This window comes from Phymastichus coffea, unplaced genomic scaffold (genome assembly GCF_024137745.1).
Source record: "Phymastichus coffea isolate CEN01 unplaced genomic scaffold, Cenicafe_Pcof_1.1 PCOF00125, whole genome shotgun sequence".
In the NCBI taxonomy this organism is placed as follows: Eukaryota; Metazoa; Arthropoda; class Insecta; order Hymenoptera; family Eulophidae; genus Phymastichus; species Phymastichus coffea.
The window spans coordinates 1,891-73,979 of NW_026706936.1; the positions used below are offsets into that span (position 1 = coordinate 1,891).

General features: G+C 35.1%; 2 protein-coding genes across 3 annotated transcripts; both read left to right on the plus strand.

Annotated features, from left to right (window-relative positions):
- The first annotated feature begins 834 nt into the window (after positions 1 to 834).
- Positions 835 to 4,641, plus strand: LOC131671423 (uncharacterized). The gene has a single exon (XM_058947813.1). The coding sequence runs from the start codon at positions 835 to 837 to the stop codon at positions 4,639 to 4,641; it is 3,807 nt and encodes a 1,268-aa protein (XP_058803796.1).
- Positions 4,642 to 34,791: 30,150 nt separating this feature from the next.
- On the plus strand, positions 34,792 to 37,800 carry LOC131671388 (phenoloxidase-activating factor 2-like). 2 transcript variants are annotated; one of them, XM_058947764.1, is made up of 7 exons: positions 34,849 to 34,886; positions 34,977 to 35,062; positions 36,008 to 36,230; positions 36,308 to 36,649; positions 36,736 to 37,004; positions 37,082 to 37,245; positions 37,321 to 37,800. In XM_058947764.1, exons 3-7 carry the CDS (start codon positions 36,019 to 36,021, stop codon positions 37,549 to 37,551), a joined length of 1,218 nt encoding a protein of 405 aa, XP_058803747.1. In that variant the 5' UTR covers positions 34,849 to 34,886; positions 34,977 to 35,062; positions 36,008 to 36,018; the 3' UTR covers positions 37,552 to 37,800. The 2 variants fall into 2 exon arrangements, with proteins under 2 accessions (XP_058803746.1, XP_058803747.1); XM_058947763.1 differs by lacking the exon at positions 34,977 to 35,062 and having other exon boundaries at positions 34,792 to 34,886.
- The last annotated feature ends 34,289 nt before the right edge of the window (positions 37,801 to 72,089 follow it).

Consider the following 72,089-nt stretch of genomic DNA (forward strand, 5'->3'; position numbering starts at 1 on the left):
ACTAGCTCAGATTTATGGAAAAGCGTAATAAATAAAATTCCTGATAACTTGAAAACTATGTATAGCCATTTTGCTGATGAAAATTCGGATTTAATGACCGATCTTACGTCTTTAGAAAAATTGTCAAAGTTCTTGAATAGAGAATCTGATTTAGTGCTGCGATCTGATATTTTCGACATTGAAGAAAGTATAGCTACTAGCGGCGATAAACGATCAAAGGTATATGGAAGGCAGGAGAAATACTCGAGAACGGCTGTCGTGTGCGCGGCAGTACATGAGGAACACGGGGATGATCGGCGGGATAAAATAATTGAAAATGATAGGTGCATGCATTGTAGCCGAAAAGGGCATAAGGTATCGGAGTGTCGGGATTTAAAAAATGAAACAACAGATCGGCGCTGGTTTTTAGTCAAACGAATGCGCCTTTGTTTTAAGTGTCTCGAGAGCGGGCATTCTCGTCGGCAATGCGAGTCACAGGTTACTTGTAATGTGTGTCGAAAACACCACCATACATTGTTGCATTTCTTCAGGAACAACAGGGGCGGAAATCAGCCGAGTGATGATAATAGAAATCGGGAGCGACGAGACGACCGACGGGGACGTTCGCCTGCAAACAATCGCGCACACGGGAGCGAAAACGCATGACTAGGTTCAAGGAAAGGGGTATTGCGCATCATACCGGTTACTGTAAGAGGCGAAAATATTTCGAGGACTACGTATGCATTGCTTGATGGAGGGTCGACTATTACAGTAATTGAGAAAGAGTTTGCTCGGAAACTTGGTTTGCGCGGAGTACAAATGAAAATGTCGATTCGAGGCGTGTGGAGTGGGGAAATGAACGCTAAGTGTGAACGATTGAGTTTTGACGTGGAAGGGGAATTTGGTGTTAAGAAAATCGCGCACGCACTAGCGGTATCGAACTTAGACTTACCAATCCAATCATTTTGTAATGAACTTTCGCAATACGTAGAGCATAGGACGGGGATCAACGTGAAAACGTATTTCAATGCGCGCCCTCTCATTCTAATCGGCCAAGACAATTGGCAGTTTCTTGAAGTGCAGGAGTCTCGGATAGTAAAAGACAGCGGCCTTATCGTTTCGCGATCCGAGTTAGGTTGGACGGTGCATGGTTACATAGAACAAAGTAAAATTGTGAGAGTAAACTCTAATGTACATGCAATGCTTTCTATCTCGAATCCGTCGGAAAGCTCGGAACAGAATAGCTTGGCAAATTTAGATCGGCTAATTCACCAATATTTTGAGTTAGAAAATTTGGGTGTAGCTGCGACCAGTATAAAAAAGGATCAAGAGGAAAGGGCGATAAACATTTTACGAATGACAACACGTAAAATTGGCAAACAGTGGGAAACGGGTCTATTGTGGAAGTCGGATTCTATACCGGATATAGATAGTAAAGCGACGGCGCTTAAAAGACTTCATTCACTCGAGCGGAAGCTAGATCGAAACCCTGCGTTCGCATCACTTTATTATCGGGAAATGCAACGTTTAATTGATAATAAATACGTAGTGAAAGTCTCGAAAGACTTGCGTAGACCGCGGATCTGGTATGTCCCTCATTTCGGCGTTGAAAATATTAACAAGCCTAATAAAGTGCGATTGGTATTCGACGCGGCCGCGAAAACGGGGGGAGTGTCTTTAAATGATCAACTAGAAACCGGGCCGGATTTATTAGAGTCATTAATAGGGGTCTTATTGAGATTTAGACAGTATTCGATTGCAGTTAAAGCAGATATTAAGGACATGTATTTGCGCGTTAAAATAATCGAATCGGACAGAGGAGCGCAACGATTTTTATGGCGTAACAAAGACCGAAATCGAGAACCGGACATCTATGAAAATACAAGTTTATTTTTCGGTTCAAAGTCATCACCGTGTAGCGCAATTTATGTTAAAAATTTGAACGCAGAGAGATTCGCAAACTGGAAACCCGAGGCCGCGGCTAGCATCAAAAGGAATAGTTACATGGACGATTTCTTAGTTTCCGGGAAATATGTAAACGAAATGCGTAAGCAAATTCGAGACGTGATTGCCATTAACAGTGAAGCGAGTTTGGAAATGCACGGATGGGCGTCCAATGATTCGCGCGTTGTCGAAGACGTTCGCAGGGAAAATCAATTGGGAAAAGATGGGAAAGTAAGTCTCTGCGATGAAGAAGAGAGAGTTCTGGGTTTGTACTGGGATCGTAATAACGACATGTTGAGTTTCAACGTTGGACTGAAGAAAATTCGCGATAAGTTATTGACGGGCTCGGTTAAACCAACGAAGCGGGAATTTTATAGCGTGGTAATGTCGGTCTACGATCCGCTCGGCATCCTTTCTCCGTTTACTTTGCAGGCGAGATTCCTTATGCAAGATATTTGTCGCAGCGGTGTAAAGTGGGACGGAAGGATTCGCGAGGAAGAAGGAGAACTTTGGGAGACGTGGTTGAGGAATCTTTCGGAAATTAAACATTGCAAAATTCCGCGTTGTATGTTTCCTCTAAGTGAATATAAAAACGTTCAATTACATGTGTTTTGTGACGCGAGTTTAAAAGCTTACGCAACGGTTGGCTATTTGCGTTTAGAAACTAGCGACCGTCGAATTCAAATTTTCTTGATTATGGCGAAAGCGCGCGTCCTCCCTTTAAAACCGATGACCGTACCGCGTGCTGAATTACAGGCAGCGCTATTAGGAGCTCGTTTAGCATCAAACATAATTAAGGAACTCGACGCCGTGGTGAATGAGAGAATTTTCTGGTCGGATTCTACCACCGTGTTACAGTGGATCCGTGCGAATCCCAGAGAAAAACAAATGTTCGTCGCAAATCGTCTTTCCGAGATCGGTGGTTTAACGAAAACATCAGAGTGGCGCTGGGTACCATCTCGACTAAACCCGGCCGACGACGCGACGCGAACAACAAGCGAACCGATGCGTTCCACAGACCGTTGGCTGGTTGGCCCGGACTGGCTTCGCAGCCTTCCGGATTCGTGGCCAAAGCAAAAGGCCTTGCAAGAAAAGGAAGTACGCGAAATCAGAGAGTTGGAGTCACGTAAACAATTTATAGGCGCAATTTTCTTAAACGACCCAGAAAAATGCATTGTTTCAGTTAGAAGTAGAATTATGGGGTGGGTTAGCATTAGAAAGATAGCCGAATGTGTGCGCAAGATATTTTTTATCTGGCGTCAAAACGCGTTAAAAATCCGTGAGAAATCTCTCACACTGAAACGACATCGTTTAATTCAACCTTTAGCATGCGTCGAAGGTAAATCGCCGGAAGATAGAATTTCACACGCCGAAAAGTTTTGGTATCGTGACATTCAAGCAACTTACTTTCCTCTTGAACTTGAGTTGATTCAGAAGAGTAAGCCAATACTACGAGGAAGTAAGTTGATTGGACTCAACGCGTTCGTCGATCAAGAAGGGATACTTAGAGCTAGGGGTCGTACGTCGAAAGTTTCGTCTGCATGGTATCAAAACCAGCCGATAATTTTGGACGCGAGTCATTTTGCAACGAAATTGTTAATTCACGAATTTCACCGTCGGTTTGACCATCAGAACAACGAAACCGTGATAAATGAGTTGCGACAGCAATTTTATATCGTTGGCCTACGGACGCGATTGAGGAGTCTTGCAATGCGGTGTTTAATTTGTCGAATGCGTCGAGCGCGACCAGTAAACCCACCAATGGCAGATTTGCCAAAGTGCCGTACCGCATACTATCAACGGCCCTTCACACATTGTGGAATCGACTACTTCGGGCCAATGTTCGTGAAGATCGGGCGTCGCCGAGAGAAACGATGGGGCGTACTCTTCACATGTATGTCGACTCGAGCGATACATGTGGAGCTAGCGAACACTTTGAGCGCGAGTTCAACAATTTTAGCGATAGAACGACTAGCAGGAAGGCGCGGCTGCCCTCAGGTGATGTACAGTGACAATGCCACTAATTTTGTCAAAGCGCGTAAAGAGTTAGATGACGCGGTAGTAGCGATAAAACCTGAAGATTTGCAACAGTTCGCAGCGAAAAAACGTTTTCGATGGCGCTTTAATCCTCCCGATGCTCCACACATGGGAGGAGCGTGGGAGCGATTGATTCGATCGGTCAAAACGGCTCTTTATCACGCGTTGGGCGATCAAGCTCCTTTCGAAGAAGTTTTGTCGACATTATTAATTGAAATTGAGCACATGATAAATTCGCGCCCGCTCACACACGTTTCGGTTGATCCACGAGATAAGGAAGCTTTGACACCTAACCATTTCCTTCTCGGTTCTTCGTCGGGCTATCTGCGACTAGAACGTTTCGAAAGTGAGATTTCGAACCCGCGTAAAACTTTCGAAATAGCGCAGAATCTCGCAAAAAAGTTTTGGGACCGATGGCTACGCGAATATTTGCCAACACTACTTCCGCGAAAAAAGTGGCACAAACTAACGCCGCCACTTCAGGTTGGAGACTATGTTTTAATTGTTGATTTTCAAACCCCTCGTAACGTTTGGAATAAGGGAAGGATTACGGAAGTCTTTACAAACAATTCCGATAACGTGACTAGAGTAGCTAAAGTACGCGTAAGAAAGAAAGAGTTTGTTCGTCCGGTGCATAAACTTATTAAAATATTTAGCCCGACTGAGTCTAAAATTGAATGAATTGTAGCCTGGGGGGAGGTTGTAAGAAACGCCGAAAGTAAAATCTTCAAACCGTATTCGAGAGGCGTAAACGAAAAATTTTGGAAAAAGTAATAAAATTTGACCAGCGCGTGAAGGTTGTGAGGGGCGGGAGTTCGAGCGATCTCGGTGACGATAGCGTTAATGAACGAGTGCGAGCCACGTGTGACGCAGACGTGTCCCATCATATTCCTTTTAGGTTCTTCGAAGCCCTGCGTCGTAAGCCGTTCTCGAGTTCGTGCGCGGTTGTTTACAATTAATGAACCGGGATGTTGAATATGTGCCTCGTCTTTTTGCCGCTCCTTGTCCTGCTCATGGACGTGCGCGAGCGCTTGGAAGGCGTACTCGTGGCCGTGATGCCCCATCAGCTTTGAGGAGTTATCTCCTGGAGGCTAAAGAATTGAGCAACAATCAGCGTTACGCAAGTTGCGTAAATACGGGAAGGGTAATTACATGTTACCCTAGACCGGCAGGCAAGCGGACAAGGGAGCGGATAAGCGAGAGTGAGGGCGAAAGATCGAATGGAGGGGCAAACGAAGAAACTCGCGTCCGGACTGAGCGTAGAAGGTTTCCGCGATTGGTTTCGAAAATCCTTTGTTCGGCAAGCGTGCTGCGACCCAAGCGACAACCATATGCGCGACGCATGAACCATTAGATAAGTAGGGTATTAAATAAGATATATAGCGCTGTAAAAGTTTGAGCGACATGTGTGACTGCTGGCAGATCGTATCTTCGGTTAATTGCTTGCCGAAAACCTGTAGCGCCTCTTGCGGAAGGTTTCCGCCGAGCGAGGCAGAGCAGGAAAGAACCAGCACTGTTGGTCCAGCCAGCAAGCGCGCAAGTCGCTCATTCTTGCTCTCGGGAATTTAATAATTGTAAACTAAATAATAAAAAAAAAACTAAGAAAACTCATACGATTATTTCCTGCTCACCTCACCCTTATCAAAGAGTTTTCATCTGTTTTCTACGTCATGAACGTTGACTTGTAAAAATACAGTAGTTAAAAAAAGTAGTAGATGAGATAAGACAGAATAGTACAAATCATTTAAGATAATGAGCGTGGCACGTCTCAACACTACGACGCTGGCCTTTTGAGCGTTTCGGATGTGATGTTGCGTGTTTTGTTGGTAAGCGCAAGCTTATCTTCTCAGAGCTGCACGTGTGAATCAAATGCGCACGTGAAGCAAATTGCATTTCCTCACTCGCCGTTAATTTGAGGATCGCAAGTGAATTTTGTTTCCCGTGATCCGAATCTAATTGCAAATAGTTGCACGGACAATCCAAATTCTAATTTATCAAATGGTCCATGAAGCTTCTTGACCCATTATATAATATATTTTTGTTGATATGCTACTGAAATGGTAGATGTGCACTTAAACAAGACAAATATGATTGAATGAAATATGCATAACGCTTATTGACTAAGTGAAATTGTTGAACGGCAGTTTTCGGTATTCAGATTTATATTTGAATTGTGTCAGCCGAAATTATCCCAAAACTCGATACAACTCGCTCCCAAAGCTAGGTTCCTTGGGCCGAAAGTCCAATATCAAGCAATCAAGCGACATTTATGCAGATCTCTCTCTTCCTCTCTCTCTCTCTTTCACTAGGTAGTTTCAAAGTAACTGGAATTCATTCAACGCGACGTACAATTGAATATCGAGCGTTGCGCGCTTGATTGCCAACACGAGGCAAACAGCAGTATAAGCCTGTATGCGAAACTTGCTTTCCCCGTTGCCACGATATTTCGTGAGTCGATATTTAAATTCAACGACGAGACGTCTTTCGCTGACTTTGATCCTTGCGAGTAATTACATTCTTTCGGCGGGGAAAAGATGTAGAGAAAAGCAGCATTTGGAGTTGATGCTTAATCACATTTCTGACTTCCACGAGGAAGAGAGAGAGAGAGAGCGAGTGAGAGACGACAGCGATGTTCGCCATTATTAATTTTTTCTTCTAGCCGAGGATTCTTTTTCTTCTTCTTCTTCTTCTTCTTCTTCTTCTGCTTCTTCTTCTTTTGCTGCTTGAACGAGAGATGAGCGCTTTGAGGGATTTACTTATTTGTCGTGCTTTCATATTTCAAGTGGAGAAGGCTTTTTATTTTGCTCGTCATCCTGTACTTACGAGTGCTCGCGGATGAATTATTCCATTTCAAGATAAAGATTTTCTTTTATTTAATATTATAATGCTTTTACTGTGAAAATGTTAATTCATCAAATGAAAAAGGATTTAGATAAATTTTATTTAAATCATTAATCTCTGTTGTATATGACATTAGATTGATTTAATAACTTTGTAAAGTCATAATAATTTTCGTTTACTAAACGTAAAGTAAATATATTAATTTTTTCAATTTTTCTTTTTTCAAAACTTAGCTTTGACTGCGTCGAGCTATTGTTCACGTACTGTAACTCACGTCTAGAGAACCCTTTTTTGCATAATTTCGACAATTTAGAGAGGCGAGTCGCATGAGATGCAAGGATGTTTGGCGTGAAATTATGCCGCGTGTTCTCTTGGCTAAATGAAATTGCTATCATAACCGGTGCGCCGGGAGAGGCTAATTAAGTTTATACGTATAATTTCCAGAGGCGACATTTTATCTTCAAAATTAGAAAAATTTCGTTTGTAAGAACAACAAAAGACAATGTTCCGCGGAGCTCTTTTCATTTGAAAATTTAATTTTGGTTGTTTCTATGAGGCGATGATATAATTATTTCAAATGTTCAGATTTATTGAGTACTAGCTAGTAATAATAATTAACATCTGTTCTTATAATATAAAAGTCATAAATGACAGCTTGAGAAAATTTTCAGCCAAGATAATTAAACTTGTTATGAAGTATTACATTGATATTTATAGATAAGTATAAAAATTGTGCCTCCCGCTAGTGATTTATCATCGATTATATGACCTTCATAAACTCATCGTTTTTTTCCGCTCGATTTATTAAAGTGCCACGTCGACAGCAGATTGTCTTGCGTAAATCATGAAAAAACAAAGCTTATTATAGCCAATATCTTCGTTAACGATGGCAAAAATATATTATGTACTATATTTGCTTTTTATAAAATAAACTTTCCAAATTTTTTCAAGCCAATATAATCAAATTTTACACGTTCTTTATTACCACAGAAAATAGCATAAATTTAACTTCAGAAATATTTTGAAGTTGTAATTGAGATTCTGAAACACGAAATTCCTAAATATTATTTTACTCTAGGATAAAATTTTCCAAAGATATTATATTATTAACTATGTATATTATGAGACAAAAGCGACTGCCAAAATTCTACTTCAAAGAAAATCCTACATTGTTTGGTATACAAAACATAACAGTACAACAATGAAGAAAATCCAAAATAGGATTCCTTGGAATATTCAAATTGGCTATTTCGAATCACTTATAAAACTTTCAATAAACATAAATGTTATGCCGCTGTGCGATGAAAATCAGAAAATATATATTCTCAGGTAACACATTTTCTCGATTGGTACCATAAAGCAGTGTGCATATAATAAAATAAAAGAATTCGAAGACCATATTTATGACCGGGAACTATAGCGTTAATACGTTGTTTGTCCCCTGACAGATCGAGGTTCCTTCTTATACACGACACAAAGCGCATTACGTTGTAAAAAGCTATACTCTATCCGTCGTTTTACATCTCGGAAGAACTGGCAGCAGCAGCATAGAAAATCGCTGAAACATTGAAAGCGAAAAAACAGAAGAGTACGCGCACTCCCCCCTGCGCATCGCATAAAAATGCAAGTCCACGTTGCGAAAAATGAAGCGAAAGCGTTGAAAGACAGAGAGGGAGTATAAGCTCAAAGCTCGAATATCACGAGATTGACGTGAAGCCAATGGGTATATCTGTATGTGCATGAAGTTCAATAAAATAGTACGAAACAAAAAGCAGCGCCGTAAAACATTGGTTAAAACTTTCATGCACGCAAATGTGCTGCCGCAGCAAGCTGTACATCCATCTCAAATCCGCGCATGCGAAATTATCAGCTACTTTTTTCCTTCTATTTTTTTTATTTTCCTTCTCGAGAACTCAGCTAGCGCTTGAATACTAAACGCGATTCACTAGAGCACTAGACATCAATCTGCTTCAGTTTTAAGGGATAAAATATTGAATCTTCTATTGTGTGAACGTTTATGGATGATATGAATGAATTTCATAAAACAGTTTTATTACAAAACGAGTGCATACAACTATTTTTATTTATTTATTATGTATATGAGCGATGGTTAAAAAAAAGAAATCAATTGTCATAGAGCATAATCTTTGCTAGAAATTGTAAACAAAAGTGTTATACAAAATGTGATGCGTTGCCATGCTAACGCTGTTGATCTTCCATGACAACAAAGATCCTCGCGGTAAGTCTCTGTGGACAAAGAGCGAACGAATCTGATACTTATAGCAAAATGAGCCTTTAAAAAAATAAAAGAAAGAAAAAATACAACTATTTCTCGTGTTTATTTACAAGTTTGAATGCTTAATTTTATTGGCTTCACTTGAGTCTGTAGAATTTAATGGCAATAATGACATAACAATGACGAATTAAAACAAGAGTAAGTAGTCGGTAGCGGTAGCCGAATTTAAAATTCGGCGAAAAAGAACAAATAATCTGTAGTGGAAAGAAAAACCGATTTTTACGGAGCGCGCGAATAGTTAACTGGAGATACGACCTGCCGATTGCAGCGGAGTTTTCGAGCTGCTTTCACTATGCGTAACACCAAGCCTCTAGCGCTTGTCCGTGCTCCCTTGTTACTACTTATTTCCCGCGTTCAATGTCGTCATTAAACCTTGGCAGTCCGCAAACTCTTTGGTCATGCCCGCGCTCAATCTTTCTCTCCTTTATTTTCGCCATTGTACTCCTTCTCGCTCGCAGTCCTCCCGCCAGCCTTCGGTCCAAAGATCGGCTCCTACCTCCCGCTGTCCGTCTTCGGGACCCATAGAATTCAAAAGCCATGTGCTTCCCGTGCTACAGCCAATGTCTAGGATTTGTTCCTCGAAATTAAGCTGCGGCTTCACAGCGACGATACGCGCTGAGCGCACGCCCACGTTAACGGGTCGAGTTCGAGTTGCAAATGAGATCAGAACCGAGATAGATACCATTCATAGCGACGAGCATTTCACCTTTCCACATTATGGGTTACAATCGTGTCGTTATATATACATGTAGCCGCTCATGATGAGGACGTGATACTCGATGAGCTGATTAAAATATAATGGTATTTTGTTTTTACGTATTTTCACGATATATAGATGGTACATTATTTCCCTGTTAAGTGCTAACACGTTGTCGACGAGACGAACAGACAACCCCTTTGTCTTTTGTCCCTTGCGCATGTTTCCCTGATTACTCGCACATATCCAAACACAGTCCAGTGTTTGAATCGCAAATCACTGAGCGGTAAGCCGTTAGTCTTTAAGCCAGCTGCTGGTGTAGCGGACATGTGCGCTGCACGTGGATGCGAACGAACTTTTCACTTGCGAAGCATATTTTTTTCTCTTTATTATACTTCACGGCAGTCATTTGTGCGCATTCCCTGCCTTGGTCCTTCACCTGACACTTGTCTCCTACCTCGCTACCTCAAATGTGCCTCGTCGCCTGAGTGCGAGAAGGTACTACTTATTCGACGTTCTTTACATACATGCTAATTTAAAAATATTGATACTTAACTGACCATATCAGCTTTTAGTTTCCGCCATTTGTTTGTGTAATTAATTATTTTGCTTATTTCAAGCGAATTCTTTTTATTCAATCTCTAATTATTAAAAACGTGCGCCCTGTAATTCGTCCGACGGCAATTGAACAGAAACGGGACATCTGCGCAACACGTGCGAACGATCGACGTACTAAAAATAAGATAGGCTAAGAGAGTCTGACAAATAGGCTTCGAGCCTCGATCAGGGGAAACCCACAACGTGGTCCCCATACCTGCGCCGCCTGTGTCCCCTTAGCATCGACCGATGTTATCGCGATCGGTCTCGGGGTATTTTAAACGAACATGCGCTGCCTTTCTCAGGGAAATCCCGTCTCGCGCGGAAACTACCGTAGAGCTTTAAATAAAATGCGAGCGTAATTTGTAAAGCGACATGTCTGCTGGGGCAATAATTTTATGCGCGTACGGACGTCAAGCCCCTTCAGAACCCTCTTGGTACGCGTTCACGCCCCGCTCTATAACGTACGCACGAACGCAAAGGCGTTGTAGCCCTGATAGCCGCTTATCTGTTTCGAGAAACGATTCTTGAAGATCGACAGACCTCTCAGGACCTTTGTCCTTAAAACTGTAGATCGCCTATTGCGAAAAGGGAAGACTGAAAGATCGTCCCTTGGTCCGGCAGGCTGTGGGGCTGGATAGCAGCCGAGTAAGGTAGAAGTCGGCAGAGCTGTCAGCGGGTGCGCGGCGCGCGGGGCCCAATAAGAGCAGTCTCTCGAGCGGACTTCCGACGGAGCGGAGAGAGAAAGAGGGGATAGCGTGCGGTCAGTGGCGTCGTCGCTGCAGTTGCACGGCAGTTGCACGGCCTCTTTCCGTCTGAACAGACAGGTCGTCCGAGTAAAAAACAAAAAAATTGTTTGTTACTTGCGCTCAAATTCGTTGTAGGAGGGTCAAACCTCTAAATAGTTTAATAAAGATTGGGTTAACTGAAAAAAAAATGTTTCCTAAGAGTGCCAGTCATCATTTCTGTTCACCCTTATCCCTATCATCAATTTTATATGTCGATTATCGAAACAATAGTAACATATCTAAAATTAAATATTTTATCTTAAATTGTTTATAAATATTTTTAAAAAGCTGTAAAATAAGTTTTTAAACATTATTAGAGTGTTTGAAAAACTCGAAGTTAGAACATTGCTCGAGAACAAGTAAAAAACGACGGTAGTACCACTCGATCAGCAAGTAGATACGAAAGAGCTCGGACGAAACCCGATTCACTTTGAAGAAACAAAAGGATCCCGTGGGACAACGCCGGGTAAAAGAAGCGCACAGACTAGAGTAAAGATAACGCTTTCGGCGCCAAAGTCCTTTCCTCCGAATCTGGACAAAATTAGCCGATAAAGACAGTGTGTTTTTCAGCGATTCCTTCTTTTTTCGTTATATTTGGTTTGAAAAACATGAATATTATAAAATATTTAATCAGTCTTGTTATTTGCTTACGATTTTGTATGTAATTATTCGGGAAAATATAAATTCAGAGATAACATTAGAAATTACTCGTTAAAATTGATTAGTTTATTCGAATTTTGATTGCGAAGAAACTAATTGATATAATTTTCTCATATTGAATACTGTTTGAGATGAGGTAAAATGAAAATAATAGGAGTCTGGCATAACCTGATTTTGCTTTATTGGACATACACACAAAAGATAAACATATTGCATACAAACTGCAAAACTTAAATTTAATTGCGCAAGGCCGGAGGATCTTTGCCGTTGGTAGAACAATTTTTCATTTATCGCAAGCCAAGAACTATACACAAATTTTGTGCACAGTAACGTAGTATAAGAGTTGATATCCAATGATTTGCACCATATTATTATGTGTTCAATAAATCCGTGCACAATTGTCCGCACGCCTAAAGGAAGAGGTATGTGGACAGTGGAAACAAATTATCAGAATATACAATTTGAAGAATGTTCAGTGATGTTTTTAATGAGACAACCAAAAAACACATGATAATAAATGTTATTAATATAAAATTGGAGCTATAGAAAATTACTACTATTAAATAAAGTTTATTTTTGTATGATTGTATAATAGTTTCGTACATTTTATCAAACATAGGGTCATAATGAATTTTTAGATAATTTTTGAATACATCTTAAAATGAGTATAGGTTCATTGATTTTTGCGAAATAGTAATCGCAAGAATTTTTATTCATAACGAATATCGATGGATATACTGTATTTCACACAGCATAATCTATTTACATAAGTGTATATACTATTAGAATCTAAAAAATGGATTGTAAATAAGTTAAATAACAGACAAACTTTATAAACACTTTACCTATTTAAAACTTAGCACCTTGACAGTATTTTTTGCTCCATGACGCGTCGAAAGTTCCAACGGGTTGGTATACGACAAAAGCAGCAGTTAGCTCAGTACATCACGCGCACCGTTGCCACACAAGTAAAGGAATTGGGAAAGAGCAGCCGAACGACGCCCCAGGGAAACTCTATTCTCTTTTTAATCTTTTTTCCAGTGTTTTCTATTGTCTGGCAAGTTCCTTGTAAAATTCGAGCTGATATTCGTCACCGTTCTTCTCGTCTGTTGTTTCCGTCATTATAGTTTAAAACTAGAATAATGTCATCCTTTATCTCCGATGTTATTGAATATATAGTAGTATACAGCAATATATTGATTATGTAAAATTTTCACGAATTTTTATTGTAGAATTAAAATATTTTATCAAAGTGAACTGTCTGATATAACGTAATTTTTCCTATTTGCTAAGCCGCAAACTTTCTACGCTTTTTAACCAATCATTTTCCTATCATTACAAGCTACTAAGTGACGATAATATCGATATGCAATAGAAAAATAACAATAGAAACTTTTTTCAACATAAAATCGAAAGTTCCGTTATAGTTGCCACTTAACTTAACGGATTACGCCAGCACGTCACAGCCAACGCGAGCGCGCGTGTATCTGCACCGGATGACAAATCCAATTTTATGACTTGTCGGACATTACTATTGTCGGCTGTCGAAACGCTCCAATAGATTACTGCCAGCAAATATATCTCTTAAAAGACTGTCCGCTTGCTCTGCTCGGCCCATTCTTTTTTACGGCTTATTACCGATAAGTGAACGAGCGACGCGCTCCACGCGCATATGCTACCGTGCGTTTCTTAATCTTCTAACAAATGGTAGATAGAATTGTTAGTTTTTCTGCCTAGTTTTTTGCTTTTTGCTTTGTATTCAAACTATATTCGGTGAAAAATGTTGAATTAAAGGCACAACTGTAAAAGAAGTTTATTTATTTTACTGGAATGATGGGGCCGAGTTCGTTACGTACAGATACCGTTTCTACACGAGTTCTTTTATTTTATTTATTAAACATTGTGCTTTTCTAATTGAACAGAAATTGTAAAATAGTATCTATTAAAAAAGAAGATACTATTTAATATATAAATATTCTACAAAATACTCGATTGGAAAACAATTGATCTTAAATATTTTACATAAAATACGATTATGTCGATAGAATATTTTGTTTCAATTAATCGATCGATTGTTAATTTTTCTGCAAAAAGTTATAATGCCAAATAATATTTCATTTAATAAAAAAATAGCGCTTTTATTTTTATGTATAATAGAAAAACATTATGTGTCATAAACAAAATTAAAAAATCCGTGTTAAATAAAATCGTGCAGAATTGGCATCTGTATCAAACGAGCCCTACCAACGATGGTACCATTGTATAATTAAAATCATAAAAATAGCCTTAATTCTTAATTTTCTATTAAATAAAAAAATTACATTTCGTACAATTCAGCTTTTAAAACTGTACATGTAATATCAAACCAACATGACTAACCGAAATTGTAACTTTATCGCGTACATCGTAAAATCCTGTCATTTTCCAATGAAAGGAATCTTTACGATTCACCATATTTAACGAATAATATGTCACAATTGCGAGTATATCCAGATGAAAATTAATGCTCATAAAGTTTCATATACAGGACAGTGTGTCGTCGTATAAATGTTAAACGGGTTAATGCGTTGATAGCGCTCGTCCCACGCATTTGCTGCACCGCCAGACATGTTAAACGTATAGGTGCGCCAAGTCACTCTCTCATTCCCTTTTAGATAACCTAGTTTTATTGGTTTCCTTGCTGTCGTTTTGATGCGCGCCCGTACCTCATTTACTTGAGTAATTTCATTGTAACAATTTTTGTGATGTACTTGCGAAATGCCCGTACTATTTCACAGTCAGAGTTTTATCCAATCTCATTGGTCGTGAAAAGACCATACCATCATATTAAAAAAATTGAGGGATAGTACAAATAAGATATTGTGCGTGGAATAATTTATATAGATGATATTATCGAAAATATGTACGAAAATGTCAATGTTTTTTAGATCTCATTGAAATCTCTGTAAATAAAGTTAAAGCGACTCGTAAGATGACAAAGCTCGCAGCACTGAAAGTTTATTAATCATCTTCCGTACCCTCCATTAAAAATTTGTATTAAAAGTCAACTACATTCATAACTCATGAGTAACCCAGGAAATATCATCGACTTGGCTTTTATCGCGTCCTAGTAATCATCACCACGTCATTCCCCATGAAAGTTATACCTATTAATGAAACTCAATTTGTCTTGTAACCACAGAATATTTTCAAAATGAATCTCGTTCTCAAATCACTGCATACATGTTTATCAGGTGACCTCGTAGCGGTGTACGTGATAGTTTTACGAGAAAAAATCGTTGCTTCCTATCTGGGTTACGTCGCGTATATCCAATCTACCTTTTTATACTATCCAACGATATAGAAGTGGAATAATTGAACAAATGAATGTTTGATTGATCGACTCTATAAAAGTATGTTGGCTGACTAAAGGAATATAGTTTTACTGTAAAAATATAGGTTTTACAGAGAATACTTTGAAAAAAGGTTTTTTATTTGAAAAGTATTTTGTCGTTTTGTCAGACATTTGCATAAAAGCAATATTTCGCCTGTCATCTTAACAATCCTTTAGCAAATTTTTCAATAAACGAATACTGCTTGCAACTATTAGCTTTGTATCAGTTATTTTCTCGGTACTGATCAATCTTAACAAAAAAGGAAATCGTTTGAAAAATTCTTTCATGTATTATTTTATTTAACACCAATATTTAATTTAACATCCCGAACAAACCCTCACAAAAATATGAATTTAAACATAATTTTTCAACGTTGTTCATTTTTCATTATAAATTTTAATGATATTTCCTAAAATTGCATAACATCAGTGAAGCAAAAATTGTCCTGCATGCATCGTGTCGAGAAGCTCGCGCCGCACTGTCGAAAATTTGTCGAAAAAGCTCCCCACCCGTACGTGACTGTGCTTTTTCGCGTATCCCATTGGTCCGTCGGACGGTAGGAGGCTGCCCTGTACGATATTGGCCGCTGATCTTGATTGGCTAGCGGGCGGAGTCGCGCAAGCTCTCAACAATCCTTTCGAACACATACACACATGCACGTAGCTTTTGTTTGCAAAAGGCTTATTTGGGTCAGACGGCTATTTTTTCAAGATTCGACTACTTTTTTCAGTTTTCTTTGGCTTGGATCTTCGCCAGATATACTTACCAGGCACCGTGACAATGTCGCTGTCACCTGCGATAGTACCTTCAACGAAATAACAAGACTTTTCGAGAGAGGGAGAAGGTCGGCATTTTCGTGTGCAACAATAAGTACTTTCAGCAAATATTTTTTAACAACAACGTTAAATGAATTTTTGTTGAACGCTCCTACTTTTTTAGATCAATTGATTTGCTGATGGTCGTTTTGTGTATTTTTTAACGAACTTTTCTAAACTATTATGGTGAATAAAAAAAAGATCCGACTCGATTTCTTTTGCCAGTATCTATTACGCAAAAGCAGTTTTATTTATATTGTACGTAAATATATTTACATATTTTATAAATAAAACTTTATTAGAGTAAATTTAATTTATTATTATCGCACGACAATTGGAACTAATTAATGTGTGATAACAATGTGAAACTCAATATTTTTTCCGTAGCAGAAAATGTATGCATCATTTCTATACCATTAACCAATTATTTTGTCTTCCAGCTTAATAAGTAAAATTCGTAATTTTCTGTCATAAATTAAATGTATATTTGGCAAATATCAAAATTCTTTACTCGCTTCAATTTTGAGTGGCTAATGCACAAATTATTTTGATATTGGAATCCTACATTGATTTAATTGTTAAATTATAAAATACATAAAAAGTACAATAAGATAATTAATTATGAACAAAATAAAAGCATTCCTCTTTTATTTACGTGGACTGAAGTTATTGCTAGTTACTTTATAATGACAATAATATTCATTTACTTATATGATCAGATCACGGATTTGTCTCTCCCTCTATCAGAATTTACCCGCAACAAACAAAATATAAGACAATTAAGCATTAAATATTTCAATAATTTATGTTTAAATGCACAACAAAATTATAGGTAATTTTTTCAATATAAAAAAGTTACAATATAATACTTATAACAGCAAAAAATCAGAAAATCTGCACATATATGTAAAGTACTCAATCGAACGACCAAAATAAAATAATTGTATAGAAATGTTGTAGTCTCCCCCAGTCGTTCCAAAAAAAGGTATACTTACTTATTTTTGTGGCGTTATTGCGTCCGTCATCGCAAAGGAATACATATTCCAACAAGCACTAACGTATAACTGTGGAAGCTTTATTAACAATTTTTCTGAAAGCACCGTGAAATATGTTGCAACGCAGGCTTTCGCGAAATCGCGTCTGCTCATACGCGAGGGGCAGGCACACGGCAGCCGCTATAGTAGAACGCACAGAATAGCATCGTTTATTATTTAAAAGCGAACGATAAATGGTTGGAAGAGATAAGAGAGAGAAGAGCTGTAGCTGAATTTTTATAAGGTATATATACACTCGAAGAGAGAGATAAAGAGAGACATAGAGATACGGTGCTCCAAGTTTGCTGCACTGACGCATCCAAGTTTACTCCTAATTATTAATTACCCGTGCGATCTCTCTTAAGTATTGCGTGAAGAAGTTTAACTCATAGACGCCCCCGAGACGAGATGAGCCGAGGCGAGCTTTCTCTCCCAGCAGATTTTGTATTGCGGCGTGCTCTGTTCATTAGCCCATCGGGCTCTTGGGCGTCGAGATTGCATCGTGTTCTCGCACTGGATTGCAGAGGTCTGCTGCTGCGGCTCTTGGTTGTTTGTACTTACGTTGAAATATTACAACCGTTATTAGAAGTGATGTAGTATCATTTAAATTGGCTGCTGAAATTAGGCCAAAAGCTCGTAAATTATTTGAGTGTATCAAAGTCATAAAAAGATGCTAAAGTTAGTCAGCGCGTAGTAAGACACGTATTTGAGTGATTACATTTAGTATGTGCAATCTGGCTGCACAGTCATTTCGAAAATTCACAGAGAAATTTCAACTCATATCCAGGTCCGTGCATGTCCCTTTTTGCCTTTGAAATCGAAGGAATTTGCAAATTTTACACAGGGACAGAGAGGGCAAAAGCTACGATGGTTTGTTGCGTCAGAAAATTGGTAAATCCGGCGCGCTTTGTCCGTGACACGAAATAATCTCGGCAAAAGCAAACTAATAATGCAAGCATTTCGCTCTTGCCGGACGTTTTAATGCTTCTTGATGAGCTTATTACAAAAACCGCGCTTGCGCGCTTCACGTGGAACATGCCTGGACAGCTAGAAAATCAGCAGAGTTGAATGGCTTATCCGGCGGACTTGTTAAGTTTTGTTTTCAGGCTGTTTTGTTATTGCACTTAATTATGTTGCCTGATCATGTGCAAATGTAAATCAACCAATGGAAACTTTAAATAATTTCTTTAGAAATATTTTTTTTAAATATCAATTTACTATTTTCATTGCACATGATGAAAAGTTCATATTTTGAAAAATTATCTATGTCTCTTTTTATTGATAAGATTAGAAATGTCCAATATTCCGCATCTCTGCATTACTTTAAGTTACACAAATACACACACATACACACACAAAGATTATAATAATTACACTATAGATTGCTAAAGTTTTTATCTTTTAAAAGTATCCATGGTTAGTTTAACAGAAAGAATACATTTTAGTCGAATGTTTAAATAATGCTCTCACCATATTTCAAGCTTAAAAATTTTCGATTATATTTAAAAAGCGATAATGCCCCTTTTTGCCTTTGACATTTAATGACATCAAAATTAATTTTTGAAATGAAACGATCTGCGTAAGAAGAAACAGTAGTGTTCGGATATAAATTACCAATTGTCTACCGGAAAACTTAGAAACCTATAAAAATCTTTGTTCTTAAATGAAATCACAATGAAAAAAGGAACTGAAATAAATAAGCATTTTTAAATTATTGATATAATTAATATGTACAATAAAAATCAGACATAAAAAATAAGTATAGACCAGCTAAATGACATGAATAATACTAAACAGCTATTTAATATTAACTGAACAAAGGCCTCTATTTAGTCAATCCTTGTGAAAACGGTACAAAACCAAAAACAGCAGCAACAAAAGAGTAGCAAACAGCACAGCGATATATACATAGCACTAGGACGCTCGTCCCAGCTGCTGAATTATGGAAGCAATTCGACAAAAATATAACGTTGCATTTATGTAAATGTCCTAACGAGGCTATATCGTGAGAATGCATTAATTGGGTTATTAATAAACAAGAATTGCGGGTGAGAGAAAGAGAGTATCGCTTGGCTCGCGCGCGAACAGAGGGAGTATATGACAATGCGGTTGCCTGGAGATATGCGTTTTCTTGCTCGAAAAGCACGCAGAGAGAGGCAGTCGATTAAACCATTACGCCGATAAAACAAAGGAAATTATATGGCAGTTCGTTTGTTTTTTTCCTTTCGTGCCGACCTATATAAGTGATTCTCTCTCTCTCTCTCGCTCCCCCGCCCCCCTCCATTTACCAACCTACTATATGGCGCTCGTTCGCTCGATGTGGTATCCCAGGACACACACATGCACTAACGCCGTAAACTTATAATAACGCTGTCACTCGCCGAGTACAATGCTGCAGGCGCTTTGATATGCACAAACCTCCCCCGAGATATCGAAAGCATGCACGTATGTGTACAGAGAGTTCAGCCAGAGGCCAGAGAGGAAGGGAGAGAGAAAGAGAGAGAGCGAGAAAACGAGAACGCGCAACGCTTTTCATTGATTGTTTCATCGTTTTTTCCTCGCTTTGTGGCCTTTTCAACTGTGAGCTGCGAGTATCGATTCTAGCTTTACAATTTCTTTTTCATAAAGCTCAGCTTTGTTTTTTGTTTTCACTACAACCACACAGACTTTCAATTAAATTATTGATTTTAGCGTCTAACTCTTGCTGGTGTACTTTTCCAAAGGATGCTTGCGTGTAATATATGTAACGATCCTTCATTTATACATTATGGTTTCGGTAACACTACTGAATAATGATAAGTAAATTTTTAATAATCTTTTTTGTAATACTTGCCCTACTTCTAAAAAAACTGTTTTATAAGGAAAAATTGGATAAAAATAAATAATATTAATCTTCGAAATACTTCTTAATTTGTATAATAAATAAATTTATATATACATTCTTTCTATTATTCTAATTTTAATAATATTTCACAATATTTATTTCCTATATTAACGTCTATATTTTAACACCCCTATTAGTGTAGCTGTAAAGATTAGTGACAAAAATCTTGATCGTCTCGTCGATAACTACAGGGGTAAAGAGATTTTTCAGTTTTCATAATTTCATGACAGTGATATAGAGCATATAATTCTTCAAAATTTTGTACTGTTTCAGAATCATATAAAGTATGACCAAAAGTTATGAAAGTTCATAAATACGAAAAGAAATTATAAACGATTATAATTATCTATATTGGGCCATCTAGCAGTGACTGCGGTAAAACCGTAATACACAAAATAATTTTGAAATATATATGTAGCCGCGACTATAGTCACTGGATATTTTATTGGATTACAAACATATTATAAAAATTTCTAAGTACTCATTTCTTGATTTCTCAAGAAAAAATTACAGCCATTTTATGTACAAAAAATTTCAAGTATTAAATAAATGATTAAAATTGGACCTACCCGCGTGGAAGGTTCATAAGCAAAGCAGTGGATACAAATACAGAGCAGCAGACATAACCAGAAGATAAAGAAAGAGCAGGAAAAGAAGGTAAACGGCGATAATCGCGTAAATTGCTAGCTAAACTTCGAATAAGAAGTTGTTAGCGTTTTGTCAGTTGGTGTTTGTTTAAAAACTACAGTGTTAATAATCAGTAGTAAACAATGAATTTTATAAATAGAATTCTTTTTTTAATGTAAAAATATAATAAATATTTTAATCGGTAGTACAGATAAACAAGTTAAATAATTGATCTATCTGTCCAATTAATCAAAATACCGTGCCAAAAAAAGATTTTCTAAAGAACACGAGAAAGCCGATGCCAAAGGCGTCGCTGGATTAACTTAGAGCTCAGCCCGTTTAACGTAATTTTTATCGGGACTTCCATTAAGAAACACTCGTGAGAGAACGTGTATGTGTGGGTATGTGTGCACTTAGCTCAATGAGCGTGCCAGCGCGTAAATTCCATCCGAGCAGTTTTACTTTTATATCGACGCGGCTACGCGACAGCTAGCCGAAGACAGCCTTTTAAAAGTTTCTCCGATAAAATGATCAATGTTTCAGAAAAGTCTCTCACTCTTATTAAGCTGCCCATGAAATCTCTTCGTTTCTTTTACTAAACGTTGTCTCGAGAGAACAACATTTGATGCTTTGACTTGGATATAACGAATCAATACCTAATCAATTCAATCAAACTTCGTTATCTTTTATATTATTTTTCCTATTTACTAGAAAAATTGCATCTTTGATCAAAAATTAAAAATAAAACCTTATTTCCGCCTGTATGTCAATTTTATTAGAAAACAAGAGAGAGAAAGAGAGACATAGAATAAATTGGATGAGAACTGCTATTGAGAAACTGAAGAGTCTCGCAGGGGAATTAAAAGGTTGCGATGAAAGTTTTATTGGATTTCCAGGTATAGGCCAACACGATTGACACGTTGTTTTAAGTGATTGCGTGAAATAGCGTAAAATCGAAAAGTTTTTCGCTTAGAACTAAGTGCGTTATATTGTCTTGTTCTAGCGTATTTTTGTTTTGCGCTTCGCTATGTGCGCATCCGCGTGCAAGAGCCGTGGGGGCACTTAACCCAATTAGAATGTCGCCGCCTTTTCCTTTCTCTCAAACATAAATGTCACTTAAATAACAGCTTAATTAAACTCTTAACATTTTTGGACGGTTGTATTACAATATAAAATTACATTTTTGTTTCGATATCTTCTTATTTCAATAAATTGACAAAATTAATGCAATAATTTCTTCTCGTGCAAGTTCTGCATGATAGATCACTCATTAGCTTGCAATCAAGATTTTTAATAGAATAATTATCGTAGTTATATCACCTAAGATTTTCCATTTAAATTATCAAGCTCGACAATCAAACAAAAGCGTGTCGGAAAAATGAAACTACTAACTCGTAGCGTTAATTTAATGAAAGGCCAAAAGACTACGCGGCGTGCGCAGACGCGATGGGACGTAATTACCGAAATGGAATTATAATAACCGCAAGCGAGCGAGTGAGCGTCCGGCGCGCGTCGCTCGTTATTCCATGGGAGAGGTCATTTCCTCGCTTTTGCGCTCAGCTGCTATCATAATATTTTTTTCCTACGAGCGATTTCGTCATCTATGCGCTCAACGTAGAAGGGGTTATAACTGTTTTTCACTGACGTATTGCAAGGAAATACGCTCTTATTCATACAGAAGCTTATCATTATTTCATAATTTTTTATGATCTCTTGCAAATCTAGTATTTTATTGCAATTGAGTATCTTCTATTACTTTAATTTTAACACCTAGAAATAGTTATAGATTTTCTATTTTCTTCCAACTTTCTGTCAAGTCTATCATTGTAAATAGATCAATCTAGATCTAATAATTTTTTAAATAATAAATATTGACGTCAACGTATTATACGTTTATATACGTATAAGGAGAAGACAAATTTAATTGACCTTATAAAAAAATACAAACGAATATATGCAAAATCTTGTACATTAAATAACTTTTCCAAAACTGCATAGATTGAATTAACTTTTTCTGGTAATATATTGTAACGTCCACTTTTAATTTGACTAAAAGAAAGGTCAGAGTGCTCATCTTACTATCGCGCATTGCCGCTACATCATATTTACTGCTATAGGACCTACTCGACTACGACTCACTACCGAGATGCTTGATTCAACAAAGTACTAGAATCATAAGTAAATTCTCTAAATTAGTCTTAAACTTTATCATAAATGGAGATTTGATATTTTATTATATAACTTTATGTACATTGTGGAGGCAATCTTCATATTTATTCTATAATTATTATATAATTGGAAATATCACGACGAATCACGGCAAAAATGCCCATCAAAAATTAATATATAGGAGAAAATCACTTTTCCTAATGATTTCAAAGGAAAATAAACACAACAAGATATTCATAATTTTTACCTTTCATTTGATCTAAATAGAACAGAAAAATCAGTACGCAACGGTAATTACAAATATCTTTAAAGGATGAGCACTAATTTGTTATAGAAGCTTTAATCGAGTAGTATAACTACATTAATTCTAAAAAGTAAGTATATCGATGAATGATTAATATCCTTATTAAGTATAATTCATTCAAATGTATTTTTCCAAAATAGCAGTGAAAAATATTTTATAAAATAACAATTAAACTTTGCATCTGATTTTTATGGAAAATAAGAAAAATTCAATGTTTTCTTGCAGGTTCTATAGGGGATTGGAAATATATAAACACATGCACGGCCAGAATAAAAGCAACTATATAATTGACCAAAGTATGACACGGAAAAAAGGCTTGATATGCCTCAAGGAGGCTGCAACGTACCGAGGAAGAGGAAAAAAAATGAGGGAACTTATCTTTTTTATGGTGGCTAAACATATATGCTATGTTAATTGAAGTTCCGTAATGCACAAAAATTATTTTGACGTCAGTTGTTGTCTCATATTTTCTTAATACGAAATGTATTAAAGTGTATAGGGAGAGAGAGGGAGAGAGAGAGAGAGAGAGAGGTAGAGAGAAAGAGAGAGAGAGAGAAAGAGGGAGAGAGAGAATGAGAGAGAGAGATAGAGCGAGAGAGAGGGAGAGAGAGAGAGTGAGAGAGAGAGAGAGTTATCCAAAATGGTAATCTCGGAAGACGTAGAAAAAAGAAGGAAAGATTTAACTATGTTATAAATAATTTACTAACATAATTATAATTAAAGGATATAGTAGGTATAAATAGCATAATAATATGTTTAGTAGATCTGAATATACTGAGTAAATTGAATTTCTACTTTTTCGATATGAATTACGCTCAATATGACTATAATTGTTGTTATGAAATGTCTAAAATAACTGGACAGTAATCATTGGTGGAAATTAAAGAATAGATTATGAAATACATTTTCTTCGAAAATTAATTTCTTCAAGAGGGATAGACTTCTTAGAAAAATTAAAAGTAGAGAATCTTGCATTCAATTTTTTAATTATATTACTAATTCTTTTTAATATCGATTCTAAGAACGATTCACTGATCTTATATTAATTCGAAAAACTCATAAATCAAAATCATGCACAATTATTCCTCCGCATTTTAACCTCCAAATCAAACCTCCAGCACTAACTTCCAGCTCTCATGCGGAAAATGCGAAAAAATACTGTCCTTACTATGATGCTAAAAGGCTTTGGATATCCATTAGGAAATGTACTATAATCAGCAAAGTTGGAAAGTCACGAATTTATCTCAGTTATGATTTAATAAAGTATTTCGTATTATGTTCAATGAAAATCATTTATCAAATTTAACAAGTCGTACGTATTACATATCAATCTACTCAAAATTACAAACAAAAAAGTGATACTTGATTTAAAAACTACTGGGTTCTGTTATAATTCTCAATACATTTTTGAATCCTTAAACGATATTCATAAGAGTAAGAGAGAGAGAGAGAGAGAGAGAGAGAGAGTAAGAGAGAGAGAGTAAGGGAGAGAGAGAGAGAGAGAGAGTAAGAGAGAGAGAGTAAGGGAGAGAGAGAGAGAGAGTAAGGGAGAGAGTAAGAGAGAGAGAGAGAGAGAGAGAGAGAGAGAGAGAGAGAGAGAGAGAGAGAGAGAGAGAGAGAGAGCGCCTTCTCAAAAGAAAGAATCGATAGAATAATCACGTCAAGTGAAATGATTTGTATTTCCAAACACGTTTTATGCCTCTCTCTCTCTCTCACTCTCTCTCTTTGTGCGTGCGTGTGTATGTGTGTGTGCGTGTGTCTCTCACACTCTCGCTTTATTGCACGCTTCGACGAACGAGTGTGCGCCAAGTTTCATCGTGCTCTCGATCTTTTTTTTCGTTTTTGCCCGTCGCCGTTGCGATATTGTTCCGCGAAAAAAAAAACGATACAGGAGAGGCTCGTCGTGTGCGCGAAGCAATCCGCGACCGGAAATTTAAAAAGTTGCACGCTAATGCTTGCCGGGGGATGCTAGTCTCTCTCGGCATTTCTTCGCCTGCACTCTTTCATTTTCTTTCATATTGTCGTGGACTTTATCCGTATTTTTTTTTGTTTCCATACTCATTACAATGTTCTACTTCTTTTTAACCGATGTTTGTATATTTGCATGTTGCTGGATTATTTTTACCTCCATTATTGAGTGTTGGCAGATATATGTGTGACGACGATCAGTAAATTACTTTTCTTCTACAACTGCATTTGCTTCAAATTATACTTTTATGTGGGGTAGTCGATTTATCAGGAGTAGTATTTTTGAGAATTACCGATCTATTTCTTTTTCATTTGAAATGTAAAATAAAAATGAAAGAAATTCATCATGAAAATATTTATTGATATATATTCACAGTTGGAACAACGGTTTTTTAAAGTTTCCACTTCAAGTCAATATCAGAGTACACGATAGTAACAACGTTGAGCAGTTATGTAGAAATTTGATTGGAAACAAAATCTGAAGCATTGTTATTTTCAATGAATCAAACTGAACAGTGATCCAAGAGTTCTAACATATTTTCATTTTCTGGTCTATAGAAAAACTTTTGGAAATTTGGAATACTAACAAAGTATATTTATAATGTAGAAAAAAATGTGAATACCTTTTCTATTATTATTTTCATAAGTTAAAATATTTCTATATGCTTTACGGAAGAAAATTGAATTTTATATGCTGACTATTAATTAGAAATAAACACACACATATATATATATATATATATATATATATATATATATATATATAACACGTGTTGCTGCTAAGTGCGTAGTTTTAATTAATAATTTCATTTTCGCTGAAGAAAAATCTAATTTTCAGTAACGTTATAAAAGCTTGAGTAGTTACAATGCCAAAATCATTAGTATGTTTTTTAATTAATGATTCATGGTAAACATGAAACAACTTAAAGGTATATGTTTATAAACTTATGCGTTTACCATTTTTTAGGGTACTGTAATATCAATAATTCATTTCCACAGAAATTTCATATTTTTTCTCGTTCTTCTTATTCTTTCATAACTTTTTATCTTTTTTTCCACAACGTGGTATGTATACGCCGCAGGCGATTCACATTATTACGATTGGATAACTCGCAAAAGATAACAGGGCCAAATGGCAGTTTACGCTGCAGCGGCAGCGCACTCGTCTTTCGCGAATCTAAAATTTCGATCGTTGCGACGGTATACGAAAGAAAAATAGCGTGAAATAACTTTTCTCGGACCGGAAAGAAACAACGATGCAGGATGTGCTGAGCGGAATTGGTTGCGCCTCAAGGCATGCACGCACATTTTATTTATGTTTTACTGTCGTACTAGCGATTTTTTTTACTTCTCCGCGATATTCTAAAAAAATAACAATCAACGAATATTAAAAAGCTACTTTAATTGTAATTAAAGTATAGCGAAGATTGAGTCGCAGAAAAATTATCCGTAAGTTATTTTAACTATAGAATCCAAGAGATCATTCTTGGATTTTGCAATAGCTTAGAAATTTCAGTAATTCAGTAATAAAATTGTATAAGAAAGTTAAAAAAAATGATATTAATATCAAATGCAGTGAAAATCCTGTTTATTTATGAATTGAAATATAATTCCCATGTTCAAGTTAAAAAAAGATTTAATTTATAAACCTACATATATATGATGAAATTTCATATCAAATATCTCTAAGTGTGGCACTGATTCCAGTAAAATGACCATACGTATATTCCATTTCATTATATCTGTTCTAACCAACCTTTGATTGATCTGTTCTGACCTTCGATTATGTCAGTAGGTCCAAGACTGAATCATGGCTGACCTCATTTTCAAATTGCACGGGAAAGAACATCTTTTATGTTATATCTGTTACAAGAGTATATTGCACCCAGTAGAGGCCAGTACTGCTGTCATGCGAATATTAACAGCTTTACATTTGTGTGTGTATGTGTGCGTGCGCACGCGCGCGCATTGCATTCAATTACACATAAATTATAAAAAGTCATGTAATAGGGTAGAAAAAAATTTCGAGATTCAAGATACTTTTAAGTGTTATTTTTCGCACTACCTACTTATACACCTTGATAACGTCGTAGATAAGACACAATGTGCATTGTTTCAACAGTATTAGAAAGTTTTTAAGTATCTTAGAGTAAACTTAACTGAAATACTTTTACGAAAATAGCGATCATGACACAGTACCTATCCAGTCCAATTAAACTCGTGCAACTCTTTTTATGCTCTTTTTTAGAAGCTAATTATGATATTTATAATATTTAACATATGTATATTTAATAATTTTTTATTAAGTCAAATCGATATAAATGCAATTTCGATATTGAATAAATCTCTGAAAAAGATGTCAAGATGAAGTTCGATCTTGAAACAAAGCGACAAGGTTAAATGTGCCTCCAACTGGAAACTGACGTTACTGCTTCGTTGCAAGACTTACGACCAATTTGGGAACGGTCAACGTAATTGAAGAGAGAGGGCAGGCCAAATTAAATAAAAGTTAAAGAGATTAGACGACAAAATTAGTTGGAATATACATATGATATTGACTGAGGTATTAGAATAAAATGAATTTAATTTTAAATAGCATCGGAATATTATGATCTTGTTTAAAAATTCATTAATTAGTTGATCAAGCAACTTACATTAATTAACAAGAAGCACTTTGAGCCAGAAAATATTTTAAGAAGTTTCATCTTCGCAGTAAACATTTTTTTAATATAAAGCATAGCATGGAGTATTTGTAGTATATATATATATATATATATATATATATATATATATATATATGAAAATAACAGATATATACTCAGAAATAAAAAAATTACTTTATCTTCATAATTTCCAAATATTTCATCCATGCTTATCAAAAGTAATCCTTAGAATACCACTAGACGTATAAATAATACTTATGTTCATTAAAATCATAAAATACATTGAATAAATCTAAAACGTACATTTGTATCTGAAAAGTCATTAAAATAGATTAGCATCCACGGAAAGAGTATCTTATTAGTATTCTTCTGTGAAACTAGCATATCATTCATCGAAAATGATAAGCAAGGTATAATTAGCGCCTTGGCCTGTCTGCAGTGCTGTAGCTAATTCTCTTTTTTTGTCTTCCTCCACCCTTTACCTTGCGAATTCCATCACGAGTTTTTCAGACTTTTTACAAATCCCCTAGACCTTATGAATATTTAACGTTCGTTTCCAACATCAAGTAACTGTCGCGCTCTCTGCACTTGGTTCTCTCGCTGATGTCACTCCTTTTTTGCCTACGCACGTGCAACGCTTGGATCATTTTCAGGGATATTAAGCTAGACACCATATTTACCTTTTTTTCTTTTCGCTCTTATTTAAATCTTTTTACATTCAGGATACTGAGATCTCTTATTATCTTTTTTACTTTTGCTCTGCTTTTAACATCTTTGCGATGTGTAATTTTGTACACGAATTGCGTACAATTTAAGCTCGTAATTTGTATGTTTTTAATTAATAATGGTATATCGTCGGTCATGAAAAAGATTATTGTAAGAGATGATATGAGAAACACTTTGTAAGTTGTTATTTCGAGGTGTTTTTTTCAAATACTCTCTCGCTTTTCTGAACTGAAGTAATTTATTTTATTAGTTAAAAATTTTTTAATTGCAATATCTTTCAATATATACATTTCTAAAAGTTAATAAGAGTCCATCATTTTTTAAAAGAATATATGTCCTTACAAGCGAATCCAATGTACTATCTTTTTTTGGCAATCTAAACTGAGAATTATATTGTGATGATAGAAAACAATAAATTTTCAGATTATTACTCTGATCGAATAGAATAAAATCCCATAATCCAGTGATAAGAATATTCGTACTTTGAGCAATTGATTTTTTTTTAAACCAATTGTTCCTGTCTCGAAAAAGTATTTCAATAAAACTTTTATTTGTCCAAATCATACACGATAGCAATAGCTAGTATTGTAAAATGTGTGAAAATTCTCCAAGAAATTACAATTTTGTTAGAGTAAGAAAAAGTTCTGAAATTACTTTGTGAATGCAATAACGATAAAGATAGAATATTGCACCTTAACTCACTATTTTAAAAACTAAGTAAGTTTACACAAAAGTTCAAACAAGAAATTACGATTATAGAAACAATCGTCTAGTTATCGATTATAAAATAGTGTTTGAAATAACCTCGATCTTCGAGAACAATACAATTCGGGCAATATAAACGAAAGACTACATATACGCAAACTCACGGTATATCATTTTGATTATATTCCTAATCAGCGAATGAGCGCTCGTGAGTTCAAAACTCGTAAATCATAGTTAATACATGCAGGAACGCAAGCTCTCTGTCTTTCTCTCTCTCTCTCCGTCGCGCGCGCCCCCACATTACGCGCAGACTCTGTATAAAAGTATACCATGTATATGTAACGAGGCAAGTCTTTTAACAAGACGATTCAACACAGTCGCATAGATGATTTAACATCCATAGCAAAGGAGAAGACAGTCTATAGTATCACTGTGCTTTACATCCCAGCATATCTTACGAAATTGCTTTACCAATTTTTGCACAATGCTACGATATTTCTTCAATTACTGTCACCGCTATTATTTTCACTTGTATGCTTTCTACAGAAAACACTTTGAAGGAATATGATGAAGATATTACTTTCTTACTGCTTATATTTTATTTCTGAAGGAATTAATTTTATTAATTCTGTGGAATTATTATTAGGTATCTATTATCCGAGCTAAACATTTCTCAATCCTCATAAAATTGTAATTACATAAATTAAGAGAATTTGTTGGTAAAATAAATATACAGCAAATTTAAGAGCCTGATTTCTTTCAAACAATAAGCTGTAAAAATTATCTGAAAATATCAAAATCTATTAGAAAATAAAAATTAACTTTTATAATCATAATTGAACATGAAAAAGTTATATAAAATACAAAAGTTCTTAAATTTGATACATAACTAAAGTAACAACTTTGCTTGTATTAAAACAAACATATACTTTGTTTATTTGATAATTCGGAATTTTCAGTAAAAATCAACTGTAGTTTTATGTTAATAAATTAAACTACTAAATTGCATTGTTTTCATCTTTAACTATTCCATCTAAGCCCATATTTTTGAAACGATGTGTACGCTGTTGCACACACGTTCGTGAGCTTGAGAAGAAAGAAAGATACATGCTTAGTCTAGCGTGGAGTTTGCACTATGTAGCCATCGTGTAACAAGCATCGTGTAGCCGACTATACAGGCAGTAGCTCGCGGCAGCTCGGGGCGTCGAGCTATATAAGAAGAAAGAGAGAGTTTCTTTGCTCTATTAGAACGCGCGCAAGGTGGGACGACGAAAATAACAAATGCCTCGGGAAATACGAGTAACGAGGCCAGTATCGGCGAGTGATATCGAGTGATACGGCCTTGTCTCTCTTTCTTTTTCTGATATCCTGTGTATCGTCTTTTATTCCTTCATTCTTTTCGTCTTTGATGTGGTCACATGACAAATAGCTTTGGCCAACAGATCTGCTACTGTTCGACTTATTCATGTTTCTTTTCAGACGCATTAACCAAATGGTTTATCAAAACATACAAAGATTTTATAAAGTCCACGAGGATGTTTATTTCATATGGATTATGTTTTAGATTAACCATTGCTAATCTGCCGTTCACGCTTGTGTAGATCAGGTTATTTAGAATTATTCATATTTTTCAAGACTTTATAAAATCCTTCACTTTGTCTCGCAAAAATAGATGTTTTGCCTCGCTGATTCAGAGTCTACGCGCCAATCGCTATACAAACTTATCAACGACACATTATTATTCATGCATATTTAATTTTTGATCAGCATTTTGAAAGTAGCTTCATGAGGAAAAACCGAGATATTTTCTATTTTAACAACAAAGAAATAAGAAAAATTTCGCGAAACCGCATAAGAATAGCGCTCAGTTGCTCCTGGGCGCGAATTAAAACTTACTTGCGGAAGTCGAGCGAGATAGTGATAAAGACGCAAATTCAATTACGATAAGGAATTAGCATATTTTCGTGGGTGAAAGAACTAAATGGGACATATAATGAGCAAGTCGTCGTCGTCGAAAGAGCAAGTCCATATGTTTCAAAGTTTGCTCATATTACGCGAATGACTTGGATAGCTTCTCTCTCTCTCATGTGTGCTCTCAAAAGCTTCATTAGGAAGCATATTAGCTTAATGTGACATTTACTTTCGACGCATTAGCTGCGGCGTTCCGCTCATCCTATGAATTTCATTGTTTTTCTTTGTCTTTTACTATTTGTAAAAAAGAAAAATACAAACTTCATATAAAATAATAACAAATTAAGCTGTCATCAAAACAAAACATGTAGCTACCTATTATCTTTGATCAACGCGGCAAAGTAAAATCTACAATATTTTTCTCATAAATCGCAGAGAACGACTAAAATTTTTCCATAATCTATGTATAAAATTGATAAATTTCTTATTAATATAAATACTATATCGAAAGAAATGACTGATTAAAAAATAATGACGTTTATAAGAATAAAGTAACGATTGATAGGTGAAAAAAACAGAAAGATGTTGAAAAAAGACTGTAGAGCGAGAGGGGGCGGGGGGGGGGGGGGACGATACGAGAATGCGTCTACCGAACGGTAGGAGGCCTCTTTTATTTAACATCACCGCAGGGAAAAGAATGGTACAGGTATGGAGTTAAAGCATGTATCGTTCTATCGAATCGGATATATTTGCTAATATAGCTAGATATGAAGAGAATTTTTCTAGGGCAATGTGTATGTATATTTCATCACTATTTTCATTCGACGATCTGTATTTTCCTTTTAGTGCTTAATTGTTTCTTTTTTACATACAGCAATTATTCACGTCACCATGCGTCTACGTAAAAAACAATATAAAAAATATTAGACTTCGAATAAAATGATAAGGTTTATTAATAGACTTTCGTGTGAATAAATCAGACGCTACAAAGGAAACAAGTAAACAGAGGGTTTTACTCGTAGTTGATTTATATTTATACCCATTTCTATTATAAACTTTATACAAAAAAGTATTGGAATATCGTAAATTTAAATGGAAACATTCGAAATAATTTTTTTTAAAGCATCACAGTTCTGAATAGGAAATTTCCTTGTTAAATATTCCTTTACTATCCTCAATACTTTTGATGTGACACGACCGTGAAAAATGACCATTTACCGAGGAATAAAAATTATTCTTGGAATACTCGATGACGACTTTTGATCTCCGACAAGCATAACCATTCAACTAAAAATTAATAGATTAAATGTTTTTAAATTCACTTGAATTTTATATAGCTATATCATAAATCAAGCGATATGTATACCCGCATGTTAATTCGAATCAATACGATACATATTGTTTAGAAAATCGACTACAGCTAGTATACTCATAACTGCTGCCAGTAAGTTACAATATTTAGTTTATATAAAGTTAAAGCAGTCTATTAAAGGAATTTCAATATGTTACACTAAAAAGGTATTCAAAAAAAGAAAAGACATCTCCAATGTCTACTCATTTCACTCGTATCATTTGGAAATTTCATATAACCATTAAACCTCAGCGAAAATCGATCGCCGTAAAGCCAGCTTCACCTAAAATCTATCGCCAGGAGCGTATAATTTAATTGAAGTACCGAAGCGTAGTGCAGTACAGGTTCGATAGTAGAAGTAGACGTAATTGGCCGTAATATTTTGGTACGGGGGCCGCGTAGTCGATACGCATGTAGCTCACGTATATTGCTTTCTGAGACCGGAAATCAATCGGCCCGGAAACCCAAGTCTGTTCCTTTCTCTCTCTCTCTCTCTCTCTCTCTCTCTCTCTCTCTCTCCCTCTCCCTTGTTCTAATTCGCCGAATCATAGTCCCTTGCCACTCTACAACTTACAGACGAATACTCGCGAATATTCATTTGTTTTATTCGACTACTGAAAAAAGAGTTTTATGGCATTTATCGTTTCATTTAATATACACAGTAACATTTAATACTGATGAGTTGGTTTTACGAGTACATATTGATTATTTGATGATATAATTCGCAGAAAAATCATTCTTCTAATACGAATTATGCTTTATGTGCTCAATATGAGTATAATTCAATGCAAGATAAAAATGGATAGAAGATATTCTAAATACCACTAAAAGTATAGCCAAAAATATTTGTATATTGGATTTTATTTAATTTTATTATCTTCTCTATAGATCTCCTGAAGCTTTTTCCTTATATTCATTTTTTTTCTTTTTATTTTCAAAGTTTAATATTTTGGGAGAAACAAAAAATAATATGATATAGAATATTAACATAGTACAATGAAACGTACCATTAGCAACTCAAATATCCAACGATTGCATATACATCAACATATGCATAATATCGTAGTACAATAAAACTTGATACATGTGACCATCGTTATTTTGAAAACAACTAATCGTAATCGTTTTTCAAGTCGCAATACGTTTGGCTTTTTTCAATATACAATATCTAACCAACGTCGGCACATTTAAAAACATCGCACCGTGGTAAGATAACAATACGTAATTTCCACTATACATACAAAAGGCTATGGTCCCAACGGAGAGATCGAACAGCGAGTATCCGAACAACTCGATTACAAGCCTCATTTTTCACGTGGAACACATGTATGTATAGATGCGACCCCTCCCGCGCATAAAGACGATCGTGATAACAGTTACGTATTGTTTCGAGTACGATAAAGTAGAATCATGTGTGTGTGCATACACGAAAGAGCTACCTATGCACATGTAGTAGTGCCGTGCATCGCACTCTAAATTTGCGTTTTTTTTCGGAATAAAATGTGCAAGCAAATAGTTTTTGTTTATGTGGGTTATAAAATTTAGATTAAAGTTGTGGATGTGGAAAGGTGCTGACGGATGGACTCGTAATATTTTATTATTTAATGCCATTTACTACTACTACTTTAAAAAAGAACTCGATTTGAATTATATCGATTAATCTAATTCAGTTTATGTATGATTTTCAATGATATCATTACAAGTTTATTAGCCTTGTACCTAATTATGCATAATAAACATTTCAACGTTTAAATAACGAATACGAAAAATGTAGTTCAATGAACCATAATCTTAAAGAAATGTATTAATGAAGACTAATACTGTTGGGATTTCCCTAAGTTAATTGTAACTGTCAATAAAAAAAACAGTTCGATAGCACAACAAGACTAATAGATATTTTATCATCATTCGACCATTTAATATTTTTCAAGAAGTTGTACATAAAAGCGACATGTAATTCATTTAGATATGCCCCGATTCTTATAGTACAAATAATTAAAAAAATTTTCATTCTAGAAAAAACAACCCTTATTGCGAATATATTCTGTATATATACACGGCTGAAAAATCATTCGAAAATCAAGAGAAACCTCGTAAAGGTCATGCAATAAGTCTTGATTTATACTCGTTCATACTGAACAATTAATGTTTCATAATAATCTCGCGATTAAAATGGGAATGCGCGTATTTCCCAGGGAAGAAAACAAACAACAAAATGTTGGAAATCACGAGTGTTCACGGACGTTTACGAAAATTGATAAATTAAAGCTGAAACCAAATAAGAGTGTGCATGTGCGCGAGATTTTAGCCGTGTGCGGTTTATGACGTCACTCAAGTGTGCACAGCTCGTCATTTCTGTATCCAATACCCATTCGTATAAAATGAGTAGCCAGATAGGTGGGGAGACCATGACAAGTGAGCGTTTATGCCTTAAATAACCCACTGAACGAGATACGATCGCGCTAATCATTACCCAGCTCTGCGCATGCGAGGAGGTGCATTTATATCTGTGCCTGGTGAGTACGACGAACTTACTTTTTGTAGTTGTGTGTATTTATAAATTCGTAAATAGTGCTCTAGTTTTATAAAAATTTGATTTCAATCAGTGAAAGTTCATTCATCACTTTGAGTAATACGTGCTGTGAAAAAACTCTGAATTTGGTCTACGTTGCTGAAATACAGAAAAGATTAAGTAGGTTCTCCAAAATTACAATATCCAATCTTCCTACTATTTTGTATTCAAACAAAAACGACCTTGAAATAAATCAATATTAATTAACATATCCATTTGTTAAATTATTTAAATATTTAATTAAAAATGTCCTACTTCGTGCAATCTCAAAATTATAATTCATTTAGTCTTTTCGTAAATAACAGTGATACCAACATGACGACAATGTGTACTAACGTTTTAAAAAAATTAAATTTTATTAACCAAAGATAAGATTTATGAAAAGAGATTCTTTCGAATAACACGGCTTTTTTTGTTTGAAATAACTTTAATCAAAACCCGATAATGACGCAATGAACGTCAACGTTTATGGCCAATCCAAGAAAGAAGAAAGAAATAACGTTTCTTTTAGTAATCTTTAACAGTGTCAGATTATATTCAATCATTTATCTATAAATCAAATTTCATAAAATCAATTTAAAGTGCTGTTGACGAAATTTATTCTGGAAGCGAAAAGTTCAAGGCTACATTATAAGCTGAATGGCAGAGGAAACATCTGTACACATACTCGACGTTAAAGCTGCCAAGACACAGGTGGCACTCATACCAATTTTGATTTGCCAACTTATCGAATGTAAATGAGGCTATCTCGAAGCCATTATAAACGCATGAATATCCATTTTCATTCGATAAATAATCTGCTGACGTAACTTAAATCAACTACTTACCGAGCCATGCGCGCGCTTTATTTGCTAACATTCCATCAATGCCAGGTTCAATCTGTCAAGGAAGAAACTGCGTGTGCCTCCTTTACTTATGTAATGCCGACTGAGTCATCGAATGCTGAGATGACCAATGAATGAGTACACTAAGTGGTTTTTTTTTTCATTTCATGAGTCTGCGACAAAGTCAAAAAGCTACAAATGATTATTCGTGAACGAATTTCAACAATCTTTTTCCTTTCAGCAATAGTAAAAATGATGAAGGCAATTTTTGGATTCATGCTGGTCGTCAGCACGTGTACGGCCTCTCTTATGATCAGAAGCGAAAGGGATGCTCAAACTGATTACGAAAACTCGATTTGCGAGTGTGTTCCTTATTATCAATGTTCTGCCAAGGGCACGGCAAATGAGAATGGCGAAGGTGTCATTGATATCAGAGTGGCAACCTCTGAAGAAAATCCAACCGCGTAAGTAGTCCATTGATGTTCTTTTCCATTGTTCTGATTTTGAAATAATTACTTGATATATATTTTATTGTGTTCAGTGGTAGACGCACGTGTGGGCATTACTTAGAAGTATGCTGTTTACCACCTGACGTTAATCCAGTGCAACCTGGAGTCAACGGAAGCAATAATGGCGGCAACGGAGGAAATAATAATGACAATACTGGCAATGGTAATGGCCACGTCAACAGAGGATGTGGTTATCGCAATCCTGAAGGTATTGGCTTTAGAATCACTGGTAATAACAACAACGAAGCTCAATTTGCTGAGTACCCATGGATGGTTGCTATTTTGGAAAGTAGCAGCCGTGAAAAAGCATATATATGTGGCGGTTCTCTCATTCACAGAAGAGTTGTACTCACAGCTGCGCATTGCGTTGCTGAGTGAGTTAAATAATAGAAAATTTATATTTAAGACGCAATGAATATTTAGCAATTTACGAATTTCATGTTTTTCATGCCATGCATAGAAAATCTGCTACTTCCTTGATAATTCGTGCCGGTGAATGGGACACCCAAACCACGAATGAAGGTTTACCTCATCAAGATCGAGATGTAGCTGTTGCTGTAATTCATCCCAATTACAGACCTGGAACTCTTTTCAACGATTTTGCTCTGCTTATCCTCGATAATGTAATCGAGCTTGCCGATAATGTCGAAATTATTTGTTTGCCCGAAGCTAACGAGATCTTTGACAACTCCAATTGCATTGCTACTGGTTGGGGAAAGAGTGAATTCGGTAAATTGAAATTCCAGTATTTTTTCAATACTTATCGAAATAATATTTCATGTCTGTGTTGATTTTTTAATGTATAGGTGATGAAGGGAAATACCAAGTAATTTTGAAGGCTGTCCAGTTACCTCTTGTTCCTCGTGCCACTTGTCAGAACTCTTTGCGTAACACTCGTCTTGGAAAGTACTTTAAACTTGATCAGTCATTTATATGCGCTGGTGGCATCGCTGGTATTGATACATGCAAGGTAGGTCTTTATTTTTCTTATCAGTCAAACAATATAGTTTGTAACATTGAATTGTGATTATATTGAATTTTTCAGGGCGACGGTGGAAGTCCTCTCGTATGTCCATTACGATATGATCCATCGCGTTACACTCAAGCTGGTATTGTAGCTTGGGGTATTGGTTGTGGTACGGATGGCGTGCCTGGAGTCTATGCTCACGTAAGCATGGTTCGTCCATGGATTGACCAAACTCTCGCTAATTACAATATTGACGTTACCTCGTATTCATCTGGAGCTAACAACAACTATCCACCAGTCCAGGGTTAATCCTTAGAATTAACGTACATTTGCATGCTGACTGAGCTTCGGAAGAAGTCGTTTGTTTTTTGTATTTTTACGAAATAAACGTGTGAGATTAATATTGCGAATACTAACCATTCGGCTCGAGTGAAGAATATTTCTGTAAAATATATAGAATTATAAGGTTTTTAAGTTTGATCTTTGTTTTTAACGCAACCACTGTAAAAAAATAATTTTTATGATTTTTTTCAATAGATGTTTTTCTTTAAAATTCTATTCCGCCTCATAGTTTGAAAGATAAATTTTTCATTACTTATAATTGAAGGTTATAGGAAAAAATGGTAAGATAAGCTAAATACTTATTTATTAGACCTACCTCAAATCGTCCTCATTAATATTATCTAATCTGTGATTTCATAAGTTTCACAAAACGTTCGTTAAAATTATCACATATGGAAAATTGATCTCGCTTTTCTCGTCTTCCAGCATAAATTATAAGTTATAAGAATGTAAACAAAGGAGAATTTAAGAAATGGCATCTGAGCAAACACAGAATTAAAACAACAAATGAGCTTCAATCGATTTCTAGAAATTACAAACTATAAATAACAGCAGGAAAATTTTGAAGAATTCTTTTGACCACGAACGTAGAAAAGAGAGAAAAGGGAAAGACTGGTAACTCTTAAAACCGCGATGTGTCTATTTTTCCACGAACGGAAGTCACCCCGAAGACGGAAACCAACAGACGAGGCAGCGTACGCGCGTGACTTAGCCCAAATCGCAGCAGCAAATTGACTTTCTATCGACGTCTTTCTTAACTCGCGCGCGGTAGACAAGTTGCCGGGTTGCGCCGACGACATGCGGTGCTATGCGATCGAGGAGAGTTAGTTGGCTTGGAAGTTCTCCACGTGTCTTACGCGCGAGTTCCTTCACGACGAATAATTCATGTTCTTACTGAAGGAGACGCCCTTGTGCTACTACTGCAAATTCATACCTAGAGTATAATTAAAATTATCAGTGCTGTTTTAATCGATAAACTACGATTGCGGATTTTCATTTAATTATTTCCGTTACATAGTTTATTCAATGCAAATTTCGGTAGCGAAAAATTTTTGAACTCATGATAAACAGCTTTGAAGTGATTTTGATGACGTTATATATTTATAAATATAGACAAATGAATGAGACGATACTCTATCAATCTATTAGTGGTTTCGATTTGTTCGTCTACATCTCATTATGTCGACATAATCAGTATAATTAAATTGATTATTTTCATGAATGCTTTGAGCATGAACACGTCTTTTTGATACATTTGCCAAATGGAATCTACAAGGATAAGGGCGTACAATTGAAAATTGGCATTCACCTCTAAATGGTTTGTGGTTTTTAATCTATCTTTTTGTGAAAAAAAAAACAGAAAGAACATCAGATAGCTTGCAAAGCATCAACTTTCCGATTCCCACGTCACAGATGACTGATTGTACTATAGTCTACAACTAACCGTAAATTTATAGATAACTCGGGCGAAAGGCGGGGAATGTATATATGCGGCTGCTGCGCGCGTTCGGCCACAGTTTTACGCGCGAATATTCAGTGCCGGAAATTATTGGGTTTGGCGCCGATTCAAGAAAGATGCATTATTAAGAGGCTGCGCCTTTGGCCAACGTCTCTTCCTGCCGCAGCATGCATACTTTACGGATCTATGTATGTATACATAGATGTGAACGTGTAAGTCTTGGAAAATGAACAGGGACCACGTTACCATTTCGTGCCAATTAGACGTTCGCCAACGTTAATTGCAATTGACGAGCCTCCGGTGACTTGCTCAAAACCATATGGGGCTGCGCAAACCACAGGAAGTTTCATGTCGAGCGAGAGAGGATGCTGATTGTTTGTGGTTCGCTTGGGGGCATTGTAGCTCGCGGGATATGTTTTACGTCAAACTCGATTAACTTGGTTATCTTCAATTGATATTTTTAATTCAATAGCGGGATTTTCAAAGTGATAATGCAATGCTATTTTATTTTTTGTAACACGCAGCTTATCAAATTTGAAAATGTTCTTTCTATGGATCATAAATTAGCGCAAAACTTATATATCATAGTGATCGATACATTTGATGAAAGGTTTCACCTAAAACAAATAGAAAAATACGTTGATTAGACATTTCATAGTTACGTAGCTGTATTTCGTTTCTTTGGTCAATAAACGGTCTTAAAAGAATTACTTCTTATCGCAATGATAATTACTATGATTAAGTATAACATATTAGCAACTATGTACTTCACAATGAACTTTATTCGTAGTTTTCAAATTAAGTGAAGTCTTTATTATCAAGCAATTAATCATCGCTATCTTGAGTATCTTAGGAATAATTTGATTACATATTTGTTTTTCGTACGAACACCTTACTTAGAATGACTCTGAGTTGACACATTGTCTGATCTTAAAATAATCGTTCGAGTCTCACAATATCATCTCTATTACATATGAATTAAAATTTATTACGTTGCTCAATGATGTTAAATGAGCAATAAATAACTGAGACTATAAAAACTTTCGTTCAACTCTTGATTTTGTAAAAAAAAGCAAAAAACAATCGGCTAGACGCTACGATTGAAAAGAAAGGAAATAAAGTAAAGGGAAACATCCAAAAATCAACTCTAAAAAGCGAATAGCCGGCCCATAAATAAGGACAAAAAGTCAACGATTTCAAATTAATGAAAAGGGCAGGTTTCGCGTGTTTCACTTGCACATGTGTGTAACTGGCAAGAGAGAGAGAGAGAGAGAGAGAGAGAGAGAGAGAGAGAGAGAGAGTAGAGAGCAGGAATACGACACAGCATGGAATTCGGTGCCTCGTGATTTTCATTTCGCTGCGGCGGCACGCGTTTCCCCTATATCATCGTTTAAAATAATATTGCATCCAAGCCCCTACCGCTACTGCCCCCGCTGCTCCCGTCCTTTCATATACGCCACGACAAATCACCACTGGAAAATGGCTCAAGAAATGCTTTGTGACCTGTACAATGTTTAGGATTTGTTGTTTTTGCTTTTCATCTTGCGTGTGATAATTGCGATAATTGCTATCATGTGAAAGTGAATGTAATTTAGTGAGGTATTGCTTTGATAAAGCAATTCATTGACGATACCGTGATAGATGAATTAACAATGATTATCTAATTAATCGTGAACTCATTATGATTCTAATCTTATTCTACTTAAACAAATATTAACAATTGATAAACTAGTTCAAATACGTGCCTCATGTCATGATATCAAAGTTTATTAGCTATTGTAATATCTTAATTATATATGAGTAAAATTTAATAAATTGATACTTCTATGTGACCTATAAGTAACATTTGTAATATTTTGTAAGACTTGGATATCTTCTATTTGTAAGATATCTACTATAATATGAGCAAAAACATAAAACGTTTCAAGAAAGAAAAAAAAAATTAAAAACGCAGCATCTGCACAAAGAAATTTTTGGAAGGCAAATGAAGGGAATATATTCGCAACCTTGGCAAAAGGCGAGAACGCACACACAGTCCTGTAAGGTATCGTTGATGACCTGAGCAAAAGGAGTTTGCTACGTAGCGCGTAATTGTGCAATATAATGTTAATGAAGCAATTTTGGTATCAACACATCCCGTGTAATGCGGAAGTTCGAACATAAGTAGAAACAAATGGCCCCATAAGCCCGTTGAACGCGGGAAATTCCGGAAAGCCGCACCGACGTCGCTAGATGCAGCATTCAAATTTTCTCGCAGTTTACATTGAAAAAAGATAAGTGTTACTACGCCGCATTGGCCTTAAAGAGTGTATAGTATGGTGCGCGGCTTTTTCTTCGAAGATCGCCTTTTTTGTGTAAATTCCCACGATACGAGGATATAATCGTAAAATGAACGAGTGATATACGAAAACAATAGTGATAAAAATTAAATGAATATTGAAGTGCATAAAATGCGGATAATGTTTATAACATTAGATTTATCTGCGCTATAATGAAATTTTGAGTATATACTGAACGACTTTATAATATTCAGAGCCGGAATGAATTTGCAATTAGTGCAATAAAAGTTCTTTATGGCCGTGTGACTATGAGCTGTATTTTTATCTCTATAAATCTGCAAACAATAAACAGGAAGGAAAGAGACATCTTTGAGAATTTCTTCCTGTCATAAACAAGTCCAAACGTGTATACTCCAAAAGAAAGTTTCGAGTTTCTGTAAAGACTAGGGAGACACACAATAACATTCTTGCTCAGAGTACAACCTTAGAAAATTGTGCAGGCCTAAGCCTTTTGGAACTGCGATCTACATTTCGCTACGAAAAACCTATGCTACTCATGCGTATCTGGAAGAAGACATTCGTCGAGACAAGTGAGAGTGTCAGAATATTTATATACTTCCTGTTTCCGCTTTTCTCTAAATTCTTTCGCCACGTAGCATTCAAAAATATAACATGTAATAAAATCAATGTAAAAAATTTAAAATGTAATAAACGGTAAATAATAACCCGCGATAATATCTCTTGAAAAGCTTTCTTGTGTTTGCGATCAGACAGATACAAACCAATTGGAATAGTTTTCTAACTTTGTAAACGCATTATTAAAGTAATTAATATCAGGAATTATGTGCCCGTGGCAAAATTGCAATCCACGTAGTAATATTGATGTGTCATTATAATTAAATTTGAGTCTTCGTGAATTTTTATTAGTTTCAATATTAAATAAGCTTAATTTGAATTCGAATTGATCATTATTTTAGGAAAACCTTATTAGAATTTGTTGTGAATAAATTTAAAAGAAATTAACGATGTTGAGGGTTAACCCGTAGAATTTATTGTACTTAAAACTTCCAATAATAAATATTGAATAAAAGTAAAAATTTAAACATTTTATTTAAAATAATTAATGAACTAGTAACAATATCCAATTTAAATTATATACAAAATTGTAATTTATGTAATAAATAAATACATTAAATAGTTTTAAACAACAATCTGGTCAGTAACTTTGTACATATAAATAAAATAACTATTACATTGGTCAAACTGTACAAAAATGATATATGATGAACCATCTCTCGCTGGAGAACTTCCCGAAAATTAACGAAAAGCATTTGTAAAAATAAATTTTTTTGTTTATAATTGAATTTTGATAAAAATAAAATATGCATTTTTCTAAGTTGATTGTAATGTATTATAACCATCAGATTTTTAATTTAATCAATTTTTTAAGATATAATTAATAAATAAAGTAAATACGCATGTATGTTGTTACTTCATTTTTATCTTTATATACAATTTATTCCCCTTATAAAAAAGTGATGGAAGCCATATTGAAGCATTTTATTCGTGACCTGATTGGCCTAAATGAAAACAACCGCGAGAATTCAAATTGATTTTAGTTGATTTTTTATTTCAGATTTAATTTAATTTGTTTTTAGCAAATAAATAAAATATAAAAAATATAATCTTTCATTCATCATTTATAATCATAATGTAGTTCATTGTTTATCAGTTTTATCCCTTATAAAAAAGTGATGGATGCCACGTTGAAGCATATAGTGATCTGATGGCTGAGATATAATTGCGTGATATACTTATGTGACCGAAAATAAGCATATAGGTGTGGTTTTGAGTTGAGATTTCACTAATAAAAATTCAAATCATCATAATTTATCATACAGATAATTTTGAAGATAAGGAAATAAAAAAGTAAACTGTAATATTGTTTATACACTCATAATATGAAACTAATAACGAAGAAATCGTTTCATACAAATAATATAGGTTGAAATTGCTCTAAATATTTTCTATTAATAATCGAAAATTTGGTTTTTGAATGTGTAAAATAAAAGTTGTAATGTTGTAATCTTTATTCAAAAAGTAGAATAAAAGTTTAATAATAAATTAACCCGTTGAAAAAAAATAGTATTAGATTATATTTATTGCAGTTTTTGATATAATAAATCATAAATTTGAAAACGTGTTTCATCACTAATACACACTTTCCGCTGTGATATGGGTTTTTTAAAAAAATTGAAAAATCTACCTTTGAAAAAAGTAATTTGTTAAATATGTTAATATTGATATAACAATAAGAAATAAAAAAGAAGGTAAAAACGCTAAACCTATATATATTTTTTTCTTATATGAAAAAGTGATGCTGAGTGAAGTAATTTTATTTATGACCTGATTGACTGAATTTCGTCACGTGTGTCACAATTATGAGGAAATCGGTCATAATTATAAATCGAAGTACTTTACATCTATCAATATAAGTAAGTATAATAATTTGTAGGCATTAAACTGTAAATAACTTTCTCATACTCTCAATGGCCTAACCTTAAAAAAATACGATAAAGTAATCTTAATGCACTTTAATTGCATTTATTTATTGGACATATAAATTAATTTAATATATCTTTATTGTAAAGTTTAGCTTCGGATAAATATGATCAATATTGAGAAGAATGGTAAATTGATATTTTATATGAAATTCTGCGAATTTATTTCGGTGCAGTCGCCACCGTTAATTTATTTTAAATAAATGTTGAAATTTAATTTATAATCGTAAACAAACTCTCCAAATATCTTCAGATGAACAATGGAAAAAACAGTTAAATTAAAATAATATATCTGTTGATATGGAGAAATCCTATGGAAAGCTTGATACCATGAACCAATACGTTAAAAAAGAAACAAAATTAAATTGTTAGGCGCAGCTGATGGTTCTGTCCTATCCTTATCCTTGCCTTATATTTATTTTTATTTTTTATTTTTATACTTTTTACATATTTTATTCCTATCTTATCTTTAAAAAAAGATGAGTCGCTGACATCCAGCGTTGTGATTTGTTGATGCAAAAATAGAACGCGAAATTTTGAATTTTCCTATACTTTGAAATATTATTATTATTATATATCAAAGAGTGTAAGATTTCTATTTTAGCGATAAATTCAATTTATGAATAATTAACATGGATAATAAACTGCAAGAATGGAAATATGTTAGTAAATTGGTTTAAGAACATAATACGTTATATTTTGAAATTATTTGTACAAATTGTTAATTTTATAAATATCTCCGATACTACAATCAATATCGTTGTGTTAAAATTTGGTAGAAAGTAAAAGAGAATGAATAAAAATAAAATAGAGACTACATATTTATCTTTTGTATATTTAAAATTAAAACGTATGCGAACAAAGGAAATTAATTATCAAAATATTAAATCCGTTAAATTAGAAGAATATTCACGGGTGCTTTCATAGTGGCAGCAAAAAGTACACGATGTTAAATGTATTACTCATACTAATATAAGATTTAAGCCATAATCACTACTATTGAATATGTAAGTTTAGTGTTGTATAATAGTATAATTGCATTATTGATCTTAGATCGAATTAATCTTTTGAATAATTTGTCCGATATATCTTGAAATGAGTAAAAGTTCATCGATTTTTGAGAAAAAATGGGTGCATGTTCTATTTTTATTCATCAATAAATATCGACGTATGTAGTCTATTTTAAACAGCATGACTTATTCGTGTCCATTAAAATCTTGAAGTTGACATGTAAAAGGTTCAAATAATGTAATAAATAATAGTAAAACATGAAAAAAAAAGCGCGCGAAGCGCGCTAAAGAACACTAGTATAATAAAAATTAAATAGTTATATTTAGAACTCTGTGTAAATAACCATAATGTTGACTTATGATCCAATAAATAAATGTAACCAATGATGGTAAGTAATTTGTTTAAATGTATCTTGGAGAAGAGGCCCAAGTTTGAAGGGTCACGCCCAAAGCGCTTCTGTAAAGCTCACGTTCTCTGGTTAATTATGTGTTTAAGCTTGCACAAGAAAATTCTTCCACCAATAAGAGAATTCAGGCCAATTTTACAATGAGGGCTTAAAGGAGGGATTTCTACTTAACGACCGCATCCAACTGTGAAAAGCTCCGCGCGACGCTTCGCAAGGCAGTCAAGTCAAGTAAAAAAATCAAACAGTCAAGCAGTCAAATTAAGTCAAGCAGCTCGTTCAAGACAAAGTCAAAGTTCAATTAAGCAGCCGAGCCAAGAAATTAAGCCAAGCAACCAAACCAAAATGTTACAGTGTGCAAAGCTACAAGTTTTAATGTTTAAAAAAAGAGTAAGATAAACATTAATTACATTTATTCTCTATATTTCCGTTTAACTCACGATCAACCTCGAACCCCATTCCTCGACTATATATCCCTTCTCCTTGTAAACAACTAAATACTACTATAGTTGGATCTGAGATACTCTCTCCAGTTAAATTATTACTATGAATTGAAATTTGATGGCAATAACATAGGAAAGTGCCACTCCCTTTTTCCCCTTTAGATGTACTTGAAAAAGAACATCATATGAAATAGTTTAATACATACAAATTATTTACACGAAAATTTTATATCTGTAAAAATTCAAGGAATGATTTAACCAAAACTTCCTTCTGAACATCCGTAATCCGTTTTTCTCGCGTTACTCTTTTTCCTCGGGAATCCTTAATTAAGGATCCGTCAGGCACTGAGAGCGTTTTACACGGGAAAGTCGCGCAAGAGCTCCGTTTTACCTTTCGTCCTTTTCTCCTGCCTTTCCCTCTCTCTTTCTCTCTCTTTTTCTAGGTGGATCGCTTAGCGTAAGAAAAAAAAGGAAAAGCAAGCCCATTAGAAATGCATGGAAATGCATAGAAATGCATGCAGATCGGAATCGGAAACGGAGCGCGACGCGTTTTTGCGCGCGAGCCAAAGGGACCCCCCTCGAACTTTTAAATTAGCTATAACGATGCATTGTATTTATAATCAAACGGTCTTCAACTGCGTACTGTCGACCTGCGTTTTTTCGTTATATTTCCGTGGCAGAATTTTTCCTTGGAATATCTACAACGGGATTAATGTATTATAAGCATAATTTTTTCGTGCCAAGAAAATGTTTTAGTTTTTTATCCTTTGTGTATTTATTTATTTTTAAATTACTTAATTTCGTGATGAAATTAACAAATTGAGTGCTTTCGGTTGATTTTAGTTTACTCGACATCATTGGTTTTTGTTGTTTTGAAGAGAAACAGTGAAAATTTTTGATCACACAATTTTGATGTTTTCTATATTCTAAAATTGTTGTGATTTTTTCAATTAAAAATGTTGTTTTCAGTTTGTTAAATATTTATTGTTTTCATTTTCAATGGATCAAGCTAAGATAGTATAACTTTACAATAATATTTCTAAATATTGATATCTCATACAAAACAATTAATATTAATACGAGAAAGTGTATTCGCTCTTTCAGATAGTACACTGCTGTCGACATTAAACAGGAGATCAGTTAGCTTAATATTTTTTGCAAAATATCATTATTGTAGCAAAACTATGGGCTCAGTATATACATTGTCCGATTGCAATGGAAAGCTCGCAAAGTGCTTTTCTCTTCGAATCAAGCATTCAATTCGCTGGAAATCGACGGCATATTTTACGCGCAACGCAAACAGGCATTTGCATCTTTTTCTCCTCTACGCAACGAATACACAGTGTGAAAATATGAAATCTGACATGTGTCACTATGGGTGCGATGTGTCCGAAGAGCGAGAGCGAGCACTCCTGAAATTGTCGATTGGTACGTAGAGCCGCAACAGCAGGCTCGCCTCGCGTTCTATTTTTTTGTGATGTACGTGTGCTTACAGAACCGATAAAACGAAATAGAACGAAAGATTAAAGTACCGGCAGCAGCGAAATTGGGGGCAGTAGCGTAAAGAATAGCAAATAAAGTCAAATGCGAGGGCACGCGAGTGTGTGTTAGTTTGAAATTCGGGTAAAGCGGTTTTACGCTTCGCTAAAATGCGCTACGTTCAGTTTGATTTGGCGCTTTGACAATAAATTCCAGTTTTTCTGTATCCTGTCAGTTCACAGCGGAATAGTTCATGGCTATTTACTTATCGGATGTAATTATATGCCCGTATCATAAAGATAGGAGTTACGGATATCTCACTCTATTGCTAGGATTTATTGTTTCTATTAACTTTAATTTCAGTGGAACATCATTTTCCAAATCACCGCGCACGTGAAAACAATGATTTGTAATTTATGCGCAACGATGATGCAGTTGTCATGCAAAGTGTATGGCATTCAACTTCAAATTAACTTTTCTTGATACTAGCAGGGGTCAAATGAAAAAAACAAAACATTAAAAGAGATTCAAGAAAGCTCTTTTGATTAAACGTCTCAGCACGATTTCTCCTATCGCGACAATTAATCATCGCGCCTAATTAGCTTGTAAAATTGGCTGTTGGGTGAAATTCCCACGCTTGCATTTTGAGAGAGAGAGAGAGAGAGAGAGAGAGAGAAAGAGAGATCGGTTTTCCGCTTCAATGACGCCACCTCATCCCATTCAACGCGTACATACATGTTTATCCACTTCATTCCGCTTTTTATTTCCCTCTTTATCACAGTAAAATCACTGATTATAATTTTGCCTATGGAAATTAACAGAGCTTTTCTGGATGAGTGTATAATTAATTTAATCTCTTAATGAATAGTGTAACATACCATTTCATCGATATATTTTTTTCTATTTACATTTAATGCTGATTTGCTCTCTGAGAGTTTATTTTTCAAATCATTTTTTTCACCGTAGTCTCAATTAAAGGCTTGTAACAATTCAAGTGCCTTTCAAAATAATATTTTTAGACAATTTCGTATAAGAAATCTTCTACTTTTTATCATAATTAGAAATTAACAAAACTAGTAGCATTCAAACATCTACCTAGTAAGTGAGAACTGCATTTACGCAATAAATAATCGAATCTTTAAATCTTCTTCTCTCATTTCAATATCGACGCTTCTTCTCTACTCCCCACAAAAGAATTCGTCGGCTCAAAATCCGAGTGAGTGCGAAACAAACGAACTGATAATTAATTGAAATCTCCAATAACCAATGCCTCAACGTGCACATCCTCATTGCTTTGCGTGAGCACGCACACGCGCACATATCTACGCAAACACACAGAATGAAATTTATCAAAAATTTTATAAAAGTGAATTTTTGTTTTTATTAATTTCAACACTGTACGTATAAAACAGAGTGCTCAATGATGCATAGCAAAGAGTTAATTAAATTATTTTTTTTTGAAAAATAATTTGGTTATACTTCGGATCACCTTTTTTGTCTACAGAACTATTGAAACTAATAAAAAAAAATCTTACTTTTATAAGCTTTCAATCATTTTTTGGAATTATTAAAAACTAAAAAGAAGCATCGTTAATTTAGCTTCGAATTCGAATTCTACGAATCAAAATATGTTGTAATCCATATCTTAATTTACTGTTAGCTCAAATTGTTAACTATTGTAGAGTTTTGAAAAGATAAATTCCGCATAAATGTATCAATTTTTCAATTTTATTGATAGCAATTAGTGTTCGGAGTGAGTTCAGGTAGGAAAAATTGGTAACATTAAAATTTACGCCAATTCCAAGCATTTTATCACAGATCAACCTTCGAACTTATTAATGTGGTTTTGACGAGTAAATCCTGTCATAGACGCGTTTACTACTTAAAATTTCCATTATTTTCACGTTACTCGTAAATCTATTGTAATTATTCAAACTTCGCCTAGATACATCACCACGCGATCCTTCATGACCGACGACCATCACCCGAAAAGACTACTCGCTCGTCGCGCGAACCCTTCACCCCACGCTTTTCTTATCCCATTACTAAAAGACGCGACCTTTTTGGTTTAACAACTCGAGTACACTCATTTTCAAATTCCTTTTAATCTACATTTTATGTAATTCTCTCACGTTGATAATTTAATTTCGAGTATAATTGAGTGAAGGGGCGTCATCTACAATGACTTATTTACACAGTACGACGTATCTTTTCAAGAGTCAAAATATTGAATTAAAAACAAATTAAGATATAGCTTTTAAAAATCGATGAAAATTCCTGTACTGTTTCTTCTGTCAGTTTAGGATTGCTAAGGGAAACACAGAGCATTATGCAAATGTGCTGTGACAGGCTCAATTATGTTCAAGTTCTATTAATACCATAAATTGATGAAACTGAAAGAGTGAGCGTGTGCCAAACATGAATTTGAAAAATAAATAAATGCACCAAATAAATGCATTATTGTAAAATCGGACATATACACTCTCTCCCTTTCTCTTTGTTAACTAGCGCACATATGTGTTACATTCCCCTCTTCCCGAGTTGCCTTGTTAACGCTGCATTAACATTAATTAACTTATTATCAAAACTCGTATGTGTTTCGATTACTACTGACAATCGAATCTGTTTTCGTTAATACTGAATGCATGTCACAATCATATATATTCCAATCTCCGTATTTTTTGTTTAAGCAAGCATCAATTCGCGAGGAGGTTTGGATTAAAACTGCGACACAAGTAAAAGATAAAAAAGTTTTACTGAAAATATTTAACAGATAACCAGTTAATTTATTTCCAGCTTTCGTTTCAATTGAAATACCGCTGATTCACTTAATGAAGAATCGACGTTATTGATGTTGATTAATCTGGGTTGCGCTGGAATTCGCCTCCGTGGACTATGCTTAAATTGGAGCTTAAATTTTGTCGAGGGTATTCATTTATTGTACACGCTCGCGCGCTTCAGATTATTGATCAATCATAAAAGTGTATTGGATAATACGATATTAATAACCATTGGTTATGTAGCTACAAGTCGTGTGCCATGCAAAAATAAATCTATGAACTTCAAAATATTGAATGTATAATAATTATTTGGGAAGAATAAGTAATCAGCCTATCTTTATCATGCTGTCTATATACACTTAGTTTATTGAGTACTCTGCTTTTTAAACGTGAATCTTTTTTCCCTTTCGCGTATCTTTTCTTTTTTATCTTCTTTTTTCCATAACACCAATAAATTTTTCAGATGCTACTTGCATTCACGCTCTGTTCAAGCCAAAAGCGAAAATGACGAATGCTTTTTTATCTCCGGCATTACTCACCTCTAGATTTGCGCCATTCTCTCTCTTTCTCTCACTCTCTTTCCTCTTGCATGCGGCACCCCTTTACCTGAGCTCACCGGAAACTAATTTACATTGAATTACGGGGATGCATGCATCGAGGAAATGCCTTGAGCATTTTACCATACTTACTATCTAAAGCAAGTCAACTGGAAATTAATTAACTTATATTATTTTGCATTTGATAAGAAGATTATCAGTTAATCGGATATTCTACTACAAATGAGTTAACTGAAATAAAATTAATTAAAAAACATGTAAAATAAATAAAAGTGAGGTTCATTTATGTGTGTTGATCATAGTACTTTATTAAAATTCAGAAGACGCTAAAAACTGGCTATGATTTTACTAAAAACAGGACAATTGTTCATAAATAATTTATAGCGTTGCCTGAGGTGTGAATTGTAACAAACAAGTTTTGTAATAAAAATCATTAAAAATCTCAATATAAGATAGAGAATCCTTATACTTCTTATTAATTATGACTTCCAAAGATTTGCTTGTCATTTAATTGAAACTGGTCGTTATTTCACTTTTGACACGACCGGATTGTGTTACTGAATTTCACTTATTTTACGCAAGACCATTAATGTAAGAATATAAGGTTCGTATCACGGGTTTTACCTATAAATTATTTATATTCAAGTTTCAGAAGAATAACTGATTAACGTATACTAATAAAAATTGTATACAAGTAACATTTCATATCCCGTATGTACGTACATAATCGTTTATAACATTCAGAATATTGTTGCGGAAACATTTCAAATAGTATAGCTAACTAGATCGGAACATCAAAGGTTCGTTTGATTTCCTTTGATCAGAATTTCTAGCGTATATGCCATTCATGAATTAGAGCAAATGTAAATAGTTTATTTTGCTCATGTCCCTTAGGAATATTATACATTCATAAAGGAATAACATATGTTCAAACGTTATTATTACCTCAAAATATCTATGCGTCTACGCGATGTTTGTTTGCTAAAGCAGCATTACACATGTTTGATAAATCATATTAAAAAAAACTAATGAAATTGCGGTAAACATAATGGAAATATAAAGTTGAAAAGATATTGTGACGTAGACTTATCGCGTATAGTAATGAATTGAAAAAGTTGATGAAAATGAGATTATTCATACTTCATACTAAATATTACGTCAACGACGAACAAGAGGCCTAAGAAAACAGTATCATATTCTTTCAACTTACAGGTCCATATAAATGCTAGTAGAAAATTATGTAAAATTTTAGGCACTGTAAAGATTAACAATTGAGAGAAAAATTACCAGTTTACATAAGATGTACATTGTCGGCTGCAAATCATGGAGGGTGAGAGTGGTGCAGAAGCGGCGCATGCAAGCTGTATAAGGGCAGAAGTTGCAGTGTACGAGTCTGCTGGGAAATAAGGAATCCAAGTTATCCAGCGTAGCTTCCCTCGTCTTCCATGGCAAATAGTTGCATGCAACCCATAGACTTATTCACCGCGCGACGTCGTACTTGTAACCTTTCGCTATTACGTCTTTCTTTTACTCTTCTTTTGTATGAAAAAAGTAAGACATTGTCGTAGCGCTGCGCACGATAATAACATAGCTCGTTAAGGGACAGTTGTAAGTAAGCTGGTTAGCTGTGCAAAGGGAACGCAGTAAGAAAATCATTATTTTGGTTTTTCTACGTGCGTGATACACAATTGTTCTCATTATGCCTGTTGCTTGTCGATAATTGTAATTTATTCTCAATGTGGAACGATTATATTAACAAGTCTGCTTGTATTTTACAAGCATCTTCACATTCATTTATCTACTGTATATTGTAATAAAATTCATCGTAATTCATCTTGAAACGAAAAGAGTACATTTGCAAATAATTTCTCTGTTTTACGACGAAATTCCATAACTAATTGAAAAAAAAACAGCTGGCAAAAACACTTTACGAGTTCTAAGCAAAACACGCACACGGCATTTTCATAAAGTGGCTATTTCGGGACGTTCTTTTTTTCTCGTTCTTCTACGAGTACGCGGTGGCCGTTAAACGGGCCGCATCCCGAGATTTATTGCTCTCATATCTGGCGACGCCATTAGAGTTCTCGCGCACGTTCCGCTTTTTTTCCCTGGGCTTCTCTCTTTTTCTCCCTCTCTCGCTTATGACAATTTTCCACACGGGGAAAGCACGACACACTCGCGCGCGACCACCAATTGAGCTTTATCATCGCATACACATCTACCCTCTGAAAAAAAGATAATCCAGATTTTTATAGGTCTCTTTCTTTCAATTGTCGCGCTTTCTCGCTTCTTAGATGGAGATTTACTGATATTAGTAAGAATAACGAGGATAATATGCCTCTTATTGCCCGACATTCTTGTACTTTTCGTAAAGATTGCTGTACGTGAGCGATGAGATTTTGCTGAATAAAAGTAAGAAATAGAGAGACATTACAGTTTCATTGATGAAATATAACGGAGAGATTCATACAAGATATAATTCTATAGCTTTCCTGGTCACTCCATATAACTACTCAAGTCAATTTTCATGATTTAGACTTATGTTTTTCTGAAACAGAATTCTAAATTATGAAGTTACCATGAAGTTACACAATTTCATTTTGAATTTCGAATATTTAAGTCTCTTAAAACTTGTTTTACGAAAGACTTGTCTCTCATCTTTGATAAACAATGTACTGGGAATGATGATTATCAAGAATAACATGATATCGTGTAATCAGAAATTTAATAATTTTTTACAAAAACACTTTATATTCGCGATCTTTAATTCAGGAAGTCAACATTTGCATCTTAATGTAATTACCACGAATAGGCATGAAAGTCATATGAATCAAATTATTATGAATGATAACTTGCAACTCCTGCTTCTCCATTGCACTGCTCAAGTTATTAACAGTAATGACTTGCCAGTTTTTTTCCCTTCTTCTTCTACTCTGCTGCTACTCGGCAAGGTTCTGGAAGCGACGACAAAGTTCGAGTCGCGTGAAACACGCACTACTTTCGCCAACTCGCGCGCGGCAGCTTATCCATTTCGTGTACTTGTCTTTGTCTCACCTTTACTATTTCGTGTCTTAAAGTTTCTTAAACGCATCATGCATTCACTTCGTTGATAAGATTACTTTAATTAAGACCTTCGCCCTTCTCTTATTCTATTTTTTATCCTCTTTCGCAGAACCAATTTAAGTTTATATCGCCTTTATCAGTGACTCAACTTTTAATTTTTTATGAGCTAAAATTTTCAGAAAAAGTAGTTCCTATTGCGCAACTCTTGCCTCTATTTTTCGAAATACCATCTAACAGAGAGCAAAGTTCGTTCATTTGACATAAAGTAAACATTGTTCGTGGGCGCGCGCGTGTGTGTATCTATCTGTGAAACGCGTGTAATCTCGTGAAACGTAGAATCAAATTAACGCAATCAATCATCCGAAAAAGCGCTGTGGTTCTCTATACTATTCCACCTGTTTCCTTTTTTTCCCCTAAGTTCCGTCCGTGCCACCATGGAATTTAATTCAGGCTTGGCTTATAAGTGTACAATGAACGATCGATATAACAAGGATTTCAAATGCAAAAAAGTAAAAGAATTTTACAGTCAAGGAATGTTAAGTCATGTAAAGGATGTTACATATATTCACTTTCAACTTACATTTGGACGCTCTCATTCGCCTCATGCGAACTCGCAGTATATTTTCGCTAGTGCACATCTCGGCGCCTACTCGCTTTTTTTTCTATTTTTTGCACAAGAGAAATGGAATAAGAGCTAAGAGCCTATGAAATATTTTGCATACTCGACATCGTTATTATTCGAGAGAAAGAGAGAGAGAGAGAGAGAGAGAAAGGAGAGAGAGAGAGAAAGGAGAGAGAGAGAGAGAGTACAGTTTTTGCAAGATTTACCGGATTCTTTTAACAATTTAAATACCGTACGAAATGACACAGTAAATAGGATTTTAATAGTATTCCCCGGACGTTATTCTCCTAAAAAGAAATTTTTAATATAAATCTAGCATAACTTATGCAATATTTTACGGCAGTATTTCCTTATTGATCGTAAACATCATACAATAATTTTATTTGGCAGAGTTATATTGAATTATGTTAATAACATTTTCGAATATTTTGATTTATTATTACCATGTAAAAAAAAGATAATTGTTTTTAATTATATTCCGATATTAATTGTTTATACATATTTGTTATTACACTTAGACCGGCAAATTTTATTTGACTTTTATATTTTATAATAGAATAAAAGTTGAAAAATTCCAGTTAGTTTATACTTTGAATTTTGATTATTTTTCAATAACATATTTGATACTCGATATTATTTTATCATTTACAATTAGCATAAACCTTATTTGTTTAAAACAATTAAGTTGTTAGAAGTAAGATAAAAAGGCGATAGATAATAGATTGTTTGTTAAGATCTTATATATTTTGCACGAATTATATCAATGAACATTCTTATTGATTTGGTAGGCATTTAAATCTCCGTAAATTCTATACACATCACTAAAATAACTAAAATGATCAATTGGAAAAATAAACATTGAAGTTTTGCTTATATAACACGTTAAGGATTTTTACGGGTTATTATAAGCTAATTAAATTATAACTAATTATATACAACGATGTAAGAAAAACATAGGAGTAATCGGTATATACGTTAAAATTAGAGCGTCCTACACTCACTTCAACAAGAGGTATATTGCAGGTATTCGTTCGTGCCATCCGAAATCTACCTATAGCTCGCAGCGTCGGGTTAACTAAAGATACGATGCATTCACGATTATGGATCTGGTTTCACTGATATTTAATCTTTAGTGACGCACGAAAGATCTTTTGCCTTCAAAGTATTTTCTAAAATGTTTATATTAGAAATTTTATTAATACCATAGAACATTCGAAGTATATTTTAGTCTTTCATAGATTTAAGTTTCTATATTTAATGAATCATGTTCCTGATCATCAAAATTAATTTTTTCAAATTAATTTACATAATAATATTTATAGCGAAACCAATTAGTAAATAAAAAATAAATTTATGAATTTTCTTAAAGTCGCCTTAATTATTTGCGCCACCATACAAGCTACGAAGAAAATTATAAAGCAGCTTATCAACCACAGGTGATGCTTACGGCTGTCTTCGGAAGTTCGTCACTCGATTTGCTATGAGCTTTGACGATCGGAAAGCTTTTAACGCAGTTGCAAGTATCTCACAATCGGAACTGCTTGGCTGGAATTGTAATTGTTAATGCGTAAGGTATATACATATCAAACTAATTTTTGTATTTGGAAAAGTGATATATTCACTTTACGTACATATTTTAGAGTTTAACTAAGTGATCTAAAAGGAATATTTAAATACTTCTGAATGTGACGCCTAACTACATTAATAAACTTCACTTAATCACATCAATCGAATTATTACCGATTTTAGTACGTTTATTATTATCAGGAAATATAGTTGTTCTCATTTAATGTTTTTATTTAATTTTTAAATGACGCAATGTCTTCAAACAGATCCTTTCTTTGGTTGTTTATAGTATATTAAAAAATGAGCATTCCTAGTTGACTTACATTAAATAAGAAATTTGTTTTCAATTCATATGTAAAATCATACTGATATAGTGAATTAAAAGAATCAATCTCAGACTTATTCCGAAAACTAATCGAACGAAACTAGCAGCGCGTATTCCCGGCAAATCAATGGACCTTGCAACATCACAAGCTTCGTAAGTTTCCACTTTACCGACTACAGGAGCTTTCAGCTCGTGAGATAGGGTTGCAAGATGAGCTTTTCCTGCTACAGTGGCGCCATCCGACTAACCACTCGTGGAACTTGAAAAGCACTACTCTGAACGATCGAGGGGAGGCGCTTATAGTGCGAAAGGGCGGAAAGTTACCATAGTGGGAAATGTCCTTAAAAGGTTGTTTCACACTACTCGGATAACAATAAAATTTTCTTAAAGAATTCGCAGTGCTCATAATATAATAAATACTTCTGTCCACTCGACGATATGTTATTTTAATTACTTAGCTTTATTAAGAATTATATTAAAAAACATCACAACCGATATAAATTTCAGGAATAAAAAAATTTTTAAGGCCAAAGTGGAAAACACGTCTGATAACTGGTATATATTTAAAGCTGAATTAAATCTTTATAAGTGTCTGAAAGAGCAGTAGTGAATTCATTACTCAGCACTTAATATATACTTTTTCTTATGATTTGACGTATGTCTTCACATTGAAAAAAAGAGCATGAAATTTCAAGCTTAAGAATTTGGGAATGATAACCTGATACGTAATGGTTCTTATTGCTTATTCGTATACACGTTATAATACAGCTTTATACAATACAACATTCGTGTAACATCAAAATAGAGCAATGCGTAAACAATCTATTGTCTTCTTCTTAAGCCTAATATTTTTTGCATATAAAATAAAATGAGACATTTAATGGGCGTCCAAGAGTTTTTACTGTAAAAATTTATTGAAACACATTACAAATAAAAATAAAATTCGTCCAAAGATGATAAAAAAATCTTACCACATCGAATATAACTAAAAATAAGAATAATCCAATAACAGCAAAATTTAGCAGGTTCCTCTGTTTTATGAAATCTCCAAATAAACCATCTCGCTCAATCTCCCTCAAAAAATTTCATTTAATACAAGCGCATATATACGCAAAAGTGCAGCGAAGGAAAAGCCGGCTTGGCTATGCGCGCATCGGCGTATAACAACGGTTTGCAGAGGGCTTTATTCAAAGTCATATTTGCCGAGGGAAGCGCAAATGCGCTTAAATCGTAAACACCGCTAATACCTGATTGCCGCCGCAACGAACCCTGCTGGCGTTTCGCACCGGGTTTCCGCGTAATCGGTGTGTAGTTCGGAGTTAGGAAGGTTGGTCGAAAAAAGCGCGACTGTTGCTCAAGCTCCCCCTTCCCCCTCCAACTAAAAGACTAATTAAACTGATAACGCCAGTACATTTATATCGAGAAGAATAAAGCAGTAGCCCAAGCGGAATATTTTAATCAATATGATGAAGAGTTGATTGCTCTGTGCGTTCTTTTTCTTTGTTCGATATAGATCGAATATGTTTCGCTTACAATAGAATTGAATATTTAAATCAACATATCTACATGCTAATGACTACCTAGTGTACCTTTCCAGCATTCCACATAAACGTCGTTTCTGAAGTAAGAATAACAATAATAATAATAACAACAACAACAACAACAATAATAATAATAATAATAATAATAATATCAATAATAACGACTATATATTCTTTTCAAAAGCTGCATTAGAGAGTATTCGGAAGATGATTTCGACGTAAATACGTATTTGTTCAAAACCATTATTTTACTGAATTACCTGTGTGTCGTGTGTTAGATTTTCAATAAATAAATGGCATTGATAACCGATCAAATGAAAAAAAGAACGTTGACCCACAAGCTAATCATTATGCTAATGACAAAGCCAAATAACAAAGCTAAAATACATACTGCCGGCTGTCTCTCTATAGGCAGTGCGTGACCAGTCTGTTGAGGTCACATACACATACAAAAGAGAATAGTAAACGCGACAAGTTCATTTCTCCGGAATATTGCAATGAAATTTTAATAGTAAACCACATCAAAGCGGTCATCTAGGGACGCTTTGTTATCACTGGCTTCCAATTGGTGCGGGGAAATGAGCTACGCATCTGTAACCACGTAGTTTATCCAAATGTGTTACTTGGTAAATAGGCTATCTAATTTACATTCTCACGCCGCATAGGTTGCAGTTTCTTTGTCCATTTGTGGAAAATTATTCATAGCGTTGCATGTGTAAAATTCAATTACGAAACATGTCAATAACAATCCTGGTAGATATATTTTTCAAAATTACTCACTTATCCAGTTTATTATTTAACTGATTGGTTTCCAATTAGTGTAAAATTGAATAATTAATTTTCAAACATTATTCAAGACACAGTTGTGTGTAAATCTATAGCTTTAATTCACAGCCGATGCAAGTGTGTATATTTTTTAGATTACCTATTTGAGCTGCAGTATATCCATACTATGTGATAGTCGACTTTAGTTTTGTTTTTAAGTGCATACTATTTAATCAATAAATAAATTGTAAAAACTTTTATTTATTAGTTTTCGATGATTTCACTATTATTTACTTATTTTCAAGAATAGTTGTAAAAGTTTAATTATTCTCAGTGATTTCGTTCTATAATAAAATTCACAAGAAGCAGAAAAGTCTGATTCCAGACTGAAATATTAAAAGCCAATCGAAAGCGTGTAATAGAAAAGCGAACCAGATCACCGTGTCGCAACCATCACCTAGCTAATCGCTGGCACTTTGTTAGATTTGCAGTAACGATACCAACAGACACTCGCCCGCTTCATCTACAAGAGACAATAGTCAAGAAATATGGCTTACTGTTGCACGAGACAATAGTTTGCCATTTAAGGGTGATTTACTGAATTGAGAACATAATTAAGAACAAATGATGTAAGAATAAGTTGTTGATTAATTACACCTACAGAAATTTTATTTCTAACTGATGATAAACTTCACTAATGACTGTGGCAACTTGTGAAATAGAGTAGAAGTATTCAGTCGAGACAACGTACTAATTTTGATCAGAACAGTTTTTACTACCGACTAGGCATTTATTTAAATTTTGTTGTATGTATTATAATAAAAATAGAATGTTTATGTTATATTACAAACTATCATTTACTTCAGTTCACCTTAAACCTAAAAACTATAATTACTTTCTTAATCCTATTAGAAAATCGCGTTAGAAAAGAAAAATCGTAAGTAGTACGAGTTCGAAATTCATCATACAGAGATTAACGAACATTTCTATAAATACTGAAACTTTATACATTAAAGTTCAAGGGTAATTTCTTTTTAAATGCGATCCTCAGTAACAAAATATTCGTACAAATTTATCAATAAATCAATTACATCGCATTTGCTCTATTCGTATAAACCTGTCATCAGACTAATTATTAACTATACTAAAACTAGTTATCGAGAATTTCAAAGTATATAATAAGCAAATTTTTCTGCGTGAAGTTAAGCCGCATACGAGAGAGCATTAACGAGTATATACCGATCGATGTCGCGAAATTTCACGCCGTCCACCCCCTTTCGCTTCTCTCCCTCCCTACCCAGCCCTTTCGCAGCATCACCGCCGTGCCGTCGGTCCATTGTACGAAGCTTTGTTCGAACACTGACGGGGTCACATTAATCTGCCTCTGCTTCTTCCTCTCTCTCTCTCTCTCTCTCTCCCTCTCTCGCTACTCCCTACTCGCGCTCTCTGCATACGCTTTGTACAACGTTTGAAGGGAGGGGTAAGTCGCTGTACGCGATTATCGCACTCTCCATCGTGGCTTATATATACGTAGGCGAGTTTCCAGACACGCGAATTTCCAAGGACACACAACGACGAATGAGCGATGAGCGATTTCCGCGAGCGCTCTGCTTCAAGATTACGCAACCTCAGGGTCCATTGATGTTCCCCTGCTGCACAAAGAGACAAAGTTTGGCTGCTAGCTGTCTTCTACTTTGCGACGATTATTAACGAGCCAATTTTGGCGATAATTATTCAAGCGAGCAAGTGACTCGGGTATATAATTATAATTGTGTGATATGTAACATTCTTTGCGTTAGGGATCTGTTTTTAAATATATTAAACTTTCATTTGAAAAAATTCAGCCTCGACTCCTGCACCACACACGATTGAAATCTATTAAACCTGTAATGTATGCTAAATATGAATCTATTGAAAGATAACATTGCTGCTTTGAAAAGAAACAATAGCTTGTAAAAATATAATAAGCCTATGATAAAAAAATCTACTTTAAAGCTATTCGCAGTAGTTTCACAAGTACACTTCACTTGTTCGCACAGCTCAGCCGTTCACGAAACATCGGACCAATTTTCATAAATTTTCTCGGCAAACGCAGCTGCATTACTTTCTTTTCAAGGCGACATGCAACAGCGGCAGCACCCTTTGCATGAATACGAGGCGAAAAGGAGAGAGAAGAGAGAACCTATACGCGGCGCTTGATTTATTTCGGCGCCGCAAAGATCTGGCGCTACTAGCGTACGTGCCATGGGCCTTAAATTACCAACTTATAAACTCTCCGACGCTTCCCACTTTTTCGCTCCTTTTTCATGTACCGGAAGTATTTCTCCGCCGAAGCGCCGACGCGAGCTGCTGCTTCTGCTATTGCTTCGGGATTTGCTTTTTGCTGCTGCCATGTTCATTCATACAGAGTATGTATTTTGGATTTTCCATGATAGCACACGTGGCTGTATCATGGATTTTTTAAGTTTTTTCTTTTATCGGAAATATAACTTGTGTGAAATTGTAGGTGGGGCACGTGCATTTTATACGAGGTTATTGTATCGGAGAGAATTTTTTTGGTTGGCTACGTCGACCAAAGAATTTACTCGTAACTTTACTCAACAGCATCGTTCAAATGGAGAAAATGTCATATAATTAAAAAATACGAGATTTTTGAATAGAGAAACACTGCGACGGTTAAGGCAACGTCGTGAGCAACAAGATACACGGTCAGATTCGGAGTTCTTATTAAAATTCATTAATTTAGTCGCGCCTCTATGAAACTTTCATTTTGATGCAAATCCACGAACGTGCCGCAGGGAAAGATAATCCGCAGGGCCAACTGCGTTTCCACGCAGTCGCGGAAAAATCGCGTCGGCTTAAAAACTTTCGCGTAGCCGCCGTCGGGCGGCCGACTAATAACGAGTTTTGTTCCGTTTAATCGTGCAAGTTTATTTATTTTCACCAAATGTGACCAAGTTTTTTTTCCACCCCCTCTCCAAGCTTAAATAATTAGACGAAAGTTCGTATACTTAACATTAGAATAAAATTATTTTTATTTTTTAGTAAATACGATAATCTTAAGTTATGTTGCTGTTGCTTTTCGTAAATAAAAAATAAATGTCAATAGTAATACTTAGGACGTTCTGAAAAGGGAAAAACGTGTCTGTGTTTTATATTACATAGATATAGCACACAAATGTAAACAATGAGTCCACAATATGAGTATAGTACAGTGAAAAAGATCAACGATTCAAGGAACTATTTGATCAATGAAACTTTCTCGGCGACAAAACTTTTCCGGGTACAAAGTCGACTGATTGGTCAGTCACGTGTTGTCGTTTATCCTTCACTAAGCTTGACTGTAAAGCTCAGCAATAATTTTACCAAGTCATATTCAAATTTTGATCTAGTCAATTTTAAAGAACGCCAATTGCAATGCAAAGTAAAATTAATTCATACGAATTTCAAATGTACTGCGAAAATATCTTACAAAATAATTGACGAATTATTTTGATAATAATAATTTAAAAATAAGTTTAATGAGAAAAGAATAAGTATGAAATACTATGATAAACTACGGAAAAACTACCGATAAATTGGGAATAAGTTCCAATATGTAACCATCGCGATATCATAGAATTAAATGGAAATTGAAGCAAATATTGCACTACCATGAAGCACACTTCTGAATAAAAAAAGAACAAACGGTCCAAGGATCGGCAGCAGCAGCGTACACTAAAGAAGAGAAAGGCTATATGTGTATATAGCTCGGCAAGGACTAGAAGTCGTTATTTATTCAAAGCCGTGGTCCTGAATGGCGTTCACCTGATACCCTACCAGCAGTAGCAGCACGCGCAAGACACAAGGTCTCAGACTTGCGGCTCTGAGCGAAATATGGCAGCTTATCGCCATTCATGCAACATTAGACCTTTGCGCGAGCTGTTATTTACCGCTACCCCGGCGACTTAAGGCTATATATATATAAACCCCTTCTATAAGAACCCCTTCTTTACGCGTGAGCTTATATTTGCTATTGAGAAAGCGTTATTTCCTGACACACGGTTGCTGCACGCGTAATCGTTGTGCAGAAAGCTGATTATTTCATTTTTTATGTGATTGCGTATGCAGTAGTGGAAAAAATAATAAATGTTTGTTTTTCAACTTTCCAATCCGTTATGTTAAGACAAAACTTATGTACAAAACTGTAAGTCACCTCTATTTCGCTTTTTCTCACTTATGATTTTTCAGTTTTATACCACCTTGTATTTTTGAACTTTTAAGTAGTAATTACTCTATCAATTTGATCCTAGTCATTCTCAATTATATTAGGGTCCGAAGAACGGTTGGTCCGATCATTTCAATAGAGGAATTCTATTATATCACATTCATTTAGAAGTTGTTTTATATATGGCAAGGTGCGTTGTCTTGCTGGAATAACTAAACTTTCCGTCTTCCAAAAACTTTTTTTCGGCGAAATCGTGTAGTTTTTCATGATGGTTTAATCTATTTATCGCTATTAGTTGTACTTTCCATAAAATGTAGTTAACCTCTTTCTTCTCCTGACAAACAATCACAAACCATTATAGACCTTCCATCCTAGAATAATGATATCGATGGTTTTTTATTAATTATACAAAACACAACTTCTTGAAATAAAATATATATTATAACTTTTTAAACAATCATACCTATGTTGGGTCAACGTTTTTTTATTAGTTAAATATCTATTTTAGATGCAAAAAATATTAGGTACGTCTACGTGAAAATTCAAATGTTCAAGGTCGTATAAAGCTTTGTATCGTATAAAGCTAACTGTACAATAAGATTTGATGTCTAGTGCTTACACTAATAATTCAAAATTGCAGCATATTTTATTATTAAATATTAGTGATTGTCATAAAAATAATTATTGATAACATAAAACGTAACATTACGTATATGCTATATTTTTTAAGTTTGAACAAAACTTCAGATAACTATTGAAATATAGCCGAGGTAACATAAAACAATATATATTTTACTATTTTTCACGAAGATAATATAGTAAATTTTACTACAAGCTGTTAGTATACTAAACAATATTGTAGCACAACATATCAGAAAGTTTAGTATCGTTCAGAATACCCCCATTCTACTTAACAGTTTAATAACTTCTTAGTTAAAGCTGTGCACAATCAGTGGAGGTAGTACGGAAAGAAAAGAACTTTTAACGTTTCGTTAATAGATTTGTTACCTCTTCAGAAAAAAAAATAATAGCCCGCAAGTACTATGGTCAGAAAAAAATGCATGCAGTTGGCTGGTTAACAAATCTGTTAACGAAACGTCAAAAATTGTTTTTTTCCATACCTCCCGGATGGAAAAAGCTACGGTAGATGAGAACAGTTATCAAAAAAAATGCAGTAACATCCTTTCTTTCTCTATGTGCGCCAGTAATGAAGTATGAAAAAATATAATAAACAAGAGAAATTAAACAAAAGCAAGTATTTCCTATAGTTAGAATCGCTTGTCAACTTGCTTAACTTGAATTCCCAAGCAAAAGTAACCATTGCGCAAGGGCAAGTTTGAGAGGGAAAAGTTTTCATGCCAAGTCAAGCGAACGCGCAAACCGTAATCGATCTTCCTCTCACTCTAGCCGTTGCGCTTTATAACGCAACAATGGTTACCTTGCCTTATCGGCCACTTTCACGCTAGCAGATGTCAACAAGAGAACACCAAAAGACGTACTTCGTGCTTTGTGTTTTTTGAGCTTACCTTTTCTTTGATTTGTACAAAAAATTTTTGTTAATAATTCAATAGTTTGGAATTACAGTTTCCGCAATATTTTTTTTCAATTTCTTGTAAAATATTGATCTTTTAATTTTTGTTATTATAAGCTTATATTTGGAATTTTCTATGAATTCTAATTGTCTGATAAGCTGTTTCCATATTTGTTAACACTTTTATTTCTTTTTTTATTTTATTTTTATTATTACGTGGCCGAATATCACTGTTGTTTTCAAAAATGAAACTTTTAAATATAATTTATTAAAAAATTTTCTCACTATAAAGATATGACAAAATTACGATTGATATTTTGAAAAGGAAAAATGCTTTGTTGGTTTTTTTTTTCAATTTTCTTGTTTTCTTCATTGAATGGTAATTTTTATTAGGCACATACCTATCATTTAATAAATGTATAAATGAACAAATATTGTTGTCTAATTTTGAAAAAACTTACCATCCGAGTAATTGGTAGCAATTTTCTTTTTATTTTAGATTGACCGAAATTTATGTAACCGATTAAACTTTTACTTTTATATTCGAATTAGCATAGAGCTTCAATAGATCAAAAGATATAAGAGGCTGAAAGTTCTGCTTGAAAAATTGATGAAGAAACGTATTATAAATCTTCCAAATATTCTGCCACCTTTCTTAAAATGAACTTTTTTTATTTGAAAATAAAATATTATTGTCGCTGCACGGTAGTCATATAATCCGTAGGAACTTCTCCTTCACCTTCGTTGTCGTTGTGTAGCACGTCGACGTTGAAGACGTTAAATATTCAGAAGCAAAGCTCGCGTGCATAATCCAAAAACGCAATTGCGTCTGCTAGCATTATGAATTTTTTGCGCGAGCGAGCGACGAGAGAAAAGAGAGCAGGATTTGATAGTCAAGCGTGGGCGCGAAAAAGCACCCATGGGGAGGACCTTGTAGAGAGTGAACATAACAACTTTTGCGAACGTGCGATAGGAGTCTCCTATGCATGTGTGTGCCTGTGTGTATATGTGTGTATGCGCTCGCGCGGGTGGTGTGTGTGTGTGTGTTTGTTATCTCTGCCACAGAGCCTCGTGGGGGACACTTACGCTTTAAAGCTTCGAGCGTGGCAACTATTGCGGTTCAACTGCGGACAAGTCGCTTTGCGTATGCAGTCCCTTTACTCCCTCGTGTATCAGAGACAGAGAAAGAGAAAGAGAAAAAGAAAGAGAAAAAGAGAGAGAGAGACCATTCTGAATTTCCGATAGACTCTTTTTGAAACAAGTATACACTGGTTCTGTTTTTTTTCATGTACTCAATAAAATCGAATTAGACAGTTGATGTCAAATTTATACTTTTTACGTGGATATTTCTGCATTTTTTCGTTTCTTGCAACATTATATAAGCCGATGTAAAAGCTTATTGTGTTGATGAGGATCTTTATTTCAAAATGTACTTTATCAATCCCGATTGACGTGTACCGAAGTTGGGTCGTAAATGAAGTCAATAAGGGCGACGCGCTCGAAGCGGTTAAGTGGCTCAGCTCTGCGAATTTATAGGGGCAGTGACTTACTTCATTCTCTCCTCCCCTTCTCCTTCCTCAATCAATTGCCGATCGCATTAGAATTCCCTGTGCAGATTTCTCTCATCTCTCTCTCTCTCTCTCTCTCTCTCTCTCTCTCTCTCTCTCTCTCTCTCTCTCTCTTTCTCTCTCTCTATCTACCTATCTAGAAGAGCTCCGATTTGTGAACTAAATGAGCATGGATTGAGATAATAATTTATAGCGTCTTTCTTACAAACAATATAAATCTATTCTGCATCTGAACTTGTTATATTAGAAGATACACCGATATTTTGCTATTGTTGAATGCTTACTTCTTTTCAAATTCACCGAATCAAGTGTAAATAATTTGTTAACAACAAACGAATTGAAAGGCCAATTATCAATTTATGTATAACTTTCACTCTCACCCTTTTACGAGCAATCCCAAACCCTCCTAGCCAATAGCCAAAGAGCGACAATAGGGGCAGTTTATCATTTCGATCGAAAGCACACTCAGCCCTCCTTTCTCTCTCTCCCTCCTTCCTCTCTCCTCTTTATGCTCTATTTACAAAAGCCCTACGTTATAAATAATTTTGATTTCCAAGCATGTGCATATAAATCACCACAGAAGCCATGGCAAAGAGAGGGAGTACTGGGAAATTAATCTCGAGGCATCATTCTCGTTACGGTAGAATTATCGTCTGACGATACTAGTGCGCGTTCATACAATGGGTCCGGCTTTTCGCGCCATGCATTAAACTTCAACGGCAATAAATTCTTTGAAGCTCGAAGCCTACATACACGGAGAGAGAGAGAGGGAGAGAGAGAGAGAGAGAGACGGACAGGCAGACAGAAACTCAGTCCGCCCATGCACAATGCCTCGGACGTAGATTGCCTGAGCGTGCCCGCAGACAATGGACCTCGAAAGCCCGAAAACCAAGTGCGCACGCGGTCTACCTCAGAGCGTAACAAGACCCTAGCGCTCGAAGCCATTTACCTCTGTCTCTCTTTTGCGATGTTGCTCAGCAGCGTGTTCGCTATATAGCCTGCGGGAGCAGTTCAACTCTCTCCCTCTGCAAAATAATCGCGACCACCAATTGCCTGTATATATCCCACACCCTCGATTTTTCCACCCATACACACGCATACATGCATGCACGCATGCACGCACGCACGCACGCACGCACGCACGCACGCACGCACGCACGCACGCACGCACGCACGCACGCATGCATGCACGTTCACCGGCACAAAGGTATGATTACAAGGATGCTGTCGCTCCCGGCTTCACTCTCGCTCTGCACAGTCGAACGATCAGCCAATTAAATCCGTAATTAGGAGATAATTAGGGGAGCTATAGCATATGGACCATACTCTACTGTGCGAGATTAATTGTAGATTAGGTACTGAACTGCTATCAATTAGAATTTTTTTCTCTTAAATGTCTTATCTTATTTCAAAATTCAAAAATAATGGCTATAACTTATATTTCACAGGTACTTTTAGCTATCAATTGTAAATTCTTGGAAAAAATATTTAAATATTTGATAAATATATTTTGCACATAACTTTTGAATTTACTGAGGGTCAGGTGTCCTTAAAATATATTCTCTTTTATGAACATACCTTAATTCTTCTAACTAGGACATATAAGCTTGACTAAAACTTACAGCGAAAGATAAAGAGATTTTTCGAGATTGTATGCTTCAATAATAACTTGAAAAGCTTGAGATTTTGAGTGTATTTTAAGTGCTAAATTTATTTAAGACGGGTTTCTACTTAAATTTTCCAACTTTTTATTCAATATATTTTTAAATACAAAAATTTCAAGTTCTTTACATGTTTCAAAATTTCGATCGGTCATAAAAACATCATTTTCCGATCGAACTAACTTCATTAACATAATTCTCACCTTATTTATCAATATGTATCTCATTAACTCTTTTTAATGACAAATGTTCTATCCAAAATTACCAGAACAGTTGTTCGAAGTCTCATTTTCTTCGATGAAGAAAGATTTAAATATAATAAATCTAAAATGTTACTTATAATAAACCATAAAATACAATAAAAACAGCCAATTGTTCATTGTTGTTTTAATTTTATATACATTTCATGATTTATTTTAGTGTAAGATATATTTTGCTAAAAAAATTTAAGTAGCTATTGTAAAGCTTCCTTCATTGGCGAGCATGAACCTTGGAATAGGTTTTGATTAATTTAGTATGATCATAAAATATTCGGAATTAAGACTTGAAAAACGTATTTTTTAAAAGTTCTAGGTACAAAAATAAACTTTATCAATGTTGTAAACAATCCAATGTAATATACTCATAGCATTTTTAATAATCTCCTCAAAGAAGACTAAATGATAAGTCTCTAAAAGTTTTCTATCATCGTCGCTCAATAAAAGTAGATATTGCTGAGGCTTGGCCAGTGACAACGTAGATGTAACATCAATGTTAGCGACTAACTCATTCTGGCAGTCAAAAGTCGATAAGCGCTCGGTTAAATTGCTTTGGCGACATCCCCGTAGGATGAACTTTCGACGGATCCCAAGGTGTCGCTCGCTCTCTCTCTCTCTCTCTCTCTCTCTCTCGCTCTCTCCGCGTCGTTTCATACGCCTCATCGCACTTTCTGACCCGTTAACTTCCTACGGCAATTTCGCCTCACCCCCGCGCACTTTGCCTCTTTTTCCCTTTCACGCTTCTAGCTCGAGCCAAAGTTCGAGTGGTCGGCGAGCTTTATTTAATTATAAGTTATTTTTCAATTAACTCCGTCATTTTTCCGCTCTGACGAAGTTTAGAACGAATGCTGGTGCTTACTTGTTACTTTTTTTCGAGGATCTAGCGTCCGGTTGAAAAGTTAGTTTTATACATAGACGGATAAATCGCCAGTCTTTCAAGCAATTTTTAGATTCTCGGATTGGGTTGTAACAATAATCATCAATTTGTGTGATATGAATTGAAATGTATCAAATGAACTCGCCACAGACTGCCTGTCATTCGACTAGAAAATATTTAAGGCTATTCTCTCAATTGCTCTCGACGTACGATTCGAAAGAAACTATATCAATATTTTTCTTTCGAAGAGAGGCTGCGGCAAAGCTCTTATCGGCGGCTTCCTGAATATGAGAAAGAAGCACATAAAGGCATGCGGCGTCCCCTTTTTGCCATTCTTGCCTACACTGATGGAGTGTCCTCTCAAGAGGCGATATCGCCGCAGGACAAGCCAAAGGGATTGGAAAAATCGAAGGGCGACTTGTTGTGATGGCCAGTACGTGGTAAATGGCGAGTCAGAAAAAAAGGTTCAAGATTCTTTCCTTTTTTTCCTTCAAGACTACGTGACTCGCATTTTATACAAGAATAACGACTACACTACTCACATAGGAACCTTATTTGGTCAGAGATATTGTGTTAATTTTTTTTTAGCTGCGTGTACAACGTGTGATTATTATTTTTCAGTAATACAATAACTGTTTGGTTTCGTAGATTCGAAAAAACAGAATATTTCTTCATATTACGTAGACAATTTCAATATTTTTGATTGCTAAATTTTAATGTATGAAAAATTATGTATAATATTGATAGTATTTAATATTTATCTCTTGAAATCTCTTTCAGAAAAACAAACTATAAATACTCACAAGTCACTTTTAAAAAAAGTAATTTCAGTCGCTATTTTACTACCACCTTTCAACGAACAAAGAAGGATAGTTAAACAAAAAAACCATTCAATATTGAATTACAATTACGTTTTAGCTTATTTCCTTGCATTTCCTTGCTCTAACGTGGAGGGGGGGGGGGGGGGGGGGGGAGATGTGTGTACTCGTTGCACACCAAAATGAGGAAAAAATGCTCTAGCGCGGGCAGAAGCTCTCGTATTTCCCCATCGACAGCCGGCAATATCGCTTTCGTCAAATTTCCGGTGCCGCCGCAGGGCTAAAGGAAAACTCGGGAAGTTCCCCCCATTAGGTTCTTTCTCCCCACACCGAATACTCCACCTCCTCGTTTCCTTTCCTCTACCTTTACACATATGCCGCAAATACATATACGACTACGATAGAGTTCACAAGTCGGTTATGAATGTGGAGAAATTTTCCATGTATGGAGTTTTGATTTTTATCGGCAAATATTCTTGGATACCCAGTGAATATGAATTCATAAGCTCAATAAAATTTTTCTGTTGCTTCGATATCTATGCTTGTATTTTACTTTTTCTTAAATATTTATAGAAACATTATTTTCCCCATCTTTTTAAGGGAAATGTGATAACTGATGTTTGATATCTCGTCTCAAAAGTGACTCACGTATATATTTGTTTCAATAACTAAGTAAAATTGTCGCTCGTACAATCACTATTCATAACTTTACTGACAACTACATGCTGTACAAATATTTTTACTTAATCTTTCAACGCAGGAAAATGTTTCTGTCACTTACAATTATACCTGTTAACTTTCCATTACTACGATAATTTACTCAGTCTCTCTCTGTGAACAAATCCCATGAAAATGAAAGGCACACACAAGAGTTCGTTCTCTCTCGTTGACGATAAACACAAGCCAGACGTTGTCGTTCGCTAGCACAAGCACGCTTAAAAATGCACCCTCGTCGCGTCGCACGCGCGCGAGGTTAAAAAGTAGCGAGCCGATCTTAAGCGGCGCAGCCACGCGGATTCCTCCGGGACTTGGAAACGCGATGCCTTAAGTTATTCACCCTACCTTCCACTCCCAGCTTTTGTTTCGTTTCTGTTTTTTTTTTCGTGGATTTCTTTTCTTTTCTTTTTTTTGCTAACAAAGATCGTCAGTAATAGCTGCTTAATGAATATTTTTATGAGCTTTTCTGGACGATTTTTTAACTTATATAATTTTTCAACAGCCATTGGGTATTAGAAAAAAAATCGAGTTTCAGACTATTACATTTCAAGATCGCCCGCTTTGAAAATTTTCTGAGTAAACAAATTCTGAATTTCTATTCCGTGTTTGCTCACGTCCGGGCAGACCGTGCCGCAGTGAGAGAACTACGCAAACGTGCTTAAGCGTCCCGAAAATAAGTCCAAGCGCGTCTTTCACAAATGTAAACAAGAGACAAGATGTCCCCTCGCATGATTTTCGTTGCTACGTGTGGCAGCAGAGAAAAATAGAAAAAAATAAATTGAAAAATAAAGTGCGTGTGGCACATAAAGAGAAAAAAGGAAAAGAAATTTCATGCACACCATTTTCACAAGCCATTACATCGATATTTACAAATAAAAGCCCATTTTACAGCATACAGGAGATTCTTTTTCATTGCGGTATGAGATATTTCTTTTACACCAGTCAAAGTTGTTGTTCGAGATAATTCCTTAACCATTCAATCCTTGGATGGCATCTATCGTTAAATATATATTTTTGCAGTTTTTCTGGTGTGTGAATAATCGAAATATTTAATGACACGTATACGACTTTATGTGTCATACTTCTTGGAAAGGACGTGTAACAAAGTCTCTGAAAGTGACTCAACTTTTGTTACTATAGTGATCATCTCTCGCTACTTGTTCCCCTCGCAATTTTGAACGCAAAGACTTGAAATATTTTCAATCTGCTGCTCAAGACGAGCTATTTAATAACGCGCCACTGCTTCTTATTTTCATCAACGGCAGCCGAGCTCAGGTGTTAAAAGGATACTTGAGAAGGAGCTTTCGAGCAGAGATGCGCGGTAATGCGACGATCCCCTTTTACGCAAGAAGAGCAAAATGCATATGCTGATTATATCACTACAAAGTCGATGAAAAGTAGATATGATACTGAGACAAAATATATCATTTTCTAATTTTTCATTTTTAAATTTATTAATATTTAAATATGATAATATAAATTAATAAATAATTATGATTATGATAACTAAATAAATCATTTTAACATTTAATATAAAAAATTATTTATAGTTAAAATACATTAATTAACCTATCTCGTGATACTGTAAATATATACATTAATATTAATATTTGCTAATTATATCAGTTGAAGAGAATCCCAGTAAAATATTCTTTACAACAAACTTTTTAATGATTTCATGTCTGTGATGTACTTTAGAGAAAGAGGGGGGGGGGGGGGGAAGAGAGAGAAACGGGAGACATGAATTCAGTGCACAATCAAACTTTGCTTATCATGAAACGATAAAACACGCAAATCCATTTGCGTGCAAGTGCGTCGACAAGCCGGAATTTTGTGTTTATCGCGGATTTGAAGAAGATTAAGTGGAGCTTAAAGCTTCATTGTTCTGGTGACACTTTGTATGAGAGGAATCGAGCGACGGCGAGCTTCACTCTCTGAATCACCTCGTTACGAATTGCGTTTTTTATCCACCCTCAAACAAAAAACTTTTGCGTCTCCCCTCTCTCTCTCTCTCT

What these genes read in the sequence shown, in the direction of transcription:
- LOC131671423 (XM_058947813.1), top strand. Translation starts at nt 835, where the DNA reads ATGAACGCTAAGTGTGAACGATTGAGTTTTGACGTGGAAGGGGAATTT.
- LOC131671388 (XM_058947763.1), top strand. Translation starts at nt 34,856, where the DNA reads ATGCGAGGAGGTGCATTTATATCTGTGCCTG. An exon ending in TGCATTTATATCTGTGCCTG is followed by an intron (nt 34,887 to 36,007) that starts GTGAGTACGACG and finishes TTTTCCTTTCAG; the next exon opens with CAATAGTAAAAATGATGAAG. An exon ending in CTGGTATTGATACATGCAAG is followed by an intron (nt 37,246 to 37,320) that starts GTAGGTCTTTAT and finishes TGAATTTTTCAG; the next exon opens with GGCGACGGTGGAAGTCCTCT.